The 72,089-nt window shown below is 38.6% G+C and overlaps 1 pseudogene; it reads right to left on the reverse strand.

Annotated features, from left to right (window-relative positions):
• Positions 1-16,484: 16,484 nt before the first annotated feature.
• On the reverse strand, positions 16,485-50,598 carry LOC118975240 (28S ribosomal protein S35, mitochondrial-like; annotated as a pseudogene).
• Between the last annotated feature and the right edge of the window lie 21,491 nt (positions 50,599-72,089).

Raw genomic sequence — 72,089 nt, forward strand, 5'->3', positions numbered from 1 at the left:
TTTTCCTGGCATTTTTCAATCTGCGCCCGGCCAGGTAGGGAGTGAGCTGATGACTGGCTCTCTCCCAAGGTCCTTGCTGCCAGCCCTCAGCTCCCAGAGGCCAAGGCGGACCACTCTGGCCCTGGCACTACCGGCAGAGGGCCTGCAACCTCTGCGCTGTTCCCTCAGACCTTGTTGACCTGCAGTCGTCTCCTTTCCTCACCCTCTGGTTATTCAGTGTCCGCTACAATTTCTGGAGTCCTACCTTCCTATATGCTGGGTCCCTGTTGACAGTCCGCTGTGCTCCCCTGCAGATCAGCCTGGTTTTTCTCCAGTGCATGGAGGGAAGCGAAATCCTTTGTTCTACTCTGTTGCCATCTTCCCTCCTCTCTGGTTCCTATTTTTAATTATTTATTTACTTTTCCTCCATTTTATTTCTCTCACTTTATTTAATTTTATTTTAATTTGTTAAACCTAATACTATATGCTTCCCTTCTCTTACTTCATTCTGCCTTCTTACATTCTCTTTTTTATTTATGATGTAAATTTTACTCTGTCCTTTAGCATTGCTCTGATTCCCTACTCTTATTAGTGCTCCTCTCTCTACCCTCTCAAAATCATTTTTCTTTCAGTAGGTCAACTCATATTTGCTCTCCTTTATTATAATAGTCTTAAACTCTTCCTACCCTAGTTAACACTGTTTCATTTATATTGATAATGGAATTGCAGGTAGGAGTTATTTTTGTTGGTGGGGGTTTCTTCCTGGGATATGTGTCTTTTTGGCAGCATGTGCACATCAGCATATAAGACATGGTAGGTGGAGTGACCCTCATTCAACCAGCTGAAGGGAAGAGCCCAACAAAGAATGACCTGACAACCATCAAAACCTAATTACATCTGGAGAGCCAACACAAATGGCATAAAAGGCATCCCAAGAGCATCAGGGTCAGGAGATCAAGGAAAGTGCAACACTGAATGTGAACTTTCAGACTACAGGTCTCCTACCATAGAAGTTTACACCACAAAGACAAGGAGGTAAAACAGACCAATTTAAGAAGCAGAAGCAGCCCTGGCTGGTGTAGCTCAGTGGACTGAGCATGGGCCTGCGAACCAGACAATCACGGTTTGATTCCCAGTCAGGGCACATGCCTGGGTTGCAGGCCAGTTCCCGGCAGGGGCCAGTTCCCAGCAGGGGATGCAAGAGAAGCAACCATACATTGATGTTTCTCTTCCTCTCTCCTTCCCTTCCTCTCTAAAGATAAATAAATAATTTTTTTTAAAAAAAGAAGCAGAAGCAAACAAAAAGAGTCTCCCCAAAAATGAGAAGTCAGACAACCCCTAATCAAAAGGAAAGGAGGAAAGTGCCAAATGAAATAGAGACAAGTAAATTATCACATATTGAGTTCAAAGCAATGGTTATAAGAAAGCTCAATGAGCTTAGTGAAAATTACCCAAAGCGAAAGGGAAGCTACAAGGAACTTACTGCAAACTACATCAGCATAAAAAAGGACATAGAAACTATCAAGAAGAGCCAGGAAGAAATGAAGAATACATTTTCTGATTTCAAGAACACAATAGAAGAAATCAAAAGCAGGCTAGATGAAGAAGAGGGTCAAATCAGCAAGCTGGAGAACAAGGCAGAAAAAATTCCAAGAAAGAGCAAGAAGAAAAAAACCTGAAAAGAAATACGAGAGCTTTAGGGAACTGCAAGAAACCATGAAACATGATAATATCCATATATTAGGAATACCAGAAGGAGAAGAAGAGGAGGAAGGGATAGAAAATTTGCTTGAAAAGGTCATGATGGAAAACTTTCCTAATTTGATGAGAAAAAAAGTCACACAAATCCAGGAAGCACAGAGGGTACCAATCAAGAGGAACCCAAACTGGCCCATTCCAAGATACATCATAATTAAAATGGCAAAATTCAAAGACAAACAGAGAATCTTCAAAACAGCAAGGGAAGAACAGGAAGTAACATACAATAGAGCTCTGATAAAGTGAGCAGCTGCCTTCTCAACAAGAACACTATAAGCCAGAAGGGAATGGCAAGAAATATTCCAAGTAATGAAAATCAAAGGCCTGCAATTAAGACCACTCTATCCAGCAAGGCTCTCAGTTAAAATGGAAGGCCAAATAAGGAGTTTCCCAGACAAAAGAATGCTCAAAGAATACACCTCCATCAAACCAGCATTGGAAGATATGCTAAAGGAACTGTTTTAAGAAGATGAAGAAAAAGAGTGATAGAGAGAGGACACAGGTACAAAATGGAAAAATGACAATAAATAAGTAGCTATCAATAATAACCTTAAATGTAAATGGATTAAATGCACCACTCAAAAGACATAGGGTAGCTGAATGGATAAGAAAACATGACCCATATGCTGCCTACAAGATACACAACTCAGAACAAAAGAGCTACACAGATGGGAAGTGAAATGATAGAGAAAAAGTGAAATGATAGTGAAATTCCAAGCAAATGGGCAGGGGAAAAAATCCATAGTAGTAATACTTCTATCAGACAAAATAGACTTCAAATAAAGGCCATAAAAAGAGACACAGAAAGATACTTTATAATACTCACAGGAAGAATTCATTAAGAAGACATAAACATTGTAAACATATATGACCTAACATAGGAGCACCCAAGTATATAAGGAAAATCTGGAAGGCATCAAGAAAGATATAGACAGCAACACACTTTTACTAGCTGATTTTAACACCACACTGTCAACATTGGGTAGGTCTTCCAAACAAAATATGAATAAGAATATTGTGGCACTGAACAATGCACTAGATGAAATGGACTTACTGATATATATGAGAACCTTATATATAAGAACCTTTTATCCCAAAGAAGCAAAATACACATTCATTTGGAAAGTACATGGAACATTTTCAAAGATACACCACATGATAGAACACAGAAAAAGCCTCAACACATTCAAGAAAATTGATAAATTGTATCAAACATTTTCTTGGACCAACAGGACTTGAAAGTAGAAACTAACCTCAAGTTAAAAACTCAAAAACATTCATATTTATGGAGATTGAGTAGTATGCTATTAAACAATGATTGGACTAACAGTGAGATCAAGGAAGAAATTTAAAAGTCTCTGGAAACAGATGAAAATGAATATCCAAGAGGGCAAAACCTATGGGACATGGTGAAGGCAGTCCTGAGAGGTAAGTTCTTTTTAGGTAGGCAAACAGGCCTACCTAAAAAAGATAGAAACATTTCAAAAAACAACCTAATCCTACATCTACAAGAATTGGAGGAACAACAACAAAGTACAGAGTGAGTACAGGAAGGAAATAATCAAGATCAGAGCAGAATTAAATGACATGGAGTCTAAATGAACAATTCAAAGGATCAATAAGTCCAGAAGCTGGTTCTTTGAAAAGGTAAATAGAATTTATGAGCCTTTAACCAGAATCATAAGAAAAAAACAGAGAGAACCCAAATAAATAAAATCAGAAATGAAATGAGAAATTACAACTGAGACCACAGAAATACAAATAATTGTCAGAAGTTACTGTGAATAACTATATGCCAGGAAATTTGAAAACCTAGGTGAAATGGACAAATTTCTAGAGACATAATTTTCCAAAACTGAATCAAAAGAAGCAGAAAGACTGAAGAGACTGATAATAGCTAATGAAATTGAAGCAGTAATAAAAAAAGCCCTTGACTGCATGGTTTCACAGGAGAATTGCATAAAACATTTAAGGAGAGCTAGCCCATATCCTTCTCAAACTACTCCAAAAAATCCAAGAAGAAGAAAGACTCTCAAACTCTTTTTATGAGACTAGCACCATCCTAATACCCAAAACAGATAAAGACACAACCGGATAAAGGAAGAAAACTACGGGGAAATATTGCTGATGAACATAGATGCTAAAACCCCCAACAAAGTATTGACAAACCACATCCAGCAATACACTAAAAAGATCATACACAATGACCAAGTGGAATTCATCCCAGGGATTCAAGAAGGTAAAATATTCACAAATCAATAAATATAACATATCACATAAACAAAAAGAAAGACAAAAATCACACGATCATATCAATAGATGCAGAAAAGGCATTTGATAAGGTATAGCACCCATTCATGATCAAAACACTCAGCAAGGTTTGTATAGAGGGAGCATACCTCAACATAATAAAGTCCATATATGTGAAACCTACAGCCAACATCAAATTCAATGGGCAAAAACTAAACACTTTTTCACTAAGATTAGGAACAAGATAAGGGTGTCCACTTCACCACTTCTACGCAACATAGTATTAGAAGTTCTAGCCACAGTGATCAGACAAGATAAAAAAATTATTATATGAAATAATAAGGGGACTTATCTAAGGAAAATAAGATAAAAATATGAACAGTAAAATGACAACAAACTCAGAACTATCAATAATCAAATGTAAAAAACCACAAAAACAAAAATAATCTAAGCAAACAACTACAACAGGAACAGAATCACAGAAATAGAGATCACATGGAGGCTTACCAGTGGGGGAGAGAAGAGGTAGAAAAGGGGGAAAGGTACAGGGAATAAGTAGCATAAATTGTAGGTGGAAAACAGACAGGGGGAGGTTAAAAATAGTATAGGAAAAGGTACAAGCCAAAGAACTTACATGTATGACCCATGGATATGAAATAAGGTGGGAGGGGAAGCAGATGTGGATGGAAGGTGTTTGCAGGGAAGAGGGGGATAAAGGGAGGGAAATGGGACAACTATAATAGCATAATCAATAAAATATATTTTAAAAATTGGAATAAAAGAAAGAAAATGCATCCAAATTGGAAAGGAGGAAATAAAACTGTCATTATTTGCAGATAACATGTTAGTGTTCGTAGAAAATGCTATGGATTTCACCAAAACACTACTCAGCTTAATAAGATAATTTGGCAAAATGGCAGGATACAAAGTCAACACACAGAAATAGAAGGCATTTTTGTACACCAATGATGATCAGAAACATAAATTAGGACAAAAATCCCACCTGCTATAGCAACAAGAAAAATAAATTACCTAGGAATAAACCTAACCAAAGAGGTAAAAGGCCTGTACTCATAACTACAGAACTCTGAAGAAGGAAATTAAGGAAGACACAGATAAATGGAAGCAAACACCATGTTCATGGATTGGAATAATTAACACTATCTAAATGTCCATACTACCCAAAGCCATTTATAGATTCAGTGCAATCCCTATTAAAATACCAATAACAGCAACAGGCTGGTGTGGCTCAATAAATTGAGTGGCGGCCTATGAACCAAAGGGGCACTAGTTTGATTCCCAGTCAGGGCACATGTCTGGGAATGTACCCTATAGGCCAGGTCCTTGTAGAGGGAACTCAATAGGCAACCACACATTCTTTCTCTCTCTTTCTCTCTCCCTTTCCCTATCTCTAAAAATAAATAAATAAAATCTTAAAAAAAACACCAAAGATACATTTCACACATATAAAATAAATATTCCAAAAAATTTATATGGAACCATAAATGACCCCAAACATTTTCAGCAATTTTGAGAAAGAAGAACAAATAGGAGGGATTAAAATACCTGATAACAAACTATATTACAAGTAGTCCAGTATGTTACTGGCATAAAAACAGACACATAGATCAGTGGAACAGAATACAGAGCTCAAAAATAAACTCACATCTCTATGGTCAATTAATATTCAACAAAGAGGGCAGGAACATAAACTGGAGTAAAAATATCCTCTTTAACAAATGGTGTTGGGAGATCTGGACAGCTACATGCAAAAAAAAATGAAACTCAATCTCCAACTTACATCATACACAAAAATAAACTCAAGGTGGATAAAAGACTTACATTTAAGTCATGATACCATAAAGTCCTAGGGGAGAATATAGGCAGGAAATACATATTCCATGCAGCAGTATTTTCACTGATATTTCTCTAGAGCAAACGATTAAAGGAAAGAATAAACAAATGGACTACATCAACTCCAAATGCTTCTGCGTGACTAAAGAGAACATCAACAAAATGAACAGGGAACCAACCCTATGGGAAAATATATTTGCCAATGATACTTCAGACAAGAGTTTGATATCCAAAATATATAAAGAACTCACACAACTCTACTCCAGGAAGGCAAACACTCCAATTAAAAAATGGGCAAAGGACCTGAACAGACACTTCTCCAAGGAGGACACACAGAGGGCCCAGAGACATAGGGAAAGATATGCAGCATCACTAGCCATCAGAGGGATGAAAATTAAAAACACAATGAGTTACCACTTCACACCAGTCAGAATGGCCATCATAAACAAATCAATAAACAAGGCTAGTGAGGATGCAGAGAAAAGGGAACCCTAGCGCACACTGGGTGGGAATGCAGACTGGTGCGGCCATTGTGGAAAACCCCATGAAATTTCCTCAAAAAACTACAAATAGAACTCTCTTTTGAACCAGCAATTCCACTGCTGGAATTATATCTTAAGAGTCCTGAAACACCAATCCAAAAGAACCTGTGCACCCATGTACAATAGCCAAGAGCAAAAACCAGCCTAAGTGCCCAACAGTAAATGAGTGGATCATTTGAAATAATGCATCAAATGAGTGTCATTTGAAATGAGTGGATCATTTGAAATACCATTAAAGTTCACTCTTGGTATTGTATATCCTATGGGTTTGGACAAATGTATAATGACGTGTGTCCACCAGTGTAGTATCATATATAATAGTTTCATTGCCCTAAAAGTCCTTTGTGCTCCACGTTGTCCTCCCTCTCCACAACTCTGTCATAGCTGATTCTTTTACTGTGTCCATAGCTTTGCCTTTCCCAGAATGTCACACAGTTAGAATCATATAATATATAGCCTTTCAGATTGACTTGTTCCACTTAGCGATTTGTTTATTTAAGGTTCCTTCCTGTTTTTTCATGACTTGATAATTTATTTTTACCTGTAAATAATATTTCATTGTATGGATGCTATTATATTTATTTTCACCTGAGGAAAACAAGACTCAGTGAGATAAAGTACCTACAACAAAGTCAAAATGAACAGAGAGGAGATTTGAAATCCAAATCTACAGGTGTTTCAGATAAGAAAGTAGTGAACATGTTCAAATATTTATGGATAATAACATAAAGTGATTTAACTGGAGTCTCAGATGAATGGAGCAGTCTTTAAACTTTATTTTAGATATGGCTTGATTAGGACAAGCTGTCATTTATTCTTTGGTTATTCCAGAAAGGTTGCATGGAATATACAGTTATTCGGAGGCATTTTAAAGGCTTCTTAAAGGATGAAAGTTAGACTGGGACTTGCAGATTTCCCAAGCATACAATGAAAATTGAGAAATGTAGAAGGACATGTGAACCAGTCAACTTCTTGAGAAACTGACCCCCCCACACACAGCATATACACACTTATATAGACCAGCTTTCAAATTAATACAACTAAAAGAAGACATAAACTGAATTCTCAATAGGTTCAAGTTTATGTTTCTCTTATTGTGATATTTTCCTTCCTCACTTACTGTATCTACAATAGATACTGACAATAGCTTGCATTTTTAAAGCACTATGTGTCAAGCCTGGTGCTAACTTTTATGCATTGACTTATTTAATTCTCACCCAATGTCTAAAAATACCTTCAATTTTTCCACCCATTCTTCAAATAAGGAAATTTCATATCTGAATAGAAGTCACTTGCTCTGGAGTGAACCTTACATGCATGTTAGTCTGATGTCAGAGCCCAGACTCTACTCACTATATTCACTACTATCAGGCATCAAAAGTGCATTAAACTGGTGTTAATTTTTTTAGCACATTTGAGTATCCTCTTCAGACTTCTGAAGAGTCATGCAGAAAAACTTGGTATTACTGAAAAATACTAAATCTACCATTCAACAAAGATGTTCTAATGACCCTCAAGTTGCCAAAATGTAGACTAGATATTTGTTTTTTTTTTTAATTTCTTTTCTCAATTTTTTTATTTAATTATTTTTCAAGTACAGTTTTCTGTCTATTACTCCCATCCCATCCCACCCCCCATCCTCCCCCCTCCCTCCCATTTCCACCCTTCTCAGTTGTTGTCCATGTATCCTTTATATAGGTTCCTCTAAATCCCTCCCTTATTTCCCCTGAAATTCCCTCCCCTCTCCCCTCTGGTCACTGTCAGCCTGTTCTCTATTTCAGTGTCTTTGGTTATATTTTGCTTGCTTGTTTGCTTTGTTGTTTAGGTTCCTGTTAGAGGTGAGATCATATGGTATTTGTCCTTCAACACATGGCTTATTTCACGCGGCATAATGCTTTCCAGTTCCATCCATGTTGTTGCAAAAGGTAGGAGCTGCTTCTTTCTTTCTGCAGCATAAAATTCTATTGTGTATATGTACCATAGTTTTTTGATCCATTCATTTACTGATGGGCACCTAGGTTGCTTCCAACTCTTGGCTATTGTAAATTGTGCTGCTATGAACATTGGGGTGCATAGGTTCTTTGGGATTGGTGTTTTAGGGTTCTTAGGATACAATCCCAGCAGTGGAATTGCTGGGTCAAAAGGCAAGTCCAATTTTAGTTTTCTGAGAAAATTCCATACTGTTTTCCATAATGGTTGTACCAGTCTACAATCCCACCAACAGTGGACCAGAGTCCCCTTTCCTCCACACCCTCTCCAACATTTGTTGTTTATTGCTTTGTTTATGATAGCCATTCTCACCGGTGTAAAGTGGTATCTCATTGTAGTTTTAATTTGCATCTCTCTGATAGCTAGTGATATTGAGCATCTTTTCATGTGTCTCTGGATCCTCTGTATGTCCTCCTTGCAGAAGTGTCTGTTCAAGTCCTTTCCCCATTTTTTAATTGGGTTAGTTGTCTTCTTAGAGTGAAGTCGTGTGAGTTCTTTGTATATTTTGGAGATTAAACCTTTGTCTGAGGTATCATTGGCAAATATGTTTTCCCATACAGTTGGTTGTCTTTTTATTTTAATGCTGTTTTCTTTAGCTGCGCAGAAGCTTTTTATTTTGATGAGATCCCATTTGTTTATTCTTTCCTTTATAGTCCTTGCTCTAGGGGACATATCAGTAAAAATGTTGCTGCGTGAAATATCTGAGATTTTCCTGCCAATGTTCTCCTCTAGGACTTTAATGGTGTCATGGCTTATATTTAAGTCTTTTATCCACCTTGAATTTATTTTGGTGTATGATGTAAGTTGGTGCTCGAGTTTCATTTTTTTGCATGTAGCTGTCCAGTTCTCCCAACACCATTTGTTGAAGAGGCTATCTTTACCCCATTTTATGATACTGCCCCCTTTGTCGAATATTAATTGACTGTAGAGATTTGGGTTTATTTCTGGGTTCTCTATTCTGTTCCATTGGTCTATGTGCCTGTTTTTATGCCAGTACCAGGCTGTTTTGATTACAGTGGCCTTGTAATACAGTTTGATATCAGGTATTGTGATCCCTCCTACTTTGTTCTTCTTTCTTAACATTGCAGCTGCTATTCGGGGTCTTTTATGGTTCCATATAAATTTTTGAAGTGTTTGTTCTATGTCTGTGAAATATGCCATTGGTACTTTAATAGGTATTGCATTGAATCTGTAAATTGCTTTGGGTAGTATGGACATTTTGATGATGTTAATTCTTCCAATCCATGAACACGGTATACGTCTCCATTTGTTTGTGTCTTCCTTGATTTCTGTCTTCAGTGTTGTGTAATTTTCTGCATACAGGTCTTTAACCTCCTTGGTTAGATTTATTCCCAGATATTTTATTTTTCTTTTTGCTATATCGAATGGGATTTTTTTCTTGATTTCTGCTTCTGCTGATTCATTGTTAGTATACAGAAATGCCTTTGATTTCTGGATATTGACTTTGTATCCCGCTGTTTTGCCAAATTCATTTATTAGTTCCAGCAGTTTTTTGGTAGAGTCTATAGGATTTTCCATGTACACTATCATGTCATCTGCAAACAGTGACAGTTTTGTTTCCTCCTTTCCGATTTGGATGCCTTTTATTTCCTTTTCTTGTCTGATTGCTGTGGCTAGAACTTCCAATACTATATTAAATAGAAGTGGTGAAAGTGGACAACCTTGTCTTGTTCCTGATCTTAGTGGAAAAGCTTTCAGTTTTTGCCCATTCAGTATGATGTTGGCTGTAGGTCTTTCATATATGGCCTTTATTATATTGAGGAATGCTCCCTCTATTCCCACTTTGCTGAGTACCTTTATCATAAATGGGTGTTGTACCTTATCAAAAGCTTTTTCCGCGTCTATTGATATGACCATGTGGTTTTTGTCCTTGCTTTTGTTTATGTGGTGTATTACATTTACTGATTTGCGGATATTGAACCATCCTTGCATCCCTGGGATGAATCCCACTTGGTCATGGTGTATGATCTTTTTGATGTATTGTTGGATGCGATTTGCCAATATTTTGTTGAGGATTTTAGCATCTATGTTCATCAGTGATATTGGCCTAAAGTTTTCTTTCTTTGTTGTGTCTCTATCTGGTTTTGGAATTAGGATAATGCTCGCTTCATAAAAAGAGTTTGGGAGTTTCCCATCATTTTGGATTTTTTGGAATAGTCTGTGAAGAATAGGGGTTAGCTCTTCCTTAAACGCTTTGTAGAATTCTCCTGTGAAACCATCTGGTCCGGGGCTTTTGTGTGATGGGAGTTTTTTGATTACTGCTTCAATTTCATTTGCTGTTATTGGTCTGTTCAGGCTTTCTACTTCTTCTTCATTGAGTTTTGGAAGATTATATTTTTCTAGAAATTTGTCCATTTCACCTAGGTTTTCAAATTTCTTGGCATACAGTTCTTCATAGTAATTCCTTACAATCCCTTCTATTTCTGTGGTATCAGTTGTAATCTCTCCTCTTTCATTTCTGATTGTGTTTATTTGTGTCCTCTCTCTTCTTTTCTTAATGAGCCTACTTAAAGGCTTGTCTATTTTGTTTATCTTTTCAAAAAACCAACTCTTGGATTCATTGATCCTTATAATTGTGCTTTTGGTCTCTATGTCATTTAATTCTGCTCTGATCTTGGTTATTTCCTTCCTTGTACTTGCTCTGGGCTGTCTTTGTTGTTGTTCTTCGAGTTCTTGCAGGCGTCGGGTTAGGTTGTTTGTTTGAAATGTTTCTATTTTCTTTAGGTAAGCCTGTATTGCTATGAACTTCCCTCTCAGGACTGCCTTGGCCGTGTCCCATAAGTTTTGGGTTGTTGTGAGTTCATTTTCATTTGTTTCCAGAAACTTTTTGATTTCTTCCCTAATTTCAATCTTGACCCATTCGTTGTTTAATAGCATACCATTCAGTCTCCATGATTTTGGATGTTTGGGGTTTTTTCCTGTGGGGTTGGTTTCTAATTTCAGTCCCTTGTGGTCAGAGAAAATGCTTGGTATGATTTCAATTTTCTTGAATTTGTTGAGGTTCATTTTGTGTCCTACCATGTGGTCTATCTTTGAAAATGTTCCATGTGCATTTGAAAAGAATGTGTATTTAGCTTCTTTGGGATGAAGCGCTCTATATATATCAGTCAAGTCCATTTCTTCTAGAGTTTCATTTAATGCTGCTATATCTTTGTTGATATTTTGTTTGGAAGATCTGTCCATTTTTGACAGTGGGGTGTTAAAATCCCCTACTATAATTGTGTTGCTGTCAATATCTTTCTTGAAGTCTTCTAGGATTTTTCTTATATATTTGGGTGCTCCTATGTTGGGTGCATATATATTTATGATGTTAATGTCTTCGTGCTGGATTCTTCCCTTGAGCAATATGAAGTGACCTTCTGGGTCTCTCTTTATGGCCCTTTTTTTGAAGTCTATTTTGTCTGATATTAGAATTGCTACCCCGGCTTTTTTTTCTTGTCCATTTGCTTGGAAAATTTGTTTCCAGCCTTTCACTTTTAGTCTGTGATGGTCTTTTGTCCTGAGGTGGGTCTCCTGTAGGCAGCATATGTGTGGGTCATGCTTTCTTATCCATTCAGCTATTCTATGTCTTTTGATTGGAGCATTTAATCCATTTACATTCAAGGTTATTATTGATAGGGACTTATTCATTGCCATTTTTGTACCACAGTTCCTCTCTGTCTCTCTCTTTTCCTTCCTTTCCTTAAAGCAGCCCTTTTAGTATTTCTTGTAGAGCTGGTTTGGTGGAGGCATATTCTTTTAGACTTCTTTTGTCTTGGAAGCTCTTTATTTGGCCTTCTATCTTGATTGAGAGCCTTGCTGGGTAAAGTAGCCTTGGTTGTAGGCCTCTGGTTCTCATTACTTGAAATATTTCTTGCCATTCTCTTCTTGCTTGGAGTGTTTCCATTGAGAAGTCAGTAGCTAACCTTATTGGGGCTCCCTTGTATGTTACTTCCTTTTTCTCCCTTGCTGCCTTTAGGATTCTCTCTTTGTCTTGAAATTTTGCCATTTTAATGATGATGTGTCTTGAAGTGGGCCTCTTTGGGTTCCTCTTGAATGGGACTCTCTGTGATTCCTGGATTCGTGTAACTTTTTCTCTCATCAAATTAGGAAAATTTTCCATCATTACTCTTTCAAATAGGTTTTCTATCCCTTGTTCTTCTTCTTCTCCTTCTGGTATTCCTATTATTCGGATATTATTACGTTTCATATTATCTTGCATTTCTCTTAGTCCATCTTCATTCTTTTTGAGCCTCTTTTCCCTTTCTTGCTCTTTCTGGGAGATTCTTTCTACTGTGTCCTCCAACTCACTGATCCGATCTTCTGCCTCATCGATCCTGCTTTTCATTCCTTCTACTGTGTTCTTCAGTTCCGAAATTGTATTCTTCATTTCCTCTTGTCCTTTGGTGATAGTTTCTATTTCCTTTTTCATGTTGATATAGTTTGCGGAGAGCTCATGGTAGCTCCCCTCTAGTTTCTGGTAGCTCATTGTGAGCTCTTTGAATTTCCTGATAACTAGTGCTTTGAATTCAATATCTGATAGCTGACTTGCCTCTCTTTCATCTAACATTATTTCTGAGACTTCCACCTTTTCTTTCATTTGGGCATTGTTTCTTTGTCTTCCCATTGCTTATGAGACTCTTCTTGTTAGCTTCAGCTTCTTAAATTGATCTGTTCTGACTCCCTAGGTTTATGGTGTGAACTTCTGTGGTAGAATTCCTGTGAAATTCAGTGGTACAGTCTCCTGCAGGTATCTTGATGTTCTCTGCTTCCACCTACTCCTTTCTTTGTGTGTGTGTGATCAGCTGGAGGGGGAGGCAAAATGGTTTATGACAGCAGGAGAGTACTTTATGATATTTACAGTCACAGCTGGCAGAGAAGAGATAGAAGATCTTTAGGCTCTATATAGTGTTAACTGTAATCTTCAACCCAATTTGCCACCTCTAGGAAAGGATAGACCAAAGATAAGCCTCTTGTTGGGGAGGGAAGGCTTGTGAGTTGTATCTAGAAAGCAGTGAGGTTGCGGGTGGTCAGATTTTGAGGTAAGGTGAGAGTAAAGAATAGTAAATAGACGTAGCGTGTGAGCAAGTAGAGTTAATCACTACAGTAATAGAATTCAGGAACCTGTAAAGTGGGCTAAGACTGGAGAGATGTGTTGTGAAGTATTTACAGTGCTATAGAAAGCAACAAACAAACAAACAAACACACAAAAAAAGGGCAAGAGAAGTGAGGAAAAAGCAATAAGTTTGGGGTGAAATGAAGAGGGACTAAAACAGGAAAAAAGAAAGGAGAGGAACAGAGTACTGAAAGATACAGCAACAATAAAATTAAAAAATATATACGATTACTGAAAAAAGTTTAAAAATAAAAGTAAAAAACAAAAACAAAAAAACAAAAAAACCCAACAACAAAAACTCCTTCCTTGTTGGTTTCAACCTGTCCAATCCGGTTTTTCTGGTTTCGGTGGGACCCCTCTGTGGGCTGGGTTGTACGCCCAGGCGCACACCCGCCCACCAGCCAGGCTACCAGACTGGGGTGCAGGGGCCCGCCCACCTGACAGGCTGCCTTGGTCCCACGGGATCTGGTACTGTCCTGTGGCTGGGTGAGAAGCAAGTCAAGCTGCCTTCACAGAACACCTCAGTCCACTTTCCAGTAAAAACTTCTCCAGAAAGCGTGCCTCTCAGCCCAGCCCAATCCCCAACCTGACTGGTTAGGACAATGCTCCTCTCAAATTTCCTGGGCTGGCAGGCTGGTGGGCTGGCGACCACAGAGATCGCAACTGAACAAGGCCCCCTGTCCTTGCCACCCTCCCTGCACACCTAGACAGACAAGTCTCTGCCACCCAGCCCCTCCTAGATGTTGAGGGAGGGAGCCAGCTCTTCCAAGGACCCCGCAGCCGGCCCAATGTTCCACTGGGTGCTGGGCTCCCTACAAGTCCTCCGTGGCACTGGCCACAGACGGAAGCCTCTACACCCCTAACACAGTGGCAGCGGCGGCTCTGAGGCGTTTTGGGCTGGCTGAGGGCAGCCGATCCTGCTGCTGCAGCTTTTGTCTTTACTCACAGTTGCTGGGCTCCCGCTGAGTCCTCTGTGGCAGACACCCCGACGCTGGCCGTAGACAGAAGCCTCTGGGCCCTGGAAGCTGCAGCAGCAGCAGCTCCGAGGTCTTTGCGCTCCGGCCAATGGCTGCCGGTCCCGCCGCTGCTGCTTCTGACTGTACTCTGGGGTGCCTGGCTCCCGAGGGCAGCCGGCCCTGCCGCTGCCGCTTTTGTCTTTACTCACAGGTGCTGGGGTCCCGATGAGTTCTCTGTGGCAGCCGCCCTTGTCGCTGGGCACAGATGGAAGGAAGCCTCTGTCCTCCAACCGCTGCGGCAGCCGCGGCTCCGAGGTCTTTACTCGCTGGCTAATGGCTGCCGCCGGTCTGGCCGCCTCTGTCCTTACTCATGTCCCTGAGACCCCAACAACCCCCAGCGGTCTGGTTCGTCACTATCTCTGGTCTCTTATTTTCATAAATGCTGGGGAATTGTTGGTTGGGGAATTGATTGCGCTGTTCTTCTGTAAATCTGCCAGGATTTTCCCCCAAGTGTAGGAGAACTGCAGTTGCTCCGTCCTACTCCGCCGCCATTTTTCCTAGACTAGATATTTGTGACCAGAAAAAGGAAATGCATGTTTTATGACTTTGATGTATCTGCATTTATGTGTAGTTACACCAGATAAACAGTCACTTGTTCAAATAGAGAAGAAAACTTATATTGTGAGTTGACAAATTGACTATGTCTTGTATATTACACCAATATTCCTTCATGAATACAAGAGAAGCTAACATTTGTTGAACACTGTGGCAAGGATTTTATTCCCTCCACAATGAGGCATTGCTGTGTTCATTTCACAGGTGAGAAAACCAAAGCTCAGAGAAGTGATTTGCTCAATTACCAAAGAGCCAGCAAATGGTACAGTTAGGATTTCCAGCCACATCTGTTTGGTTCCAAAGTATTTACTCTTTCTAGTATACCATAGTGTTTTTTATTAAGCTCAGTTTCCAAGATAAATGTTGTTTCTGCTTTTTATATGTTTAACATGTTGAATGTGCTATTACTTGGAAGCCTTTTAAAGACAGGTATTTACCATGTAAATGGTAATTAAAATGGATAGGAGGAGAGAAGGTTTCAGGAGCATGTTGCAAGTTTCGTCTTGGCTCTGAAATATGCAGGTGCTCTTTAAAGAAAACACCCAGAGTTATCAGTTCAGTTCTCTGAACTGCTATTCATTCTCTCTCTCTCTTTCTCTCTCAAATGTAATTCCTTTGTGATTTAAAATTAATCACTTGTGGACCACTTTGGAAGTGGTTAAGACATGACTTACAGATATATTTAAAAATATTGAGTTGACAGCTAAATTGAATGGAGTGTTTCTTGGAGCAGTTCTCGATTTGTCATTTACTCTATTTAAATTCAAGTTCCTTGTGCCTCATCTGTTTTCTGAGCTAAGATGTAACTTGAGAATCTAGAGAGGAATGACCATTAACCTCCATGTCCACTTCTCTGCAAGCTTGGATTTGAAGAAATGAGCCACAGGAAATAGATGGTAAGACACTAAACCTGTTTCTAATCAGAATCAGGCATTTGCAAAAATGCATTGGGTAGATAGAAGTTATGTAAATAGAACACTGAGCTGCAGTCAGGAACTGGGTTCTGGACTTGGCTTCTCAAGTTTTATGATAAATAGTAATTCAGAGGCATCCAATGAGTGCTAATGTGTAGAAAACCAGATGTAGCAGGTGATAAATAACTATTTATAATGTATACATATATTTTATGTATATTTAAATTCTAAAGTTGTTATGGCAGAAAAGGAATCAAATTACTTTAGATCAGAAGAAATCATAGAGATCTGATTAGTCTTATTTCCCTAAAGTGTAAATAAGAAAATTTGTGAATAATCATTGCCACTGAGAATTAGTATGAAACAAATAATTTTTGTTACATGTTTTTCTTACAAAAATCATTACCATGCTATTCTAGGAAACACTGGTAGGTTTCTGAAGTAAAACAATGTTGTTGTTTTTTAACAACATTATATCAAATTAGGTAACAATTATATAGAGAGCATGAATTTAATCAATGAAGCATAATTTTGTACACAATTCATAATTTAATAGTCTCTTCATGGTTCTTTGTACTGAGAAAGGGACTGTTCATTGCTCGCTTTGTTCTTAAGACTAACGACAGACTCTGTGATCTTCAACCTCTTCAGTACCAGAAGCTCTTCCTGATTCACTTCCAGGTTTTTTCTGTGGCTTTATTTTGGGGACGTGTTTCCAGAATTTATTTTTCTGAGAAGCTGTTTGTCCATCACTCTTTTATGTGCGCTTCTGTCTTATTTTTCTCACATTCTTCAGTTTGCCAAGACTTATGGTATAAAACTATTAGTAGATATATTGCAGAATCAGAATTCTGCCCCTTTAAAGGGCACCTGCTTTGATGGTAAGCACATCTAGGGTCTTACCATATCATTCTCCTATAGCTTCAGTGTTTCTTTTTTGGATAATCATCTAAATTCAAGCTGGAAAGTTTTACCCTTGAAGTTACTGCTTATGGTTTGGAGTTTTGAATAGATGGTCCTCATGCAACATAGTAAGATATGTCAATTTCTATTTTTTTAAATATTCACTTAAGGATATGTTTTTTTTTTTTAGAGAAAGTAAGGAAAGGGCAGAGAGAGAGACAGACAGATAGACACTGATATGTGAGAGAAGCATTGATTAGTTGCCTTCCATATGTACCTGAACCAGGGATGGACCCCACATCCTTTTGCTGTATGGGATGATGCTCCAACCAGCTGAACCATCCAGCCAGGGCTCCACTGTATCAATTCCAATTGGAAAATGCTTCTTGCCTTTTTCATCACTGTGTAGTACAGCTGGCCACTCAGTGCAGAGATCTATAGGAGCTTCACAATGCTTTTTAATTGCTACAGAAGTCAATTACAGAGAATTGGGGATGTTGAAAAGTTCTAGATTTCTCTCCTTTGTCATGGGCACCCCTGTTTTACTGAATAACTCATTTGGACAGGAAAAGGTAATGCAGAGGGTCTGAGTGCTGCTGCAACAGGTAAACACTGGCCAGTCCTGGTCAACAACCATTTCCTATGTCCTAGGAGGTAGCACCTTTCTTCTCACTGACTTTTCAGATTTGGAAATTCTTTCTGCTGTACCTGGGCTTGATCTCCTTGTGGCAGTCACTCTGTGGTTGTGACCAGCCACACAGCAGTGGAGACAACATGCAGAGTCCTGTGCCCTGAGCTTCAGGGCCAGCCATGTGGGGAGTGAAGAGGCTGTCTAACTGTGAATATGGAAAGCCCCTTTACGTTCTCGTTCTACAAGGTGAGCTAAAAATAATTATAGTATTTACTAAGGAGTTCTGACCTACCTACAAATTAGCTATGTGGCCTTCTGCAGATTTGGGCATTAGTTTTCTTCTGCAGAATGAGAGGAGGTTGGAGACTTAGAATTCCTTTGCCAGTGACTTTGTAAATATACCTCTGATTGGGGTGTGCTTCAGTTGAATCTTCTTAGTTCAGATGCATAGCTAGCTGGATCTCCATCTAGTAAAATCATTATCTCTTAATTTTTCTAGCCATGGAGCATCAATTATACTTAGACATATCTATTGCTTTCCATAATTGTGGTCATATGTTTATATATCTCTCAATAGTTATAGAGCTTCATTATATACTGTATATCATTTTGTCTCTCATTAACCTGGATGAAGGGAGGCAGCATCAAACATGGGCTTCAGTCACTAAACTTTTCCATCTGTGGGCTACCCCCAGGGTGCCCCCACTGCTGGTAATGTCCCCACCTGGGGCCACTGGTGGGAGGAAGGGAAGAAGGGCTGGAGCTGATTTGCTCCATTTGCTGCAGTATAGGTTTCTCAAGATGGTGGCAGAGTAGGTGGATACTCATCTCATCCCAGGATCAAAATGATAATAAAACTAAACTGAGGAAAAATTACCCTTAATAAGCAAATAAAGATTGGCTGAAGAGGGGTCATATAACCAAGGATTTGCAGAAGAAGCCATGTTGAGACTACACCTGAGACTCACAATAAGCCTGCCTGAGGGTCTATCCCATACAACAACAGGTCAATAGAAATTTAAAATCAATTACAATAGGAGGGCCCACATAATCCACACAAGGGACATTCCTAGAGCACCCAGCTCAGGAAATCCAGGTAACTATATAGGAGACCATTCTACGCAGCATGGGCCCAACTCCCAGTGGAAAGTGATGTCTGATGCACAGGACCACTGCCCATGGATAGGTTCTCCCATGGGGAATCAGACCTGTATTGTACCTAGGCTGCTTTGAGACTTGCTTTTTGCTAAATCTCCCTCACCCTGAATTGAGGCAGAAAGTGCTGACAGTAACTTCATAAAATCCATGCTAAACCTTCCAAGGATGAGTGTAACCAGTTCAACTACTTTTCCCTTTTCATTTGCAAATATCCTTCTTCTGTGATGTAATTAGCGGCATCCTCTCCTTTGCTTTCTGGAAAAGGTAACCATCTAAAGTGAACCTGTGCGTAGTAAATAAGGACCATGATGTAATGTGTCCATAAAAGCAATAAAAGCTTGTCAAGCCAAGGGCTGAGGCTTTTCTCCTCTTGAGAGAAGAGCCACACCATCCCTTTTTCTCCACAGGACTTGGTAGTCCATATGAATTTGTCTCATCTCATCCATAATGCTTTGGGACCAATGAGTCAGGGTCCACGTTATAACTGTACCACTGGGTCCCACAGACACCTACTACATATGGCCATCCTATGAAGACTAGGAATCATAGCAGATCTGTGTAACACCTAGAAACAAATATGAAAGATACTGTCAAAATGGAGAAACGAAAAACAGACCCCAAATGAAAGAACTGGAGGAATCTCCAGAAAAAGAGCTAAATGAAATGAAGGCAAACAATCTATCAGATATGGAGTTCAAAGTAATTGTTATAAGGATGCTCAATAAATCTACTGTGAACTACAACAGCATGAAAAAGGACATAGAAACCATAACCAAATGAAAGAACTAGTCATAACCAAATGAAAGAACTAGTTCTGACATCAAGAATACTCTGGGAGGAATAAATAGTACCATGAAGCAAAGGATAGAATCAGCAGAAGACAGGGTAGAAAGAAATATCCAATCGATGCAAAAAAAAGGATTAAAAGAATGAGGATAGCCCTGGCCAGTGGGGCTCAGTAGATTGAGTGCTGACCTGCAAACTGGAAGATTGCTGGTTCAATTCTTAATCAGGGCACACACCTGGGTTTTGGGCCAGGTCTTCAATTGGGGAAAGGTGAGAGGCAACCCATTGATGTATCTATTGCACATCAATTGATACAACCCATTGATGTATCTATTGATGTATCTATTGTATCTATCTGTTTCTCTCTTTCTCTTCCCCTTTCCTTAAAAGTAAATAAATAAAATCTTTAAAAAAAGAATGAAGATAGTTTAAGGGAACTTTGGGACTACATCAAGTGTAACAACATCCACATCATGGGGGTAACCAGAAGGAGCATAGAAAAAGCAAGGGATTGACAACCTTTTGAAGAAATAATAACTTTTCTAACCTGGCAAAGGAAAAAGACACACAAGTCCAGAAAGCACAAAGAGTCCCAAACAAGATGTATCCAAAATGGCCCACACAATGACTTATCAAAATTAAAATTGCAAAGATCACAGACAAAGAGAAATCTTAAAAGCATCAAGAAAAAAGCAGATAATTACCTACAAGGGAGCTCCCATGAAACTGTCAGCTGATCTATCAATATACACATTTCAAGCCAGAAGGAATTGGCATGAAATATTCAAAGTGATAAAAAAGCAAAGACCTACAACCAAGACTAGTTTACCAGCAAGGTTATTATTTAAAATGGAGGAGTAGTAAAGAACTTCCCAGACAAGAAAGACCTAAAGGGGTTTGTAATCACCAAGCCAATATTTCAAGAAACATTACAAGGCCTGCTTTAAGATGTAGTGGAAAAGAACAACAATAAAAATCTTTCTTTTTATTGATAAATGATAAAATGGCAATAAGCATGTATCTATCAATAATCACTTTAAGTGTAAATGGCTCAAATGTTCCAACCAAAAGACATAGGGTAGTTGAATGGATAAGAAAACAAAACAAGACCCATACCTCTGCTGTCTACAAGATACACACTTAAGTATGAAGATACACAGAGACTAAAAGTAAAGGGATTTTTTAAAAAGGTATTTTATTCAAATAAAAATAAAAAAAGCTGAGGTAGCAATCCTTATATCTGACAAAATGCCTTTAAAACAAAGGCTATAGTAAGAGACAAAAGAAGACACTGCATAATAATGAAGGGATCAATTATAAGAGGATATAACCACTGTAGATATTTAATAGCAGGCGATTTTAACACCCTGTTGATGTAAGTGGATTGTTCTTCCAGACATAAAATCAACATGGAAGGAATGGCCTTAAATGACACCCTAGATCAGATTGATTTGATATCTTCAGAGTATTTTAACCCAAAGCAGCAGAATATACATTCTTTTCAAATGTACATGGAATATTTTCTAAGTAGAATGCACATTAGGATAAGTAACAAATCTTGAGAAATTTAAGAAGATTGAAATCATATCAAACATTTCTCTGACCTTAATGGTATTAAATGAAAAAATCAATCACAGGAAAAAAAAACCCTGAAAAGCACACAGTCATGGAGGCTAAACAACAAGTTACTGAACAACAAATGAGTTAAAAATGAGATCAAGGAAGAAATTAAAAGTTACCTTCAAAAAATGAAAATGAGAACACAAGAACCAAAATGTATGGGACACAGCAAAAGCAGTACTAAGACAAAATATGACAACATTAAAGGCTCACCTCAGGAAACAGGAAAAAACTCAAATAAACTAATTTTACACTTAAAGGAACTAGAAAAAAAAGCAACAAACAAATCCCAAACTGAATAGAAGGAAGGAAGTAATAAAGATCAGAGCAGAAATAAATGAAATAGAGTCCAAAAATACCAATACAAAAGATCAGTGAAACAAAGATATGGTTCTTTGAAAAGCTAGGCAAGATTTACAAGCCTTTAAACAGATTCATCAACAACAAAAAAAGAGACAAGACCTAAATAAATAAAAATGAAAATGAAAAAGAAATAACAACAGACACCAAAGAAATAAAAAATATTATAATATTATGAACAACTATGTGCCAGTAAATTGGACAATCTGGAAAAAATAATTACATTTCTAGAAAGATGCAGTCTTCTGAAAATGAATTTTGAAGGATCAGAGAATGTGAATAAACAGATTACAGCTAGTAAAATTAAAGCAGTAATCAAAAACTCCCAACTAATAAAAGTCCTGGACTGGACGGCTTCACGGCTGAATTATAACAAATATTCAAAGAATAGCTAATGTTTATCCTTCCTAAAATGTTTCAAAAATTAAAGGGGAGGAAAAACTCACAATCTCATTTTACAAGGCTTTACATCCTAATTTCAAAACCACATAAAGACACAACAAAGAAAATCACAGGCCAATATCCCTGTTGAACATAGATGCTAAAATTCTCAACAAAATATTAGCTAACCAGATCCAGCAATACTTTAAAAAGATCATACACCACGGTCAAATGAGATTTATTCTGGGGGGGGGGTGGAATTTTGGTAGAATATCTACAAAACAATACATGTGATATATCACATGAACAAAATGAAAGACAAAAATCACATTATTATATCAATAAATACATAAAAATCATCGATAAAATCCAGCACTGATTTATAATAAAACCTCTCAGCAAAGTGGGAGTAGAGGAAACATAATTCACCATAACAAAGGTTATATATGACCAACCTTAGATAGCATCATACTCAGCCAAGAGAGAATAAAAGCTTTTCCCTTAAGATCAAGAACAAGACAGGGATCTGCTTTTACCACTCATCCTTGACACAGACCTGGAAGTACTAGCCACAGAAATGGCAGAAGAAGAGCAAACAAAAAGCATCTGATTTGGAAAGTAGGAAGTAAAACTGTCATTTTTTGGCAATGACATGATATTGTACATAGAAAACCTTAAAGATTCCACCAAATATCTACTAAAGCTAATAAATGAATTCAGCAAAGTAGCAGGATACAAAATTAATATTCAGAAATCAGTGGCATTTCTATACACCAATAATAAACTATCAGGAAGAGAAACTAAGAAAACAGTTCCATTTATTATTGCAACAAAAAGTAAGCTACCTATGAATACATTTAGCCAAAGAGGTAAAAATACCTATACTTAGGAAACTATAGTACATTGGACTTCCAGTCAAGATGGAGGTGTAGGTAAACATGCTACACCTCCATGCACAACTATAGCAAAAAATACTACTAGACTGCAAATCAAATTTCACCCAGAATTGTCAGAAAATCGAGCTGTGTGGAAGTCTGACAACCAAGGATCTAAAGAAGCCACATCCATCCACACAGGTAGGAGTGACAGATGTGGAGTGGCACAGAGAGGCATGGAGAAGCATGGAGACAGCGAGTGGCACAGAGAGGCACACAGAGATGGGAACAGGCTGCCCCACATCCATGTGTAGTGGATAAAATAATAGAAGGGATACCCTGGGGGGCAAGGGATCACAATCCCAGTCCAGACCACCCAGCCCAGGGTTCTGGCATCAGGAAGATAAGTCCCCATACCTTCTGATGTAAAACCAGTACTGGTTGGGGCAGCAGAAGAAACTGCACCCTCTTAAAGGGCCAGCAACTGACTTGGAACTCATGCAGACCCACTCCCTTTCAGATTTAGCACCAGGACAACAGCTGGAAGGGCACCAGTGGCATATGGGGAATATGACAGGTGTGAGTGGGGAGACAGCTTCCTCCTGGGAAAAACTCCTGAGGTCAGGCAGCAGGATTGTCTACCCTGTGACCTCTCTCCCACACAGAGCACCAGAGTGGTGACATGGATTGCTCTGCTCTGGCAATTACCTAAGACTTCCCTGCATACAACTTAACAGATGTGGTAAGACTGGGAGTCAAAGCTGCTAAACCTAATATGCAGAAACAAACACAGGGAGGCTTCCAAAATGAGGATATAAAGAAATATGGCCCAAATGAAAGAACTGAACAAAACTCCAGAAAAATAACTAAATGAAATGGGAATAAGCAACCTATCAGATGCACAGTTCAAAACACTGGTTGTCAGGATGCTGTAGGAAGTCAATGCATACTTCAGTGGCATAAAAAAAGACCCAGGCTGAAATGAAGTTTTGCATTAAGTGATATAATCCAAATACCAAATCAACTATTTGAAACACAAGGAAGTAAAAGGCATTCAATAAAAACAGCAGGAAGAAAAAAAATTCAAACAAATGAACAACAAAAAAAACAGGATAGTGTTAGGAGTGTCTGGGACATCTTTTAACTTAGAAACATCTGAATCATAGGAGTGTCAGAATAAGAGAGGAAGAGTAAGAAATTGAAAACTTATTTGAAAAAAATAATGAAAGAAAACTTCCCTAATTTGCTGAAGGAAATAGACATACAAGTCCAGGAAGCACAGAGAGTTCCCAACAAGATGGACCTAAAGAGGACCACACCAAGACACATCATAATTAATAAAATGCCAAAGGTTAAAGACAAAGAGAGAATCTTTTTTAAACTATATTGTATTGATTATGCTATTACAGTTGTCCAATTTCCCCCCTCCTTTATTTCCCTCCATCCTGCATACCCCTTTCCACCCATATTCCCGACCCCTTTAATTCATGTCCATGGGTTGTACATATAACTTCTTTGGATTCTACATTTCCTATACTATTCTTAACCTCCCTCTGTCTATTTTGTACCTACCATTTATGCTTTTTTTCCCTGTACCTTCTCCCCCATTCCCCCTCACTCCCCACTGCTAACCCTCCGTATCATCTTCATTTCTGTGATTCTCTTTCTCTTCCAGTTGTTTCCTTAATTTGTTTTTGTTATCAGGTTTGTTTGTTGATAGTTGTGAGTTTGTTGTCATTTTACTGTTCATATTTTTATCTTCTTTTTCTTAGATAAGTCCCTTAACCATTTCATATAATAAGGGCTTGGTGATGATGAATTCCTTTAACTTGGCCTTATCTGAGAAGCACTTTGTCTGTCCTCCCATTCTAAATGATAGCTTTGATGGATACAGTAATCTTGGATGTAGGTCCTTGCCTTTCATGACTTCAAATATTTCTTTCCAGCTGCTTCTTGCCTGCAAGGTTTCTTTTGAGAAATTAGCTGACATTCTTATGGGCACTCCTTTGTAGGTAACTGTTTCCTTCCCTCTTGCTGCTTTTAAGATTCTCTCCTCTTTAATCTTCGGTAATGTAATTATAATGTGTCTTGATGTGTGGTTCCTTGGATCCAAGTTCTTTGGGACTCTCTGAGCTTCCTGGACTTCCTGGAAGTCGATTTCCTTTGCCAGAATGGGGACATTCTCCTTCATTATTTGTTCAAGTAAGTTTTCAATTTCTCGTGCTTCCTCTTCTCCTTCTGGCACCCCTATAATTATGATGTTGGAACATTTAAAGTTGTCCTGGAGGTTTCTAAGCCTCTCCTTATGTTTTTGAATTCTTGTTTCTTCGTTCTGCTCTGGTTGAATGTTTACTTTTTCCTTCTAGCCCAAACCATTGATTTGAGTCCCGGTTTCATTCCCTTCACTGTTGGTTCCCTGTGCATTTTCCCTTCATTCGCTTTTCATAGCCTTCAGTTTTTCCTCCATTTTACAACCATCCTCAACCATTTCTGTGAGCATCCTGATTACCCGTGTTTTGAACTCTGCATCTGATAGGTTGGCTATCTCTTCATTGCTTTGTTTTATTTTTTCTGGAGCTTTGATCTGTTCTTTCATTTGGGTAATATTTTTTTTGTGTGTTAGTGGGGTCTGATATGTAATAAGGGGTGGAGCCTTAGATATTCACCAGGGCAAGGCAACCCATGTCACTGCATTGTGGAGAGGAGTCTGAGAGGGAACAATGCTGCTTGCTCCACTCTCTGCTAGCTTTCAGTTACTTCCTCCCCTACCCACCCACAGGCAAATTGGGGCTTTCTGGTGCTGATTCCCCAGTTGGTGGTTTTGTGTATGTTTTTGGAGCTGTGCATCTCTCCAATGAACTGTGCTGTGAGACTGGGAGTTTCTCCTGCTGCTGTCACCCCCACAACCTTTTTCAGTGAAAGGTTTTGAGGCCCTATTTCCCTGTTCCGGAACCCTGGATTGCATGATCTGTCTAGTGACCCATTTTTTCCTCCTGGTTTATCCACACATGAATGTGGGACCTCCTGCTCTGCCAGCTGCCACCTCATTGGGTCCTCCAGCCACTGCCTTGCCATGAATCCTCTCCGCCCCTCCTACCAGTCTGGATGAATGTTTCTTCTTTGACTCCTTGGTTGTCGGACTTCCATACAGTTAGATTTTCTGCCAGTTCTGGTTGTGTTTTGTTTTTAAATTTGTTGTTGTCCTTCTTTTGGTTGTGTGAGGAGGTACAATGTATCTATTTATGCCTCTACCCTGGTTGGAAATCTCATAGAATTTAAAGACAGAATCTTAAAAGCAGCAAGAGAAAAGCAGAGAGTTACCTACAAATGAGTTCCCATAAGACTGTTAGCTGATATCTCAAAAAAACTTTGCAGGCTTGCAGGGACTACAAGAAGTATTCAAAGTGATGAAAACCAAGGATTTATAATCTAGATTACTCTATCCAGCAAAGCTATCATTTGGAAGGGAAGGGCAGAAAAAGTGCTTCCCAGATAAGATAAAGTTAAAGGAATTCATCATTACCAAGCCATCATTATATGAAATGTTAAAGGGATACGAAAAAGAAGAAGACCAAAATGATGAACAGTAAAAAGGCAATAAATTCACAACTATCAATGATCGAATCCAAATAACAAACCAAGCAAAAAAGAAGAACAGGAACAGAGTCCTAGATATGGAGATCATTTGGAGATTATCAGTTGAGAGAGGGAAGGAGGAAAGTAGGAGGAAAAGTGCAATTGTTAGGAAGCAATTTTGGCAGGTACTTCTTAAGGTACAGTATAGGCAGGGGGATGATAAGAACAGTATAGGAAATGTAGAAGCCAAATAACTTTGTGCATGATCCATGGACATGAACGAAGCAGGGGGATTGCTGGGGGGAATGTGGGTACCAGTAGAGGGAGGCGAAGGGGAAAATTGAGATAATTGTCATAGTGTAATTAATAAAATATACTAAAAAAGAAAACTATAGTATACTGAAGAAAGAAATTGAGGAAGATACAAATGAGTAGAAGCATGTAGCATGTTCATGATTGGAAGAATTAACATCATTAAAATATCCATACTACCTAAAGCAATCTATAAATTTATAGCAATTTCTATTAAAATACCAATGGCATTCCAAAAACTTATATGAAACAACAACAACAACAAAAGACCCTGAATAACCTCAGCAGTTTTGAGAAAGAAGAACAAATTTGGAGGGATAGCAGTACCTGACTTCAAACTATAATGTAAGGCCATTCATTTTAACCAAAACAGCCTGAGACTGGCATAAAAATGGAGATACAGATCAAGGAAACAGAACAGAGTTCAATTCTATAGTCAGTTGGTATTCAACAAAGGAGGTATGAGCATACAAAGAGCCTACAAACAAAACTGAAATTAGACCATCAAATTACACCATACACAAGTACAAACTCTAAATGGATAAAAGACTTAAATGTTAAGTCATGAAACCACAAAAATCCTAGAAGAAAACATAGGCAATAAAATCTCAGACACTTTTCATAGCAACACTTTTTGTTGATATGTCTCTTAGGGCAAAGGAAAAGATGGAAAACAAACAAAAGGGACTACATTAAACTAGAAAATTTATGCACAATGTAAGAAACTATCAGTAAAATGAAAATGCATCCCACTGAATGGGAGGACATATTTGCCAGTGATACATCTTGTAAGAGGTTAATTTCCAATATTTATAAATCACTTATAAAACTAAACACCAAGAAGACAAAAAATCCAATTAAAAATTATCAAAGGCTTGAATATACCCTTCTTTAAAAAGGATATACTGAAGGCCAATAGACACAGGAAAATATGCTCGATGTCATTAATCATCAGAGATGCAAATTAAAATCACCAGATATCACCTCACACCTGTCAGAATGGCTATCATCAGTAATTAACAAACAAGCATTAGTGAGGATGCAGAGAAAAGGGAATCCCTGTGCACTGTTGGTGGGAATGCAGACTGGTGCAGCCACTGTAGGAAACAGTATGGGGCTACCTCAAAACAATGGAACTCAACCATCCCACTTCTGGGAATATATCCTATAATCTAGAAATACCAATTCAAAATAGTATATGCACACCTGTGGTCGTACCAGCCCAAGTGAACATCAGTAGATGAGTGGATAAAAAGCTGTGGTACACTTACACAATGGAATACTACACAACGATAAAAAGAAAGAAACCTAACCTATTGCAACAGCATGAATGAAACTGGAGAGTATTATGCTAGTGAAAGACAATACCATATGATCTCAGTGAAATAGGCCAGTGAAATAGGCCAGTGAAAGACAATACCATATGATCTCACTTATATGTGAAATCTGATGAACACAGTAAACTGACAAGCAACATAGAGGCAGAGGCATAGATACATGGAACAGACTGACAGCTGTCCAAGGGAAGGGCCCAGGAACTATATGAAAGAAGGTGAAGGGATTAGCCAAAGAACGTATATGCATGACCCATGGACACAGAAAACAGTGTGGTAATGGCCAAAGGAAAGGGGGGGTAGAGTTGGTTGATGCAGGCAAAAAGAGAGAAATCTGTTAGTGTCGACAATAAAAATGAAGAAAAAGTTTTTTTTATCTGTAAAATGTGCATAATAGTAGTATCTATCTCCTTCATTGGTGGTGAGAAAATAATGTCATTCATGTAATATGCTTAGCTTGGAGCTTACAATATTAGCAATGTTGAACATGTGTTAGCTGCTTTTTGAAGGCTTGCTTCAGATCTCACACATTCCTGATGACAGAGCTGGATTAGAATCTGGGAATTCTAACTCAAAGAGTTCTGTTCTTACTAATATACTACTGTTTTTGAGAGTCTTGGAGGAAAACTAAAAGGCCATTTTTTTGTGTTTAGGGGAAAAGAGTGGATCACTTAATTTAATCCTGGGTCTATATATGCCCAACACATTCACTCATGTGTTCTTAGTCAGTCACCGACAGCCTGGGTTAGGCACTGTGCTGAGTACTGGCCATAGTGAAATCGAATTGTGGCATAGTCTTTGTATGCAGTGAGCTCATATCTAGTGGGTGAGACAGGCATGTAAAAATTAATGTGCCAGGCATTTGATACATTTTTTGGCAAATAGTAAAAGCAAGTACAAGGTGCTCTGCCATGCAAAAGGAAGGAAGCGCTTAAATGCCCAGAGACATTGGCAAAATTATGCCTGAGCTAGATAGACAAAATGATGAAGAAAGGGCATTACAAATGGAAGGAATAGTGTGTACAGAGGAAATAATTCTGAGAGAACAAGATGTAACCAGGGCATTCAGATACTTCCATGCAACTGGTGTCCAGTGGGAGTATGAGGAAAAGGCTAGGAATCAGATTGCAAACAGATTGTATGTCATATTAGGGAATATATGTTTTTACTTTTAAAAATATTTAAAAATATTTGAATTACAGTTTATGTTCCATATTATTCTGTATTAGTTTCATATGTACAGCAAAGTGGTTAAAAATTATGCACTTTACAGGGTGGTCCCCTGCTCCTTCAAGTACCCACCTGGCCAATTCATAGTTACCTCAATATTACTGAACTATGTTCCCCGTGCTATAATTTACATCCCATGATTATTCTCTAACTACCAATTTGTACTGTTTAATCCCCTCATCTTTTTCACCCAGTCACCCTACCCTAACTTCACTGACAGTGACAGTTCGCAGTGAACTGAGGCTCAGTCAGTCGTTCCTGCCCTCATAGGGCCTGGCTACTTGAGGGCCCTATGAGGTAACTATCTGGCTTCAGGGAAACTATTAAGTCTGGTCTTTTGTTTCAGCATCTTTAGAGGCAGTGACATCAGATTTGATGAGCTTCAGAAAGGCAAGCTTTATGTCTTTATGTTTCTTATTAAGGTTTGTTAGAACTAAGTAGAAAGGCGCTCTTTAATCCTAACTAGGAATGAGAGAGCTGCGACATGTTTGTTTCTTTTTATTGTATTTTTTCCATTATCATTTATCCTTATACTCCTCTCCACCTTCCTGTCCCACAACTACCACACTGTTGTTCATGTCCATGAGTCCTTTTGCTTTTTTGTTCAATCCCTCCACTCCCTAACCTCCCCCACTATTAGCTGTCATCTGCTCTCCATCTATGAGTCTGTCTCTGTTTTGCTTGTTAGTTCAGTTTGTTTATTAGGTTCCACATATGAGTGAAATTATATTTGCCTTTATCTGACTGGCTTATTTCACATAGTGACCAATGTAAGGTGATATCTCACTGTTGTTTTAATTTGCATTTCTGAGATGATTAGTAGTATTGAGCATCTTTTTATATGTCTATTGGCCATCTGTATATCCTGTTTGCAGAAGTGACTATTCAGGTCCTTTGTCCATTTTTTAATTGGATGTTTTTGGTGTTGAGTTTTCTAAGTTGTTTATAAATTTTTAATATTAACCCCATATCAGATATATAAGTGAATATGTTCTCCCATTCAGTGGGTTGTCTTTTTATTTTGTTGATAGTTTCCTTTGCTATCCAGAAACTTTTAGTTTGATGTAATCCCATTTGTTTATTTTTTTGCTTGTTTCTCTTATCTGAAATGACATATCCAATAAAATATTGCTACAAGCAATGCCCACAATTTTACTGCCTATGTTTTCTTCTAGGATTTTTATGGTTTTGGTTCTGACATTTAAGTCTTTAATCCATTTTAAATTTATTCTTATATGTGTTATAAGAAGGTGATCTACTTTCATTTTTCTGCAATGTCTGTCCAATTTTGCCACCACCATTTATGGAATAAACTATCTTTAGTCCATTGTGTGTTCTTGCTTCCTCTGGCAAATATTAATTGACTCTAAAGGCGCAGGTTTATTTTTGGAGTCTCTATTCTGTTCCATTGATCTATGTATCTGTTATATGCCAGCACCATGCTGTTTTGATTACTGTGACCACATAATATAGTTTGATTAAATATAAATAATAAAAGTGCAACAGAATAACTTCAACTCTCCAAAACATTCTTAGAAGATTAATTCATGCATTAAGATAGGAAGAAAGTAGAAGGCATTATGTTCTGGCCGCAACCTTCTTTGCTTTGTTTTAATTTTTGTTTTTTAAATTTTTTTAAAAATAATTTTTATTTAATTCTTGTTCAAGTACAGGTTTCTGTCTTATATTCCCAGCCCTGCCCGCCCCCCAGTTCAAGGAATCTTTCTCATCTCATTTTTAAACAAATAGTTTCAGCGACAATCTTCTCTTCTCCCCACTTCCAGTGTAAAGCCCAGCACTAGTGAGACTAAACCAGTGGCTTCATTCTGACGATCTCTGAGAACACACTTCAATTTGGTGGTGGTGTTGATGTGTGGTTCCATTCTAGACTTGAGAGGGGTGTGGTGTATTCACACTGTCTTTTGAGTAAGGTATTTCATGGACTGTTCTAAGGACCAGCTTATATTCTGACCATGGATACTTTGGATTGAGATGTTAATAACAAGAATCTGTAGAATCAGAATAAGAAATGCAAAGTATTTTGCTAGATGTTTCTTCTCTATTACATATGCTAGGTAGAGAAGCCCTAAAATTACCCTAGATAGATGAAAATCTCTACATATAGAACCTCAACTTATAAACCATGGATAGCTCTGCCCTCCACTTATATAACATGGATAGCTCAGTTTTGTTATACTCAGCACTTCATTTTTATTTTTTAACATACTAAAAACTTACTGATATAGAGATTTATTAAACCATTAATTTAACAAATGCCTAGAGGGGGCACAAAACCAAACTGAGCACTATAGGGAATACAAAAGAAGTGATAATCCTCGTCCTTGAGAAGTCTATTGAGTGCGCATGAAAATACTTCATTTAGTGGCTAGAGAACACTGCTCAGTGCAACAGAAGTGTGATACTGTCAGGGGAGATGAAGGGAAGTCTCATGGAACAAGGTGAGTTTTAAATCAACTTTTCTTAGACTTTTTTCAAGTTTCTTTATGTGTAAATTATTATTTAGTCACTTTACCTTCAATAATTCTAATTTTTGTTACATATAATTCATTACTCTATTGTATTGTGTTGTATTGTATTGCATTTTTAAATTCTTACCTGAGAATATGCTGTTTATTGATTTTAGAGAGAGAGGAAGAGAAAAAGAGAAAGAGAGACATCAATGTGAGAGAGGAATATGAATATGAGAGAGAAACATCTATTGGTTTCCTGATGTATGTGTCCCAACAAGGAATCAAACCAGCAATGTAGGCATATGCCCTGACCAGGAAATGAACCCACAACCTTTTGGTGCAAGGGATGATGCTCCAACCAACTGAGCAAACTGAATAAGGCTATTTTATTTTATTTTTAAAAGGTATTTCTAAAAGGTCTCTAATTAGAGCCTGAGTTTTTTTTTCTAATTCACTTTTTAAAAAACTACACTTTACATTCAATATTTTTTATATTCATTTCAGGTGTACAGCATAGTGGTTAGCCAATCATATACTTTACAAAGTGTTCCCCCTGATATTTCCAGCATCCAAATGGCACCATATATAGTTATTAAAATATTATTGACTATATTTCCTTAGCTGTACTTTATATCCCCATAACTATTTTGTAACTACCAATCTGTACTTCTCAATCCCCTCACCCTTTTTACCCAGTCCCCTAATACCCCTACTCTCTGACAGTCATCAGTCTGTTCTCTGTATCTATGAGACTGTTTCTGTTTTGTTTGTTCTTTTTAGTGTTCTTCAGAGTTTACATATAAGTGAAATCACATGGTGTTTCTTTAGTGTTTCTTCCTCTGACTGACTTTTTCACTTAGCATAACACCCTCTAAGTCCATCCATGCTGTCACAAATGATAAGATTTCACAGTTTTTATGGCTGAGTAACATTCTATTGTATATATGCACCACCACTTTTCTTACCCATATTGATGGGTATTTGGGTTGTTTTCATAGCTTGGCTATTGTAAATAACACTGCACTGAATATAGGTATGCATATATTCTTTTGAATTAGTGCTCTATGTTTCTTTGGATATGTACCCAGAAATGGTACATAAAACAATTCCATTTTTAATTTTTTGAGGACCCTCCATACTGTTTTCCACTGTGCCTGCACCAATCTGCATTCCCACCAACAGTGCACAAGGGTTCTCTTTTCTACATATCCTCACTAATACTTGTTTGTTCATTTATTGATGATAGTCATTCTGACAGGTGTGAGGTGATACATGTTGGTGTTTAGTGATACATTTCTCTGATGTTGGGCCATGTTGAGCATCTTTTGACATATCTATTGTCCATTTGTATATCCTCTTTGAAAAAGTATCTATTCAGATCCTTTGCCCATTTTTATGAGACTGACGCGCTACCTACTGCGCTAACGAGGCACCTTGCCCATTTTTAATTGAATTATTTGTTTGGTGTTGAGTAGCAGGAATTCTTTATAAATTTTGAATATTAAGTCCTTATCAGATATGTCACTGGCAAACATATTCTTCCATTCAGTGTGTTATCTTTTTATTTTGTTAACGGTTTCCTTCCCTGTGCAAAAATTTTAGTTTGATGTAGTTCTATTTGTTTATGTTTTCTTTTGTTTTCCTTGACTGGGAAGATATATCAGAAAATATCACTAAGAGAAATATTGTTCTTTATTGATTTTAGAAAGACAGCATATGATTTTACTGCCTATATTGTCTTCTACTAATTTTATATTTTTGGATCTTACAATTAGGTCTTTAATCCACTTCGAGTTCTTGCAGGCATCGGGTTAGGTTGTTTGTTTGAAATGTTTCTATTTTCTTTAGGTAAGCCTGTATTGCTATGAACTTCCCTCTCAGTACTGCCTTCACCGTGTCCTATAAGTATTGGGTTGTTCTGAGTTCATTTTCATTTATTTCCAGAAACTTTTTGATTTCTTCCCTAATTTCAATCTTGACCCATTCGTTGTTTAATAGCATACCATTTAGTCTCCATGCTTTTGGGTGTTTTGTTTTTTTTCCTGTGGGGTTGGTTTCTAATTTCAGTCCCTTGTGGTCAGAGAAAATGCTTGGTATGATTTCAATTTTCTTGAATTTGTTGAGGCTCATTTTGTGTCCTATCATGTGGTCTATCTTTGAAAATGTTCTATGTGCATTTGAGAAGAATGTGTATTTAGCTTCTTTGGGATGAAGGGCTCTATATATATATCAGTCAAGTCCATTTCATCTAGGGTGTTGTTTAGTGCAGCTATATCTTTGTTGATATTTTGTTTGGAAGATCTGTCCATTTTTGACAGTGGGTTGTTAAAATCCCCTACTATAATTGTGTTGCTGTCAATATCTTTCTTGAAGTCTTCTAGGATTTTTCTTATATATTTGGGTGCTCCTATGTCGGGTGCATATATATTTATGATGTTAATATCTTCTTGGTGGATTCTTCCCTTGAGTATTATGAAGTGACCTTCTGGGTCTCTCTTTATGGCCCTGTTTTTGAAGTCTATTTTGTCTGATATGAGAATTGCTACCCTGGCTTTTTTTCTTGACCATTTGCTTGGAAACTTTGTTTCCAGCCTTTCACTTTTAGTCTGTGATGGTCTTTTGTCCTGAGGTGGGTCTCCTGTAGGCAGCATATGTGTGGGTCATGCTTTCTTATCCATTCAGCTATTCTATGTCTTTTGATTGGAGCATTTAATCCATTTACATTTAAGGTTATTATTGATAGGTACTTATTCATTGCCATTTTTGTACCACAGTTCCTCTCTGTCTCTCTCTTTTCCTTCCTTTCCTTAAAGCAGCCCTTTTAGTATTTCTTGTAGAGCTGGTTTGGTGGAGGCATATTCTTTTAGACTTCTTTTGTCTTGGAAGCTCTTTATTTGGCCTTCTATCTTGATTGAGAGCCTTGCTGGGTAAAGTAGCCTTGGTTGTAGGCCTCTGGTTCTCATTACTTGAAATATTTCTTGCCATTCTCTTCTTGCTTGGAGTGTTTCCATTGAGAAGTCAGTAGCTAACCTTATTGGGGCTCCCTTGTATGTTACTTCCTTTTTCTCCCTTGCTGCCTTTAGGATTCTCTCTTTGTCTTGAAATTTTGCCATTTTAATGATGATGTGTCTTGAAGTGGGCCTCTTTGGGTTCCTCTTGAATGGGACTCTCTGTGATTCCTGGATTCGTGTAACTTTTTCTCTCATCAAATTAGGAAAATTTTCCATCATTACTCTTTCAAATAGGTTTTCTATCCCTTGTTCTTCTTCTTCTCCTTCTGGTATTCCTATTATTCGGATATTATTACGTTTCATATTATCTTGCATTTCTCTTAGTCCCTCTTCATTCTTTTTGAGCCTCTTTTCCCTTTCTTGCTCTTTCTGGGAGATTCTTTCTACTGTGTCCTCCAACTCGCTGATCCAATCTTCTGCCTCATCGATCCTGCTTTTCATTCCTTCTACTGTGTTCTTCAGTTCCAAAATTGTATTCTTCATTTCCTCTTGGCCTTTGCTGATAGTTTGTATTTCCTTTTTGATATAGTTTGCGGAGAGCTCATTGTAGCTCCCCTCTAGTTTCTGGTAGCTCCCCTCTAGTTTCTGGTCACTCATTGTCAGCTCTTTGAATTTCCTGATAACTAGTGCTTTGAATTCAATATCTGATAGCTGACTTGCCTCTCTTTCATCTGACATTATTTCTGAGACTTCCACCTTTTCTTTCATTTGGGCATTGTTTCTTTGTCTTCCCATTGCTTATGAGACTGTTCTTGTTAGCTTCAGCTTCTTAAATTGATCTGTTCTGACTCCCTAGGTTTATGGTGTGAACTTCTGTGGTAGAATATCTTGAAATTCAGTGGTGCAGTCTCCTGCAGGTATCTTGATGTCCTCTGCTTCCATCTCCTCCTTTCTTTGTGTGTGTGTGATCAGTTGGAGGGGGAGGCAAAATGGTTTATGACAGCAGGAGAGTACTTTATGATATTTACAGTCACAGCTGGTAGAGAAGAGATAGAAGATCTATAGGCTCTATATAGTGTTAACTATAATCTTCAACCCAATTTGCCACTTTTAAGAAAGGATAGACCAAAGTTAAATCTCCTGTTGGGGAGGGAAGGCTTGTGAGTTGTATCTAGAAAGCAGTGAGGTTGCGGATGGTCAGATTGTTAGGTAAGGTGAGAGTAAAGAATAGTAAATAGGCGTAGTGTGTGAGCAAGCAGAGTTAATCACTACAGTAATAGAATTCAGGAACCTGTAAACTGGGCTAAGACTTGAGAGATGTGTTGTGAAGTATTTACAGTGCTATAGAAAGCAACAAACAAACACACAAAAAAAGGGCAAGAGAAGTGAGGAAAAAGCAAAAAGTTTGGAGTGAAAGGAAGAAGGACTAAAACAGGAAAAAAGAAAGGAGAGGAACAGAGTACTGAAAGATACAGCAACAATAAAATTAAAAAATATTTACGATTACTGAAAAAAGTGAAAAAAAAAGTGAAAAAAAAACCAAACTCCTTCCATGTTGGTTTCAAACTGTCCAGTTTTTCTGGTTTTGGCAGGACCCCTCTGTGGGCTGGGTTGTAGGCCCAGGCGCACACCTGCCCACCTGCCAGGCTACCAGACTGGGGTGCGGGTGCCTGCCCACCAGACAGGCTGCCTGGGTCCCACGGGATCTAGTACTTGTCCTTCCCAGTCCTGTGGCTGGGTGAGAAGCAAGTCAAGCTGCCTTCAGAGGGGAATACCTCAGTCCACTTTCTAGTAAAAACTTCTCCAGAAAGCGTGCCTCTCAGCCCAGCCCAATCTCCAACCTGACTGGTTAGGACAATGCTCCTCTCAAATTTCCAGGGCTGGCAACTGGTGGGCTGGCAACCACAGAGATCACAACTGAACATGGCCCCCTGTCCTTGCCACCCTCCCTACACACCTAGGCAGACAGGTCTCTGCCACCCAGCCCCACCTAGATAGTGAGGGAGGGAGCCAGCTCTTCCAAGGACCCCGCAGCCGGTCCAATGTTCCACTGGGTGCTAGGCTCCCTATGAGTTCTCCATGGCACTGGCCACAGACAGAAGCCTCTGTACCCCTAACATGGCGGCATTGGCGGCTCCGAGGCGTTTCGGGCTGGCTGAGGGCAGCCAGCCCTGCTGCTGCCGCTTTTGTCTTTACTCACAGGTGCTGTGCTTCCGATGAGTCCTCTGTGACAGACGCCCTGACGCTGGCCATAGACAGAAGCCTCTGGGCCCTGGAAGCTGCAGCAGCAGTAGCTCCGAGGTCTTTACACCACGGCCAATGCCTGCTGGTCCCACCACTGCTGCTTTTGACTTTACTCTGGGGTGCCTGGTTCCCAAGGGCAGCCGGACCTGCAGCTGCCGCTTTTGTCTTTACTCACAGGTGCCTGAGTCCCTATGAGTCCTTTGTGGCAGACACCCCTGTCACTGGGCACAGGCAGAAGCCTCTGGGCCCCGACCGCTGCGGCAGCCACGGCTCTGAGGCCTTTTTGTGCCGGCCAATTGCTGCCGCTGGCCTGGCCGCCTCCGTCCTTATTCGAGTCCCTGAGACCCCAATGACCTGTAGCTGTCTCGTTCGTCACTATCTCTGGTCTCTTATTTTCATAAATGCTGGGGAATTTTTGGTTGGGGAATTGATTGCGCTGTTCTTCAGTAAATCTGCCAGGATTTTCTCCCAGGGGTACGAGAACTGGAGTCGCTCCATCCTACTCCGCCGCCATTTTCCTCAAAACCTGAATTTATTTATTTGTATCCCTTTTCTTTTGTCTTGATGACCCTGGTTAAAGGTTTATCAAAGTTCTTTGTATTTCCAAGACTCACCTCTTGGTTTTATTGATTTATTGTATTGTTTTTTTAAACACTATATTTCATTTATTTCTGCTTTGAAATTTATTACTTCCTTGCTTCTGCTCACTTTGGGCTTTTTTTGTTGTTGTTGTTCTTTTTCTAGTTCTTTTACATGTAAGGTTAGATTGTTTATTTGAATTTTTTAATTCTTTCTTGAAATAGACTTGTAATGCTATGACTTTCTCTCTTAAAACTTATTTTGCTGTGTCCCATAGATTGTGGATTGCTGTGTTTTTATTTTTATTTGTCTCAAGGTATGTTTTGATTTTTTTCTTTCACTTCATTCATCGTTTAGTACTATGTTATTTAGCCTCCATATGTTTGTATGTTGTTCAGGGTTGGGTTTTTTTTTTTTTCATTTAGTTGTTTTCTAGTTTTATACCACTGTGATCAGAGAAGATGCTTGATATGATTTCAGTCTTCTTAAATTTATGGAGACTTGCTTTGTTTCCTAACATGTGGTCTGTCCTGGAAAATGTCCCATGTGCACTTGAAAATTATGTATATTGATATAATCATTATTTTGACACTACAGCTGCTAGATCGCTTGCCTCCATTTTATATAATTCTTTTTCGGGATATTTAAATTTTTTTTTAAATTTGAGGCATATTTCTTTGTCTCCCCATTTTTGTTGCTTCTCTGTGTTTGCTTCTATGCATTTTGTGGATCTGCTATGTCTCCTAGTCTTGGTAGGTTAGTCTTATGTAGTAGGCATCCTGTGGGACTCGGTGGCAGAGTCTCCATGATCACTTGAGCTGGGTGCTCCAGGAGTATCCCTTGTGTGAGTTATGTGGACCCTTCTCTTGCACTTGATTCTTGATTGCTGTTGGCCCATCCATGAATGAAGTCAACTCTCATGCTCACTGACTTTGAGGATTGACTTGACCACAGTCCATGAGCTACTGTGTGGGTACTGACCACAGGAAGTGGAATTCATCTCATCAGGGTCTTGTGACAGCCAAGATCTTCTTTTAAATGTGCTGGTTGTAGAGCCAATTGGGTCCTGCTCTGATTTTCTCTGAAGTCCACCACAGGGTGTGCTGGTTCTGGGACATTTTGGGAAAGACTTTGGTCCGAGTCAATGACAAATGCTACCTTTGTCTGGCCCTGAGCAACCTATTTGGAACTACAAAGGAATGCACAGTTAGTAGTCTTCCAGGCTTGGGTGTGCATGGAAATGGCCAAGCTGTGTACTGAGGGCAGGTCAGCAAAAGGCCCAAGGCACTTGAGATCCATCTCGATATACCCCCACCTGTTCGCTGCTCTCAGTGAGTCACCAGGTAGAGGTGTATGATGTTTACCAGATTGATATAAGTTCAAACTTGGTGTCATTGATGGATCTGAAGCCACTCAGGAAAAGTCCAAGGGTCTTTTTGGACAACTGCCACCAGCCAGGTGCTCGGAGAAAGGCTGGGTCTCAGGGAATCACCAAGGGAAGACCAGCAGAATTTATTAGGCCTAAAGAGACTAAGATTTGGTTGTGTGGAGGAAAGGCTCTGCACTGTTCGGGAATGTGAGGAAAAACAACCCCATCCTAGAGCCACACAACGCAGTCTGTCCTGGATTCTGCCCAGTCCTGGAGAATGTGAGCTTGAGTGGGACTGGTTTGCTGAAAGTCAGGACTAGTAGTCTCTTTTGAGGAGGTGTTGGGAAGATGTGAGGAATACATCTCAGAACCACAAAGCTCAGTCTTTGACAACTTAGAGTCCACTGAACCTCTACAGCCCAGGCCCAGTAGCTGGCTCCTCCACAGGGCATGACCTGTACATGATGGGGCAAAGTGGAATAGGAAATGTGGGGCAATTGCTTTCTCACATTTGCTTTCCCACAGACTGATGCCATATGAAGGTGAATGTTTGACCCACAAAAGGTGACATCTGTAGTGTGGAAGAGGGACTCAGCACAGAGACCCTGTCAGCTGTACCTTCAGTTCTCTCTCCAGAACCACACAACCAAGTTTCCCCTAGCGTGACTCTAATCTGTTCAAGCCATGCTCCCTTGCTGGAGCCCAGGGTGAGAGTCTGGAAATGAGATTTTTTTCACTGTTCCTCCTTTAAAAGGGCATCTGGGTTTCTCCAGAGATCAGGCAGAATTCTCACTGATTTTCACAGCCAGATGTTATGTGGGCTCCTCACTTCTAAGGGAGAACCTTTGCAACTGAGGCATTCCTCCAGATTCTCAGCCACTCTCCATGGGTGTGGGGCAAGTCCTTTCTGCATTTGGTGTTTCTACCATTCTAGATGTGGCTTCTCCTATAAATCCTTCATTGTAAGACTTCTGTTCAGCTAGTCTTCAGTTGGTTATTCAGGTTCATTTTTCTATATTTTACTTGTAATTAATTCCGGTTTGGTCCTAGAAAAAGGTGAGTGTAACTTCTACCGACTCAGCTGCCATTTTAAGTCTCTGTGTCTTGAATTGACTTTTGGGGAATGCACTGGAATTAAATTGATAGAAATAAGAGAGTTAGGGAGAAACATATTAACTTTCTGCAGACTGTGTAGGATTTTTATAGGTTTTTTGAAGACTGTATAGGATATCCTTTTTCCCCAGAGGCTGCAGCTATCCAGGTTGTAAGGACCATCCCATCTACCTTATAATCTATAGTTTTTACACTTCCACAGCCACCAAGGCTTCTGTCAGTTATACTGACATAGCTTTATTCTGCTCATTCGCACCCCATCTGTGGTTGCCCATGTTGCCTCTCCTTCCTCATGGTGAGGAACTAGACTGGCATTTGCCTTCCCTTTTATTCCTTCAAAGAAGGGCTGATAAGTTTAGAAAGTCAGGATTCTTGCATTGTCAAGCATGGTGCTCTCCAATAGTTACAAGACTTCTGGTGGGCAATATGAATAATTTCTGCAACTTGTGGACAGCTTTCTTTGAGCCACATTCACAATATTTTATAACTCAAAGGTAATGTTGCTTTTTATATGTCATGCTTGATGTGAGCTGAAGTCCCACTTCCTTGAGGATATCTCTCCTGTAGATGCATGTACTCTTTTTCTCTTCTTCACCGTGGTTCAACAATCCTGATTAGTGATTACATAATGTGTCCATTTGGTCACCAGATTAGTGTTTTACTCTCCCACTGGAATGTAAGCTACATGAGTCAGGAACCTAATTTGCTTTGTTCACCACTATATACTAAGACTCTAGCCTATGTACAAAAATAAATGATGATTGGATGAATAAATTTTAAATTAAAGCATGAGGAGGTTAGATATGCATATTCTTACACATTAGGACACCTAGCCTCTCCTTGGGTATCTTAGCATGGGCAGGGAGGTCTTCTGTCTGCTGACTCTGAAATTACCCATAGGATATCCAAGAAAGTAGTTGAGAGAGAATGCTTGCTGTCACAGACTAGAGAAAAGATATCCCTGTGCCCTCTGAGTGAACTCAGTAGGCCCTTGAAAATGTCATCCCAGCTGTTTCAGAGGCGTTGCCTTGTCTGTGATTACATGCTGCATGCCTCTAGCATTGTCACAGGAATTTATTTTATTGCAGCATGTATTTTCTATTAGGGATGAGAAAATAAGCTCAGAAAATCAAATTTACATTTAGAATATTTCCAAATGGAAATAAATTTCTTTTATTTTATGTTTTCAGTTTCTTAGTGACTTTTGACCTGGGGATTTCAGGATATCATTTCAATTAATCTTTGTAACAGCTCTATGGAGTTAACATCTCTGCTTTCATGTGCCCATTTGATAGAGGAGAGACAGAAGGCTATATCAGAGCAAATGGGTAATAGAGCTGGTGTTTGATCGGGTCATAAAAGCTTGCATTCTCTAATATGTATTTGGATGCTACTTCCACATTTGATACATATATACGAGGTAGGGGACAAACAGGTTTACGGTTTGTATGGAAATTAATACAGTAATTAATGTAAAATCATACAGAATAAGCTGTGTTTTGTGGATTCACAACTGTAAGCCTACTTGTGCCTCACACTGTACAGTTCATATGTGTTTCTTATTTAATGCTACATCCTCATGAAGTGAATATAATTATTATGCCCATCTTACAAGTGATGGCACTGAGGCTTGAAGAGGTTAGGAAACTTTTCAAGATTACACAGCTAGTTATTAGCATAAGAGGACACTAATTTTCATTAGCTTACTTACCTACAGATTCAAGCCACTGCACATTACTCTTTAGATACAATCCAAGAAATGCCCCATATGGACCATTCAATGTGGAGGCATTGTAGAACTAGTTAACTGTGTGCCATGCAAATTGCCCATCAAATCTGCAGTTGAAAGCTGACAAGTTTTTTTCTATTACTATGCAACAGCCTTTTCGTCCTTATACCTTGGAAAGGGGAGTGGACAAATTTGACAGCCCCAAATCAGTAAATTAATCTGTTTTGTCCAAGTGGAAAATCTTACATTTCCACTACTAGCAGACTTCTGGTAAATAAGCTACTTCAGTTTTCATCCTTTCACTTTAATTGCTTCTGCAATGTACAGGGAGAAGGTGAATTGAGGCAGTATCCCCTTACGTTTATTTCAGTCAAAATCTATCTTTGTACCAATAATAAAAAAGAGAAATTTAAGTGATCCAAGTCAGTTCTCTATATAATAAATTCATTACTTATTTGTTTGGGGAAATATAATCTATAGGTAAGGTCTGTAAACCAGATGCCCAAGTGAATTATGTGCTCATTGGCCTTGACCCACTCTGTTCAAGAATTGCCTATGTGTTGTCCCAGTAGGTGAGCCCAGCATCCCTCTGTTCACACCCCCATATCCTATCTTCTTATCTGAGATACTTTAGCTTTCATCTTCATCTGGTTCTTTTAGGATGAACTCAAGCTTGGTTTGATCTCTTCAAACATTAATTTGTAAGGGTTCTTGTCTGCACCTGGAGTATCAATTTCTTCCAAAGAATTTTGTTTGATTAACCCTTTTGACTTCTGCCTTCCACTGTTGCCATAAAGTGAAATTGTGTGCCTTAATTTCAACACCTCTGAATTTAATGTTTGCCTTTTAGCTATTAAGGCCAAACCCAAGACCCAGTTAGTTTTTAAACATATTTATTTTTAATTTTTAAACTAATATTTGGCATACAATGCTGTATTAGCTACAGGTGTACAACCCTGTATTACATATTATGAGCTACGAAGTGATTGCACCAATAAATTTGGTATCCATATGACATCACATATAGTTGTTTTGAGATTATTGACTATATTCCCTATGCTGTACTTTACCTCCCCATGACTATTATGTAACTACCAATTCGTACTTCCAAATTCCTTCACCATTTTTACACATCCTCTCAAATCCCCTCCCCTCTGGCAACCCTCAAAATGCTCTGTGTACCTATGAGGCTATTTCTGTTCTGCTTGTTCATTGTTTTTACGTTTTACACATGAGTGAAACCTTATGGCATCTGTCTTTCTTTGACTTATTTCACTTAGCTTAATACCTTTTGGTGCATCCACATTGTTGCAGATGGCAAGAATTCATTCTTTATGGCCGAATGTTGTTCCATTGTATATATGTACCATTTCTTTATCTCTTCACCTGTTGATGAACACTTGGGTTGCTTCCTATATAAAACTCTGCAGTTAAACATAGGAATGTATATGTCTTTTTGATTTGGTGTTTTGAAGTGGTTTTTTTTTTTAAATAAATACCCAGAAGCATGGTTGCTGGGTCTTTTTGTTTCTTGTTATAGCATTTGTTTAAAGTCTATTTTGCCTAGTATGAGTATTGCTACCCTAGCTCTTTTAGTTGTTTGTTTCCATTTTCATAAAATATTTTTCACAAAATATTTTTCACCCCTTTGCTTTCAGTCTGTGTGTGTGTCTTTCAATCTGAAGTCTTTTGCAGACAGCATATGTAAGAGCCTTATTTTGTTATCCATTTAGTTACTGAATGTCTTTTGATTGGAGCATTTAAACTACTTGCATTTAAAATAATTGTTGATATATATTAATTGCCATTTTATTTCTCACATTTTTTATCTTTTTTTGTTCTTCTTAAAGAAGACCCTTTAACATTTCATGTAATATTGGTCTGGTGGTGATGAACTTATTGTGAGGTACAGAGAACAAGACCTTATTGTGAGGTCAGATGCTGCTTGTTTGTGAGATTTTAGGGAAGTCCAAAGCAGGAGTCAAGAGAGGAAGTTTTTATGAAAAAGGAACTGGAAACAGCTCAGATGGGCTGTCAAGTTGGGTGGGGTGGGGTTTCAGGGCATCACCAGGGTGGAGCAAACAGTGTGAGCCAGGTTGCTGGAGTTTTAGATATGGCACCTGCTTGCCGACTCTGTGGAGGAAGGACTCAGAAAATCCATGTAAATCCATGTGTGGGTAAATCCATGTGTGGGCCCTTCAAGAGGAACTCCCTGTGACTTCAGAAGCCTTCCGTCTCACTCAGCCACAATCCCTGCTGGTTTGTACAGCCAGAATTTGTGGGGGCTTCTCTTCCCGGCACTAGAACCCTGGGCTAAGGGACCTGGTATGTGGCTGGGACTCCTCACTCCTTAGTGGGAACCTCTGCAGCAGAGATAACTCTCATGACTTTTATCTGCCTCATGCGTGTGGGACTAGAGTCTATACCCCTCCTACCTTCATTGTATTCTTAGTTGCAGGACTTTGGTTCAGCTACATTTCAGGTGGTTCTGAACGATGGTTGTTCTGTGGTTTAGTTGTAGTATTGATGTGGTCATGGAGGATTCTACTATGTTTGCCTGAGCTGCCATCTTGACTGGAAAGTCAAGACCAGCTAGTTTTATCAGCTGTTTTATTACACCCCAAATCAGCAACACACCTTGTTCCAGTGCTTAATAATAGGATATTGCTGTCTCTCATTCTGATAGCATATGTTGTTTAGTCTTGGAGAAGAGGAAACAGAGAAATGATTTTATAGTTTCATTTACTAAAAGATTTTAAATACAAACTTCTGAATGGAATAGGTGTGCTAGAAACCCATTGATATATATACGTCATCACATTTGAAATACAGATGGCTCTGGCCAGGTGGCTCCTCAGTTGGTTGAAGCATTGTCCCATAAACCTAAACAATCGCAGGTTTGATCCCTGGTCAGGTTGCATACAAAGGTCAACCGATCACTGTTTCTCTCTAACATTGATCTCTCAATCTCTCTCTCTCTGTTTCTCTCTCCCTAAAATCAATAAACATATCATGGGGCGAGGATTAAAAAAATTTAAAAATACAGATGGATGTTAGGTATATTGTCAACTGAACAGAAAAAAAAACCCTCAAGTTTTATCTTTATTTCACAAAATGCACCAAAATAAATTTCAGGTAGATTGCATAGAACCATTGATCACATAAAATAACTTGAAGATAATATATGCAAATATTTAATTTTGAGTGAAAAATACTTCAAAATATGAAAATGTGATAATATCAAAAAGAAAATGTACATACCTTTGTATTTATAGAACACAACATTTATGTAAACTAAAAAATAATAATTTAGAAAACAGATATTTAGTGGTTGACAAAGTGATTGATTATATGTGTATGTATAAGATACGCATCTGTTTGTATGCATCTTATAAATCAGTAAGAAAAACTGTAGAGACACAGTCGAGAAAAATGGAACAAGACCCAAAGAGGTAATTAATGAAAGGAAGAGAATAAATTGTTAATGAGTTTTTGTTCAATCAATCTTACTGAAATTAAATACAAAATAAACAGCAGTGATAATTAAGTAGTATATACTAAAAGAAATAAAACAAAACTCCAGGCCAGCAAGATTGCAGAGAAATGAGACTTTTCTCTAACAGCTGAAATATAAATTAGAAAACCTTTCTAGAAAGCAATTTAGCAAAACACAAAAGAAATGAAAACACTTTGATCCAATAACCCACAGGTGGCAAACACAAGGCCAGTGGGCCGAATCCAGCCCTCCACATTGTTTTATCCGTCCTTGTTTCTACCCGGTGGCAGCACCAAGCTCTCACTTAACTGCTAAGGAATGGTAACATTTATACAGTCCTAAGATTACATTTTGCCCCTTGAAGGCAACTATGAGGCTGATGCCGCCTCCGGTTGAAAATGAGTTTGACATCCCTGCAATAATCCTACTCCTAATCTGTACTAAGCTAAGTGGTCAGAGAGATATGTAAAAGTATGTCTATTTCAAAGTTATATGCTATAAATCCTAAATACATGCTCATGACCAATATTGGGGAAATAGTTAAATAACATATATTCTATAGAATATTATATAATCTTTTAAAATATTTTTAAAGTATTTAAACACTCCAAATTTTCCTGATATGATGTTGAACCAACAAGGTAGAATACAAAATTTTGCATTATGCATTATGGTCCAAATGTTCCAATTGTAAAAGTACATACATATATTGATATAGAAACACCCAAATGTGTAAGTGATTGGAGGAATATACATTGAAATATAAAAAATGGTGACATTTGTTTATTATTATGAATAATTTTAATTGTCATCTTTAGATTTTTTCCTAAAATTTTGGTAGTAAATGTGTTACTATTATAATTAGACAAAGTAATAAACATTATTAAAATATGTACCACATGAACTTTTTTTGAGTGTTAAACATCACAGAAGTCAGACGAAGAGGAAGGTGCCTTCCTTTCTTCACTTGTAACTCAAGGCTCAAGGAGGCCATTTGAGAAGCAGGGATGTGCATCTGCAGGGGCGCCCCACTTCATTTACAGACCCCATGAGGCCAGCGGAAATGTAGGGGTGATTGTGGTCAGCACCGAACCGAATGAAAATACCACTCAGCTCCGTTCCTCTCTGAGAAATTTCTGGGTCCAGACATTGCTGATCACGTGGACCTACTCTCCTAAAAGTTATCCCAGATGGAAAGCAGATATCCTACCTTTTCAACTGTAGGGTTTTTTTTGTTTGTTTTTGTTTTTGTTTTTGTTTTACAAAGCACTTACGCCCTGCACTGTTAGTTGCTTGTTTTGCTGGCAGTCTCTTACACCAGCCTGGGCACTTTGTTGGGGTGAGCTCCTTCCCTCTGTCGGAGTCATACTCTCAGCATATTTGCTGAGTGAATGCACGAATGATTGAACTTGGAAACTGAACTAGAGAAAAGAATGCAGACTTGCACCAGCTTCCCACTACTGGTTTTTGTTTCTGACCGTAAGTTTTACTTGACTATGTGGATTCTTTCTTTTTCTCTCAGAGTTTACTTATAATGGACTCTGCCTGTTGACCATTCGGTTTCACTTTGTACTTAAAATCACAATCGATGAGGATCTCTGGAAAAAGAAAAAAGATAGGAGGGAATCGAGTACAGTGGTCAAGAGGGTGGGTTCAGGCATTACAGCTCCTGGGTGTGAAAATGGGCTCCTCCCTGTGCTAGCTCTTTCATTGGGCAGGCAGCTAGACCTGTCTGTGCTTTAGTTTTTTCATCTGTCCTACAGCGATAACAATAGTATGTACCTCATGGGGTGCTGTGAGGGTTCAGTGGTTATTAGACATAATATACTTAGCACATTGTTTGCCACAAATACAAGTGCCATATAAGCAGTAATTATTATTTTTTGTTCTCTAAAGAGCAGCAGATATCCTCTTCAGTTAACCATAGCTCTAGAATTGTGGGGTTTTTTTTGGTTTCTATAATCCTCCCAGTGTTTTCTATACATACCATACATAGATAATGAACTTGATGTCTTCATAAAGCTTGAAACATTGTAGCAATTATTTTAAGCTCTCTCATCTGTTTCTCATTTAGTTAACAGTCATAATGACAAAATAATAAAAAGTGTCCTTTAAAAATACTTCTGATATTGCAGATGTCTAACACCAATTAGCACAAAACTTCGGTCCAAGACCTGTAGTATTCTTCTCATTTAACACTTTGAAATTATTTTAGACTATAAGCTCTTTGAAGGAATTTTTTTCCTTACATCTCTCACCTATTTATATACCTCTTCATGAATATTTTACTGACATACAAATATTTATTAAATTGATAATTAGATCCTTTCTCCTTTAGTTTCAAACTTAGGAGACACTGAGTAGTGATATCCTTACTTCTTTCTTCATAAAGGTGTCTGTGACATATTGCTAGATTTCCTCTTGTGATTTCACCCTCATTTTCTATTCCCCCAAACAGTGGCAACAGAGAACCCCCCGGGAGACTACCTGGTGATCACTGGGCACCCTCTCCAGCAGCATGAGTCCTGGTCACTTAGCTACACAGTCACATACCCAGTGAGGTTCTGAACGAGAAGACTAATCCTTTCTATCTTACACTGAGTGATGTGCTAAACTTTAAAAAAATATTATTGTTATTTGATGATGATGATGATGATGATGCCCTTCTCTTATGTAGGGCTAAACAGCTTATACAGGGTCCTATATACATTGTCTCATTTAATCCTACAATAGGCTTATATTTTTATTGCTATTTTATATGTGGAAATTTTAGGATTGGGAGGAGAAAGTTTTACTTTAGGACATGCCATATGCTTTGCAGACATTACCTCACTCAACTTCATAGTAGCCCTTAAATTAGGCAACAATATTTCTGTTTTACAAACATGAATCTAAGGTCCAGAGATGTTAACATTGCTAACTGATATATGATACAATTGACATTAGTAAAATGTCAATTAGTTAGTCAAATATCATTGACAAACCAAACTCTTGGTTTGTCTGGCAACAAAACTCTATGCTCTTTGCATTACATTGTAACCTTCATTTAGTAGAGTCTACTTCTTACGACTGGAGTCACTGTTTTTTTTTTCTCTCAGCTTTACTGAGGTATAATTGACAAATAAAAATTGCACATATAAATGACACAAAACATTATCTCTTGCTTTTAATAACATTGATTTTTGGAGAAGTTTAGATCTCTTCCCCCGATGATTTGGTATGTGTATACACTGTGAAGTGGTTACTACAATCAAGCTAATTAACACATCCATTACCTCACATAGTTACCATTTTTATGCATGTATAAGTAAGAACACTTACATTTACTGTTTTAGCAAATTTCCAATAAACAACGTAGTGTCATTAACTATAGTCATGCTGTACATTGCAACCTGGGAACTTAACTCATACCTGGCAGTTTATACCCTTTGATCAGCATGTCCCGCCCCCCAGTCCCTGGCAACCAGGGCTCCTGCTCTGAGCTCAGGAAGTCCTCATCCACCACCAGTGACACTCAGATCCAGACCTGCCATGATTCCAGAGGACATCACCAGACAGCCTTTCTTTGCCTCATCCTTCCCACAAAGAATTCACACTTTGCTTTCCCAGTCTTCTGTTGCTGGGGTAAGCGTGGAGAATGCAGACTTCCATTGTTGTCTCAAACCAAGGCAATGATTTGGGACAGGGTTGAACGCATTAGCATTCTTATTCTTTCCCCTGCTCATTCTTTCTAAACTCACTTCCTCTGTGCAGAATGCCCTAGAAAACTAAAAGCACAAATTTGGCAGCTGAGCTGGCTTAGGTAGCAGAGAGCAATGGCTGCTGCTGTTGCTGATACTGTGACTTTCATTTCAAGGATGTTTGCTACAAAAATTCAAAAAACGGCCCATTTGATAAGATATGTGGTGGTGTAAGTACACTATGGAGAATCTTGTAAAGAAAGAATAAGCTTCTGACAAAGCAATCTGACCTTTGTATCCTAATAGCCCTGAATGGAAGGTAGAAACTCCAGTGCTTACTTTTGGGTCAAGGAGTCACTGCTCAACATGCTCAGAAAATTCATTTTCCTTCCCGGTTTTTCCTTTCAAGTCACGTTTTACTGCTGGGGTTACTCAGCGAATTAGTAAGTATAGAAATGCAAAGCTCTTTTCTTATTACATTCCATCAATCTGATTGCAGTGTCATTAATTGAAAGACTGGGAAAATGTGACAGAGGGTTCAACTCAAGATTCCACATTCATTTTGGCCCAGATCTATTGGCAGAAAGCTACTTGGCGCTGACTGAACGAAGCCTTTGGTCTGACATAAATTATTTTTTCTTTGTCAGTTCTCGTAAGAGCATTCAGTCCTAATGAGATTTACAATGTAAAAATTTAAACTCTTCCTACTCTTAAAGAAAAAATTAAAACTCAGGATGTTTATTTATAAAGTTGAAAATAATTCATTTTGTAACTCCTATAGATTACATGTATGTGACATTTTAAAAATTCTGACAGAAACAAGTTCTGCCTCGAAAATGAAGGGGGCATTTTGCTCTTCACTTTAAGCAATTTCACACAGAATGTTGTAGTTGTGAAACATATTTTATTCATCACCATTATGTCTATCTCATTTGAGTGCTGTGTGGAATTTCAGAGGCTAGTATATGGTTAGGGATTGTTTTCTTTAGTTATTTTCTTCTGGGATTGTTTGACCTGCTATCTCTTGAATTCCCCACCCCCCGCATTTAAATTAACTTAAGAATTTTGTACATGTACAGATATGCCCATGTATTCGTTTAGTAAGTGTACTCTAATATGAAAAGTTTAGAAGGATTTTATTAAATATTCTAATATTCTATGTGAATGGGAAAATTCCTGGTCTTGGAAAGGAACATAGCAGATTATGTTTAATTTGTTGGCAAAGCTGGGCTTGTCTTCTTGCTTTCTAGTTATACTTTAATGAGCTATATTATTTTTCTGTTGTATTTATTACTTTAAATATTTGAAGACTGGAATGAGTGGAAGAAATAATCAAATTTAAAGCACACATAAATAACACAAAACATTATCTCTTGCCTTTAATAAGCATTGTGTTTTGGAGAAGTTTGTGAATTTCGAACACATTACTAATAACACATGTCCTGCCTAATACTTTGCTCATATCTACGGTGTATGAATTGTCTTTTTCCAGGTAGAATTTCTTCTCCTGATCATGCTTTTGGGTGGTAGAGTAAGTCACTTGTGGGAAGAATGGCAGTGAGCAAATTGCCTTGCTGCATGACCTCCTGAGAATGTGCTGGATGCTTCTGAGGGCAGCTGAGAAGACTGTGGTTCAGGGTCCACCTGGCGGCCCTTTGGCTGGTGAGACCCGTGAACTGCTCCCCTTGACCATCAGCTCCTCTCAGGGCGGGGAAGTCTGCTTCTCCGTGAGGGGTGGACGCTGGCCGTCAGTGCACAGGCGGCCTTCCCCTGGTATTTTATCTAAAAATACACGCACAGAGAGGCAGGCATGTGCTCCCGCTTCATCGTGCAGGAGCTTGTGCCTATTTCTTACCACACCCATCTGAATTCTGGAGTGAGTGAGGAATCAAACTATCCCAGAAGCCCTGCCAGTGTTTTTGGCTTGCCATTGTTTCTGCTTCTTCACTGCCTTTGAATGGGACCCTCGATGCAGAGGCTTGGTCGGCGCCAGCGGGGTCCTGGTCTCGACTGCGGTGCCAGCTCCTTTCTGGTGCATCCGGGAGGTGCAGAGCCCCGGGCAGGGGCCGCCCTGGGAGCGGCGCCCTCTGCAGTCACCGCTGTGGCTGCGCCCCACTCCGCGACAGCCAGGGCGACAACAGGGCTGTGAGCCACCTCCGCAGCCAGTGAGCTTCGTTTCTTCTCTCCCGTTCATCGCGATTAGGATTCTCCTCTTTCCTAACGACAGGGTTTGATGGGGGGGTGGGGGGGTGGGGGGGTTTAAGATTCCTCCTCCACCCCGGCTTTATCTTGAGAGGGAACCGCTCGTTCATGCTGGTTTCTCCCACCTTTCTTGCCTGTGAAGAAGGACTGATAGACTCTCACCCTGGTCCGTGTAATCTAGGGTTTGGGCTCTCTTCATGGGGTTTTCTCATTAAATGTCATCTCCAAATTTCTTAGCTTCTATAGTCGCCACAGAAATTAAAGAGGGTAAAATTGTCATTTGAGCCATTTTTTCCAGAGAGCAAGAAAACAGAAATTGTTCTTTGAAGAGCAAGTCCCCAGAAGAAGAATAAAATAACAGCGAGAAATAAGGTGATACTGCTGTTCAGCCCGGGCTGCGGCAGGGCTTTAAGGACAGGTTTGCAGGTGAAACTTGCTGTCTTATTTAGAGAGCTAAAAAGATGTTAACCTTTAAGAGAGTCTTCATACCTTATTTGAGAATAATTTCAATGTAACAAGAAGTGCTGAGGAGAGAAATACAGCTTTTCAAGCATAAGAAAAGAGGAACAAAAATCGCAGATAATGTTATTCCCTTTTAAATTCCAACGTGAAAAGTAAGATCAGCTGTTACTCACATTTTCCTTTTTCTTCTTGCGCATTCAAGTTAACAATATTTTTATGTCCCTGAAAACTGAAAGGCAAAGGATTGTCTTTTAAAAGGGTTGATTTTTTGAGCTTTCTGTAAAATAGGTAAAATAATATTTTATGTTGTTTCCGATGGTCAGTGCAGAACACATCCAATGCAAGTTACCACAGATGTACCCAATGTGAGCTGGTACACACGTGTCCAGTCACAACACACACACACACACGTGTGTGCGCACACACACGAAGTCTAAAACAAATCACCGAAAGGTACCCAAAATCCAGAATTGAATTTAAAACAAAGTAATTCATTTTCTATAGAGGAGAATTAATCTTCTTATATGCTTTTCTATAGATGAATACTTTCCTCTCCTTTTTCATCACTATTCATTAGTTTCTTTCATAAAAGCCACTGAAATGGACAAAGAACTATACCATATAATTAATATGAGTTCTAGTGGCAGTTGATTAAAATAGAGTATGGATCAAATGTATCATAAACTCTTACTTGTGGCCCAGTGTTTCCTTTTATTTCAGTTAACACATTTCATTTTATTCCCAATGATGCCAAAGGAACATGTATGTCCATTAACACTATCTAATTATGCTGCTGGGTACATTAATAACCTATAATGTTACATAGATTTGAGAGGTAAACAGAAATATATATTTTTAAAAACAGGAAAAAGTGCCCTTATTGGTAGCAAGCAAGTTGGGTGACCCAGGTGCTAAAGTATTTACATGTCTTTCTACCTTTGTTCCTTTAGAGCATCGAGGGTCCCAGCTGCTGTTCAGCCACTGCTGACAAATTGGTAGTTGTCGTAGCTGCTATAGGCTCCTTAGATCAGAACTGCATGCAGGCATGGGTCTCCATTCAAACACTGAGGAACACACACTCGCACTTATTTCAACAGGCAGAAAGAGTTTTCATACTAATAGAGGTGCAATGGAGATAGCAGGGCATAAAACAGGAGGGGGTGGGAAGAGGGAGAGAGGGAGGGACAGAGAGAGGGAGAGGGAGAGGGAGGGGGGGAGAGATTGAGAGAGAGAGATGGCTGGCAGCAAGTATAGCCCTGCAAATAGTTCTAAAACGCATTTGCAAATGCAGAAGCCTTCAGAAACATACAACAACTCAGACACCCCTTTTATTTCAGCTCTGCAGGATGCCTCCATCCAGATTATGCGCAGAAACGGAAAAGGTGAGAGCCCTGCCATTTTAGCTCAGAATTCATCTGATTTCCTTTTTTCCCCCCTGCCTCATATTCCTCAATCCATTGTTCCTGTATCCGGTGGCAGCTGCCCCTGCTCTTGAATGCAAGTGTCACAGCAGGAGCAGAAAGAGGGTGTTGAGGGAAGGCAATGTCAAAGCCATGGTTGTCTATTGTTTCTTTGCTTTCACTGCTCTGCTTTTTTTTTTTTTTGAGGCTTTTTCTTACTAGTGACCTCTCTGTCCAGGAGGAGGGAGAAAATTGGAAAATTGCAGGAGTTCGTAGGGAAATAGAGTGGAGCCTTAAAAAGAAAATAATGTATGTATGTATGTGTGTATATATATATATATATATGTATACACACACACAGACACACACACAGACACACACACTGTTTTGATAAACAGCTCCACAGTACAGTCCATGAAAAATCAGGACACACAGCCAGAGTGGAGCATTCTGCTGGCAGAGCAATAGGGGCTGGGTGAGGCTTTGGAGATTGTTCGCTCCAGACTAGATGCCAAAGGCAGTTTCTTTGCAAGGGCTTCTGTGGTGATATTTGTTTTCTGCTGCATTTTAAGTTTTAAAGAATCATGAGAAAAGAGTTGCTCATCTGTTAAGTTTTTTATTTGTTTATTTTTGTTCAGTCGTTCAACAACTAGATGGCTATTTTCAGCAAGGCCAGATCTGCTGTCTGTGATCTGCTCCATTGCTGCAATCAGCTCGAATCAGATTATCTTTTTCAGATCATTTAAACTTGCAGGTATTGTGTGTGGAAACCCTTCAATGGACATTACAAAAGTGGTTTTGAGCATTGTTTGTGTGGCCATGAATCTTGGGATTATGTTATCTTAAACCTTTACCATAGCTGTTCTTTTGGTGATATTAACACTTGAGTGATGATCTTTTTGAACAGGCCAACTCCTCTGATAACTCAGAGTTTTTAGAGGTTAGAGTCACATGTTCAAAACAAGTTTTTAAGAAAATATGTCAAATGGGTTTTTGACATAAGCATGAAAATTCTGAGGATTTTTTCAAGAACTTTACATCTATATTTTTTCAAATAAATAAAAATGATTAAAACTGATTCTACACAGAAAGAATTAGAGGGCAGATTAAATTTGAACCCCATATTAAAATAATTTTACCCCAAACAAATATATTTGTAAGTTTTATAAACTTATGTTTATCCTAGAAAAATTGTGTATCTATAATTTGTTCTCCATAGTTTTCTCTCTTCTAAATATTGTACTTTCTAGTAATTATACAGAAAAAATATGCCAAAAAATCATTTGTTTTTCTCAAACCATCTAACTTCTGGCATGAACTCAGGCTTCTTCGGCATCACTAGGGTTTTCTCACATTCAGTATTCCATACCAGGATGTGCATCTGTGTGCAGAGGAAGCAATGAGGCTTCTTTCCAGAAGCTGTTCTGCTTTATCTCACAGGCTGATGAGTTGATGTTCAGTGTGAGCTCATGATGTCTTTCTTTTCCAAATAATGGTCGTTGTCTGTCTGTTAATGTAGGGATAGAGTAAATTGTGGGTTTCATAAGAAAACACTCTATCTACATTGGAAGTCTTAGATTTTTATGTATATGAATATCTACTTAGGCACCTTGCAAATTCCTTCACTGCCTCTCCATTCTCATTACTTAGATTTAGGAGACTTGGGCCCAGCCACTCTGCCTTCTTTTGTAAAGAGACATTCTTAAATATTTATACAAAGCAAACTTCTCAAAAAAATGCAGAGTGGGCCACAATTTGAAAGAAAGTCTGAATTTTATTGAGGCCACCCTGGTAAAATAATGTTTAATTTCCAACACACATCTGTAGGATCTTTATGGTGACCCTAGGCCAGGAACTGTGAGCGAGAAAAGTTGATTTGTGATGCAGTTACATATCTTTTGCCAAGGAGCAGTCACGTGGGGTTGATTCAACAGTCAAATTTAAGCAAATGTGTCAAAACTTTTGTGTATGGGAAGTTGGTGTTGCTAACTTCTTCATAGAATGTTGGACAGAAAGAAATGGAGCGCCCCACCTTCTGACCAATTCTACTCTGGCAAAAAAAGTGAAATCAGGGGGAAAATGGCTGAAATATTACAAGGTCATCTAGCACTTTCACTTTAAAATGCTAATGACAAAGAAGCAGATGAAAGGCTTGAGGTCTCTGTAACTGAAGTTGAGCAAACCAGCTCCTTCTGTCCTTCAGAATGGGGTGACTCCCCAAGAAGCTGGGAGGAATGCTCATGGGAGAGCAGATTTGGGGGAACCCGATTTCTTAGCCCATGCCCCCTGCGGATATTTAATTTTTTCTGGATCCACATAACCGAAAGAATAGATTTTGTGGCTGAGGTTAATCCAAACACATTTAAAAGGCACAGGTTCAAGTTCAGCCATTAATTCAAATACTTTGTACAACTGTCTGTAGTTGTTCCAATAGATATAAAACTTGCAAAATCAGCTCTGGCTGGTGTAGCTCAGTGGATTGAGCTCAGGCCTGCGAACCAGACGATCGAGGTTCGATTCCCAGTCAGGGCACATGCCTGGGTTGCAGGCCAATTCCCGGCAAGGGCCAGTTCCCAGCAGGGGATACATGAGAAGCAACCATACATTGATGTTTCTCTTCCTCTCTCCTTCCCTTCCCCTCTAAAGATAAATAAATAAAATATTTTTAAAAAACCTTGCAAAATCATACATGAGACCTAACTTGTACATTTCTTGAAAATGGACTCACCCCACCTCCAATATTTTACATATTGAACACAATGTGGTCAAAATTGTATCTTTACCTTGTAACTTCTGGGCAATAAAATTACAAATATCTTTACAACATAAAGGCAAAAAAACATCTTTGGGCATTTTTGAAGAACAACTTATCAATAATCTAACAGAAGATCATAGGTATGTATGAGTACATAGAAGATAAAATAGGGTGTAGCTGTTTTATTTCTTTTTACCCACATATTCCCAGGCTCACTTAAAATAATAGCTAAAATGGCAATATATGACCTAAAACTTTAAATTTACTTTCAATCCCCTCATTAACTTAAAACACTTTATTTTTCAAAAGCATATACTTTCTTGAAACTCGACCAAGTTTAGAAGCAGACACACCTTTCAGAGTTATCACTCTGTAAAACCTTTTCAGATTTAAAAAAAAAATCAAATTGGGCTTCCCTTCTGTGAGTCAATAGTACACCTTCTTCTACCTAACTTTTTGAAACCTTCAGAGATAAAATGCTCATTTAATTTCCTTTGAGATGTAGGGATCCTGGTACTTACAAGAAGTATGAAACGTTAACAAAATGAAGACTTTTAGAGAGTGCTAATCAACCAGCCCAACAAACTGTTCTTGTGGTATTTTAGGAATGCTTAATGATTTGTTAAATTAGCACAGAGGCAGCATTTTGATATGATGTTTCATTTTCAAGAAATTAGGTTTTTAAAATAAGCAAATATAAAAAATGAGGATTCCATCTATAGAGGACGCTTTGACTAAACTCTATTTTTTTCTCCAGATTTTTTTCCGGGGGTATAAATTTACTAGGTCAACTAAGGGTGTTTGGGATTTCCTTGAAAAATAATTATATTATTTTGACAGTTGATGTTTTCAGTACACCATATGACACCCAAGAATATTCTGAGAGAAGTGATAAATGCAACACTTTAAAAAAACATTCATTTAATATTAAATTTTATGTAAAGAAAAGAGTTATGATTTGTAGGAAATTTCTTATTAACCCACTTCTCTGAGTCTAGATCTAGAAGGATGACAAGAGAATATGTAAAATGCCTACTCCAAAACTTGTAACAAGAAAGCCTGTGAGAAGGTATTAAAACAAAATTTTCAGTTAGCCCTCGTCCAAAAAGTTAGCAATTTTGTAAAGCCTCTTTGATATTCCTCAGTTCCTTTTACCAGTCCCTGTAGTTTTTGTCCTTTTGCAACCAACATTTCCCTAACCAGTGGCAAGTTAGAACTAAAATAAAACCCAACAGGAAGCATTAGTGCCATTACCCCAGTGAAACCAAGCTATCCAAGTATAAATCAAGAACTCAAACCATAAATGTAATTTTTGTTCAACTGTTGGCAGTGGCGCAAAAACAGCACCAAGTGTTACATGAATGTGGCCAGACTGTAACTTGGTTCTGCGACCTCAGTACTCGAATTCCAGCTGGGAAAGGATTCAGAGTCAAGACTCAAACAATCAGAGGAAGTTTATTTAGAAAGTCATGGAAGTGGAAGAAGTGATTGGTAGAAGAAATGGGCTCAGGAAACAAGTTACAGATGCAAAGAAGGGTCCTGAACGCTTAGAAGAGAGATGGATAAAAGTGATATGCCTAGGGGGAGGGAAAGGCGAAAGCAGGCTTCCGTGGGAGAGAGCAGGCCCATTCCTCTGGTTTAAGAGTGTTTAGGGTGGGGTTTTAGGGGAGGTCCCGGGGAGTATCTCAACAGATTATTCATAGGCTTTCCAGGTGTGTACTTGCATAGCATGGTCTTCACTGATTGCTCAGCACCAGGGCAGGAGGACACTAGTCAATGCAGCTGGTCCTGAGGTCAGCTGTTGTGTCACTTGTCCAGTTTTGCTGCTTTTCTGGGTCTGGAGCTGAAGCACAGCTGAGGCTTAGATGTTACCCCTTGGGTTAAGGCTTCAGGGGGTGGTCGTGAAAGGCCCAAATGGGAGTCTCTCCAGGTCACTCTTTTGTCTCGTGTAGCTCCTCCCAGGAGGCCTACTGCCTGACTGTCAACACGCTAGGGAGAGAAAGGTCAGGGGAGGGCTCAGACCATCTGACCCCGTGATGTGAAAGTTCAACAGTTCTGAACCGTGTGCCCAGCCCCATGGTGGGGGAGGAAATGTTGTCCTGGGGGCAAGGGCCTTGTTTCACAGTTTTTCCTGCTATGAGGCATTTAGGGCTTGTGCTTCCCATGACCTTCTGTACCTGGTCTATCAGCCTAACTCTGTTCATGTCTCTTCAACTGCCTACCACACAACATCTTGAAGGAAACAGATTGTTTTACTGCAAAAACTTTCCTAAAGAGGTAGTCATTTTATTGTCACAATCCAATTTGTCTTTATACTTTTGAAAGACTGTTTTTTGTTTTCTTTCCTGATACACAATGAGGTTTGTCCAGAAAGTATCCAGCCATGTACTATGAAAAACACATTCACAGAAGTACATACCAGATACAAGAAACATTGTACATAGGACAATGATGCCTCAGTCCCCTTCAAAGTAGCCACCTTGGGACCTCACACAGTTCTCCCAGTCACCATCAGCTGCCCCATTGTATTTTCCTGAATCTCATCAATGGTTTGAAATCTCTTCCCTTTCGAAGGTGATTTTAGTTTTAGGAAAAGCCAGAAGTCACAGGGCACCAAATCTGGGCTGTATAGGGTTGAGTCACCTGGGTAATTTGATGTTTTGCAGAAAAAACTGGGCATGGGATGTGATACCAGAGCAGACACATTGTTGTGATGAAGCTGCTAATCACTGGTTGCCTGTAGCTCTGGACTTCTGAGTTATCACAATAGTTTCTGAGGAAGAATATTCAAGGGTAACACAAAATTTGATGCAGATTCGTTGTTCTACTCACTCATTTTGAATATGATGGCCACACAGTTCACATGCTCACTCAACAGCATCTGCCACCCCCAGTGACTACACAGTGAAGTCGTCATTGTTCACACATGTGCGTGCCAGTCCACTCTCCTTGGCTGCCAGGTTACAGCAATGCTGTGCATATCATTCTTGTTATATTAACAATAGCTGGGCTTTTCCTTGACAGAACCCATACAAAGGGGACATTGAGAACCAAAGAGAGTTTTGGGTTATTAAAGATTAAGAAACACTTGGTGCTGGATCGTGTAACAAGATGAACGCCAAAGTTTCCCAACTCAGCTCCTTGTGCCATCATGCATCACTTTTCAAAGTTACACTTGAGATCTCAGAGGAATTTAATTGGTGTTCTGGGCTGATTAGTGGGACCCAAGACCTAAACTGCCCTTAAACAACTCACAGTTGAAGGGGAAAGTTGTTTCAATATGATGCACTTTGCTCGTCTCAAGGACCCATTTTCTGGTAGGGGGAATCAACATTTTTGCATATTTGAGACATACTTGGACAAAGAACATATGGACATTGGATGGATAATATTAGCATTGTTGAAACTTTTCAAAATTTTAGGTTATTTTCACTATTTGCCAATCTGAGAAATAATCTGAAATGGCAACTCAAGTCTGCAGGGTAGTGATTGTAAGTGAGATGTGTCCTTTCCTGATCAGGAATAGTTATTTTGAATATTCTGTATCCCTTAATTTTATAGCAATGAGTTTTGGCTAGATAGATAATAAGTGAAAAGTATTCAAGCTCTGACTAGTATCAGGTTTTATAAGACTAATCTAGATTATCGATTCAATTCTTTGGTTCATCGATTCTTTTATATAATTTTATTGTTTCTTTCAGTTATGATTGACTTTCCCTTTTACATTAGTTTCAGGTGTACAGCATAGTTGTTAGGCATTTATATTATTTATGAAGTAATCTTCTCAGTAAGTCTAGTACCCATCTGCCACCACACTTAGTTATTACATTTTTATTAACTATATTCCCTACTCTGTACTTTATTTCACATGAATATTGTGCAATTAACAATTTGTACTTCTTAATCCCTTTACCTTTTTCACCTGACTCCCCCTGCCCCCTCCCCTGTGACAATTATAAGTCTGTTCTCTGTATCTGTGAGACTGTTTCTGTTGTGTTGGTTTATTTGTTCTGTTCTTGGGATTCCACACATAAGTGAAATCATATGGTATTTGTCTTTACTTGACCTATTTCACTTAACATAATACCCTCCAGGTATCCACGTTGTCACAAATGGTAAGACTTATATTCTTTTATGGCTCAATAATATTCTGTTATATATATGTTCATCAACTTTTTTATTCACTTGCATTGCTTCCATATCTTGGCTGTTGTAATAATGCTGCAATAAACATACGGTGCATATGTCATTTTGAATTAGTCTTGGGTTTCTTCAGATATATACTCAGAAGTGTAAAATGGGTTATAAGGCAGTTCCATTTTTAAATTTTTGAGGAACATCCATACTCTTTTTCCACAGTGGCTGTACCAATCTGCATTCCCACCAACAGTGCACAAGGATTCCCTTTCCTCCACATCCTCACCAGCACTTGTTTGTTGATTTATTGAGGATAGGAATTGTGACAGATGAGAGATGATATCTCACTGTGGTTTTAATGTGATGCGGACACTAGCCTGCAGTGTCTGTGTCATTATGGATGAAATGAGAGATTCACGTGGGCTACTGAGTCTGGTGGAGGAAAAGGGACAGCACGGCTTTTTCTCTCAAGGGGAGCAAAAGTCGTGGCCCTTGCTGTGACCAGCCTTTATTGGGTTTCACATGACATCACATGATGGTCCTCATGTACTATGCACAGATTGCTTTAGGTGGTTACCTTTTACAGAAAACAAAGGAGCCAATGCCATTAATCATATCACAGAAGAGGGATATTTGAAAATGAAAAGGGAAAAGTGGTTGAACCAGTTATACTGTCTTTGGAAGGTTTAGCATAGATTTTAGGAAGTTACTTTACAGTAAACGTTGGCCACAAATCTGGGTGAGGGAGTTTTTAGCAAAAGCAAGACTCAAAACAGGCTAAGTATATTGCAGGCCTGATTCCCCACAGAAGAACCTATCAGTGGGCGTGGGTCCTGTGCGTCTTTGAGCGGGAGCTGGGCCCACACCAGCAGAACAGTCTCCTAAATTAATGTGCATTTTCCAATGATTAGTGGTATTGGTCATCTATTCTTATGTCTATTCACCATTCATATATTCTCATCAGAGAAGTGTCTATTATTGTGGTCCTCTGTTCACTTTGTTTTTGTGGTGTTGAGATATATGAGGTTTTACCAATTTTGGACATTAACCCCTTATCAGATGTATCATTGAGAAATATATTCTTTTGTACAATAGGTTGTCTTTTTGTTTTGTTAATGGTTGTTTTTCAGTAAAAAAACTTTTTAGTGGTGCAGTTCTACTTGTTTATTTATTTATTTTTTGTTTTACTGGAGTGAGGAGATATATCAGAAAAAATATTGCTAAGATTATGTCAGAGATTTTACTGCCTGTGTTTTCTTCTAGGAATATTATGGTTTCAGATCTTTACGTCTATAATCCATTTTGATGTTATTCTTGGATATGGTGTGAGGAGCTGGTCTAATTTCATTATTTTTTGCATGTCTCAGTCTGATCTTCCCAGCACCATTTATTGAGTATACTGTCTAACCTGTTGCTTCCTTGTCATAGATTAATTGATTATACATGTGTGGATTTATTTCTGGGCTCTGTATTCTGTTCCATTTATCTATGTGTCTGTTTTATGCTAGTGCCCTGCTGTTCTTATTATTATGGCCTTGTAATACAGTTTGATACGAGGTCATGTGATACCTACCACTTTTTTTTTCAAGATTGCTGTCACAATGCAGGGCCTTTTGTGTTTTCATACTTTTTGTTTTAGATTATTTGTCTTAATTGTGTGAAAAACACTATTGCTATCATGATAGGAATTACATTGAATCTATAGATGGTTTTGGGTAGTACGAACATTTCAAAAATGTTTTTTTTTCCTATATATGGGCATGGTGTATGCTGACATTTATTTGTGTTTTTCTTAAATTATTTCTACAGTGTCATATTTTTTTGAGTGCAGGTCTTTTAATATCTTAGTTAAATTTATGTCTAGGTATTTTTTGATACAGTTGTTAATAGAATTTTTTAAAAATTTCTTTCTAATAGTTTATTATTGCTTTATAAAAATGTAACCAATTTTTGAATATTCAGGTTGAGTACTGATACTTTACTGATTCATTTATCAGCTGTAGTAGCTTTAGGTGGATTTTTAGTGCTCTCTGTATACAGTAATATGGGATCTAAAAATAATGACAGTTTTTTATCTTCCTTTTCTATTTGGATACATTTTTATTTATTCTTTTTGTCTAATTGCTGTGGTAGAACTTCGAAGACTAAGTTAAATAACCTTGATGAGACTGGAGAGTCCTGTTCTGTCTTTAATCTCAATGGGAATGCTTTTGTTTTTCCCCCATTGAGTATGATATTAGCTGTGGGTTTATTATCTATTGCCTTATTATGCTGAGTTATGTTTTCATTTCCACTTTGCTGAGAGTTTTACCGGAAATGGATGCTGAATTTTGTAAAGTGCTTTTACTGCATTTATTCATATGATCTTGTGTTTTATCCTTTATTCTAATAAAGTGGCATATCAAATTAATTGATTTTAAGATGTCAAAACATTATTGGATCCAAAAAATAAATCCCACTTGATAATGATGTATGATCTTTTTAATGTACTGCTGAATTTGGTTTGCTAATGTTTTGTGGAGGATTTTTGCATCGATGTTCATCAGGGGTATTTATTTTTTCAGATTGGTTATCCATTTCTGGCTTTCTTCTGCTTTGATGTCTCTATTATGAAGATGTTGTTATGCTTCATGTTGTTGCACATGTTTCACAGACTTTTTTCATGTTTTACACATTCTTTTTTTCCTACTCTGCTTTGGTGTTTTCTTCTATCTTGTCTTCCAAAACACAGATTTAATCCTCCATATCATCTTGCCTGCTGTCAATTTCTTCTAGTGTGTTTGTTTTCTCTTTTTGTTTGCTTTAACTTTATTTATTTTCATTTATTCTTATTTTATTTTTTATTGCTGTTCAAGTGCTGTTGTCTCCATTTTCCCCCCACCACTGCCCCCTACCCCACTTATTCCCACCTCCCACCCTTGATTCTACCCTCCTTTGGCATTGTCCATGGGTACTTTATACATGTTCTTTGATGGCTGTTCTTCTATTATCCCCCATTATCTCTCTCCCACCTCTGCTCTGGTTACTGTCAGTTTGTTCTAAATTTCAATGTCTCTGGTTATATTTTGCTTGCTTATTTGTTTGTTGATTAGGTTTCACTTATAGGTGAGATCATATGGTATTTGTTTTTCACAGCCTGGCTTTTTTCACTTAGCATAATGCTCTCCAGTTCCATTTATACTGTCATGAAGGGTAGGAGTTCCTTCTTTGTTTCTGCTGCTTAGTATTCCAATGTGTAAATGTGCCATAGTTTTTTGATCCACTCATTCATTAATGGGCAAATTATATTTTATTGATTATACTATTACAGTTGTCCAAATTTTCCTCCCTTTGCCCCACTCAACCATCAACCTACACTCCCTTAGGAAATTCCCACACCTTTGTTCATGTCCATGGGTCATATCTATAAGTTCTTTGGCTACTCCATGTCCTATACTGTACTTTATGTCCCCAGCACTATTCTGTAAGTACCTATTTGTACTTCTTAACCCCCTCACCTCTTCACCCATTCCCTTATATCCCTTTCCCATCTGGAAACCATCAAAGTGCTCTTGTATCAATGATTCTATCTCTGTTATTCTTGATTGCTTAGTTTGTTTTTTAGATTCAATTGTTGATAGATAAGTATTTATTGCCATTTTATTGTTCATAGTTTTGATCTTCTTTATCTTAAATAAATCCCATTAACATTTCAGGTAATAATGGCTTGGTGATGATAAACTGCTTTAGTTTTTTTCTTGTCTGAGAAGCTCTTTATCCATCCTTCATGTATTTGTTTTGTTTTAAGATTTTATTTATTTATCTTTAGAGGAGAAGGGAAGGAGAGAGGGAGGGAAATATCAATGTATGGTTGCCTTTCCTGTGTCCCCTGCTGGGAACTGGCCTGCAACCCAGGCATGTGCCCTGACTGGGAATCAAACCGCAATACTCTGTTTTTTAATTTTTTTTTATTGTACACGTACAGTTGTTTTCATTATCCTACCACCACTGACCACCACCCCAACTATTCCCACTTCCCACCCTCAATCCTTCTCAACTTTGGTTTTATGCATGAATCCTATATACATGTTCCTTGATGATGCTTCCCCTTCTTACCTCCATTATTGCATTCCCCTCTTCTTTCTGGGTACTGTCAGTTTGTTCTTTATTTCAGTGACTCTGTTTATATTTTGCTTGCGTGCTCATTTTGTTGATTAGGTTTCATTTACAGGTGAGATCATATGGTATTTGTTTTCACCACCTGGCTTATTTCCCTTAACATAATACTCTCCAGTTCCATTCATGCTCTTGTGAAGGATAGGAGCTCCTTCTTTCTTTCTGCTGCATAGTATTCCATTGTGTAAATGTACCATAATTTTTTATCCACTTATTTACTACTGATGGGCACTTAGGTTGCTTCCAGCGCTATTGTAAATCGTGCTGTTATGAACATTGGGGTGTATAGGTTTTTTTGAATTGGCATTTCAGGATTCTTAGGGTATAATCCCATCAGTGGAATTGCTAGGTCAAAAGACAGTTCCATTTGTAGTTTTTTGAGGAAATTCCATACTGTTTTCCACAGTGGCTCCACCAGTCTGCATTCCCACCAACAGGGTATTAGGGTTTCCTTTTCTACACAACCTCTCCAACACTTCTTGTTTGTTGATTTGATTATGATGGCTATTCTCACTGTTGTGAAGTGGTAATTTTTTGTGGTTTTAATTTGCATCCCTCTGATGGCTAGTGGTGCTGAACATCCTTTTATATGTTTCTGGGCCCTATGTATGTCCTCCTTGGAGAAGTGTTTGTTCGAGTCCTTTGCCCATTTTTTAATTGGATTGTCTGTCTTCCTGTATGGAGTCCTGTGAGTCCTTTATATATTTTGGAGATCAAACCCTTGTCCAAGTTATCATTGGCAAACACATTTTCCCATACAGTTGGTTCCCTTTTCACTTTGCTGTTACTTTCTTTAGTCCTGCAGAAGCTTTTTAATTTAATGGAGTCATATTTGTTTATTCTCTTCTATATGTCCCTTGCTCTAGGGGACATATCAGTGAAAACATTGCTGCATGGAGTATCTGAGATTTTCATGCCTATGTTCTCCTGTAGGACTTTTATGGTGTTGTGACATATATTTAAGTCTTTTATACATAGGGAGTTTATTTTTCTCTGGTGTAAATTGATGATCAAGTTTCACTTTTTTTTGGCATGTAGCTGTCCAGATCTCTCAACACCATTTGTTAAAGAAGCTATTTTTACTCCATTTTATGCTCTTGCCCCCTTTGTCAAATACTAATTGATCATAGAGACATGGGTTTATTTCTGGGCTCTCTATTCTGTTCCATTGGTCTATCTATCTGTTTTTATGCCAGTACCAGGCTTTTTTTATTACAGTGGCCTTGTAATATATTTTCATGTTAGGTATTATGATCCCTACTTTGTTCTTCTTTCTCAAGATTGCTGCAGCTGTTCAAAGTCATTATTATTCCATATAAAATTTTGAAATGTTTGTTCTATATTTGTGAAATTTGTCATTAGTATTTTAATAGAAATTTTGCTGAAGCTATGAATTGCTTTGGGTAGTATGGACATTTTGATGATGTTAATTCTTCTAATCTATGAATAAATTATATGTCTTTCATAATTTTTTTCTTCAGAGTTGTGTGGTTTTCTGAGTACAGGTGTTTTGCTTCCTTGGTTAGATTTATTCCTAGGTACTTTATTTTTCTTTTTGTTATAGCAAATGGGATTTCCCTCCTAATTTCTCTTTCTGATGTTTCATTGTTGATATATCAAAATGCCTTTAATTTCTGTATATTGACTTTGTTTTCTGCTGTTTTGCCAAATTCACTTATTAGGTTGAGAATTTTTGGGGTGGAGTATACAGGGTTTTCTTTATACACTATCATGTCATCTGCAAACAATGACAGTTTTACTTTTTCCGTTCCAATGTAGACGCCTTTTTTTTCTCTTGTCTAATCGATGTGTCTAGGACTTCTGATATTAAGTTGAATTGAAGTTGTGAAAGAGGACATCCTTGTCTTGTTCCTGATTTTTGTGGGAAAACTTACATTTTTTGTCTATTGAATATGATGCTGGCCATAGGTTTTTCATATATGGCCTTTATGATGTTGAGGTGTGCTCTCTCTACTCCTTCTTTGCTGAGTGTTTTTATCATAAATAGGTGCTGTACCTTATCAAATGTGTTTACCACATCTATTGATATGATCATGTGATTTTTATCTTTCCTTTAATTTGTGTGTTGCATTACATTTATTGGTTTGTAAATATTGTACCATCCTTGCATCTCACTTGAGATGGTGTATAAATCTCACTTGGTCATGGTGTATGATCTTTCTAATGTATTGCTGGATATGGTTTTCCATCATTTTGTTAAGGATTTTAGTGTCTATGTTCACGAGTGATATTGGCCTGTGGTTTTCTTTCTTTTTGTGTCTTTATCTGTTTTTGGTGTCAGGATGATGCTGGCCTCATAAAAGGAATTTTGGAGTCTCTCTTTTCAAAGGTTTTTTTGAATAGTCTGAGAAGGATAGGGGGTAGCTCTTCCTAAAAGTTTTGTAAAATTCTCCTGTGAAACCACCCCTATCAAGGAGTTTTGTGTGCCAGGAGTTTTTTGATCACTGCTTCAATTTCACCAGCTGTTATCAGTCTGTTCAGGCTTTCTGCTTCTTTTGTTTCAGCTTTAGAACATTATGGTTTTCCAGAAATGTGGCCATTTCACCCAGGTTTTCTAATTTCTTGGCATATACTTGTTTGTAGTAATTTCTTACAATCCTTTGTATTTCTGTGGTCTCAGTTGTAATTTCTACTCTTTCATTTCTGATTTAATTTATTTGGGTCCTCTCTCTTTTTTTATTGATGAGGCTTGTTGATTTTGTTTATCTTTTCAAGGAACCAGGTCCTGGACTTATTGATCCCTTGAATTGTTCTTTTAGTCTCTGTGCCATTTAATTCTTCTCTAATATTATTTTCTTCCTTCTACTCACTCTGGGCTTTGTTTATTATTATTCCTCCAGTTCTTGTAGATGTAGATTTAGGTTTTTTATCTGAAATATATATATATATATATATATATGTGTGTGTATGTATATGTGTATGTATGTGTATGTATGTGTATGTATGTGTATATATATATATATATATATATATATATATATATATATATATATCAGGTAAGTTTGCATTGCTATGAATTTCCCTCTCAGGACTGCCTTCATTGTTTCCAATAGGGTTTGGACTGTTCTGAGTTCATTTTCATTTTTTCCAGAAATTTTTTTATTTCTTCCTTGATCTCTCATTATTCACTAATTTATTGTTTAATAGCATGCTATTCAGTCTCCATGAATTTGAATGATTTTTAGTTTTTTTACTTAAGGATGGGTTGTTGTTTAAGCCCACATAGTCCAAGAAAATGCTTGATATGACTTCAGTTTTCTTGAATTTGTGAGGTTTTTTCTGTGTCCTATCATGTGGTCTATTTTTTAAAATGTTCCATGTGCACTTGAAAAGAGTGTGTATTTTACTTCTTTGGGATAAAAGGACACACACACACACACACACACACACACACACACATTCAGTTAAGTCCAGTTCCACATTATCCTTCTTGATACTTTGTTTGAAAGATCTATCCATCGTTGAGAGGGGGTGTTAAAATCCCCTAGTATAATTGTGTTGCTGTTCTTATCTTCCTTGAAGTCCTCCAAGATTTTCCTTCTATATTTGGATGCTCCTATGTTGAGTGCATATATGTTTAAAGTGTTTATGTGTTCTTGATGAATTCTTCCATTGAATACTATGAAGTGTCCTTCCATGTCTCTTCTTATGGCCTTTGTGTGAAGTCTATTTTGCCTGATAGAAGTATTGTTACCCCAGCTTTTTCTTTCTGTCCATTTGCTTGGAATACTTTTTTTCTCTATCCCTTCACTTTCAATCTGTGTAGGTTTTTTGTTCTGAGGTGGGTCTCTTGTAGGAAGCATATGTGCAGGTAATGTTTTCTTATGCATTCAGCAACTCTATGTCTTTTGATTGGAGCATTTAATCCTGATATATTTAAGGTTATTATTGATAGGTACTTATTCATTGCCATTTTACCACCTTTGTACATGTGTTCCTCTCTCTCTCTCTCTCATTCTTTTTCTTCATCTTCTTAAATCAATACCTTTACCATATCTTGCAATGCTGTTTGGTGGAGGTGTATTCTTTCAGCCTTCTTTTGTCCTGGAAACTCTTTATTTTACCTTCCATTTTAATTGAGGAACTTCCTAGGTAGAGTAGTCTTGGTTACAGGTCTTTGCTTTTCATTACTTGGAATATTTCTTGACATTCCCTTCTGGCTTATAGTGTTTCTGTTGATAAGTGAGCTGCTAGCCTTATTGGGGCTCCCCTGCATGTTACTTCCTGTTTCTCCCTTGCTGTCTTCAAGATTCTTTCTTTGTCTTTGAACTTTGCCATTTTAATTATGATGTTTCCTGGAGATAGCCCCTTTGGGTTCAATCAATTGGGACCCTCTGTGCTTCCTGGACTTCGGTGACTTTTTCTCTCATCAAATTAGGGATGTTTTTCATCACTACTTTTTAGACAAGTTTTGTATCATTTGCTCCTCTTCTTTTCCTCTGGTATCCCTATTATACCCATATTATTATGTTTCATGTCATCCAGCAGTTCTCTTAACCCCTCTTCATTCTTTTTGAGTCTTTTTTTCTTCTTGCTCTTTCTGGGAGTTTTTTTCTACTTTGTTCCCCAGCCTGCTGATTTGAATCTCTGTTTCAGCTAGCCTGCTTTTGATTCCCCCTGTGTTCTTCAATTCAGAAATTATATTCTTCATTTCTTCTTGGCTCTTGTTGATAGTTTCTGTGTCCTTTTTCATGCTGATGTAGTTTGCAGTAAATTCCTCATAGTTTTCTTGTATTTTTTATAATTCTCACTGAGCTCATTGAGCTTCCTTATAACTATTGTTTTGAATATCTGATAGTTTTCTTGTCTCTATTGCATTTAGCACTTTTTCTTGGGATTCCTCTTTTCCATTGTATTTGTTTTTTTTCCCTTCATTTTTGGGACACTCTTCTTTCTTGCTTCTGCTTCTCAAATTGATCTGTTTTGACTCCCTGACTTTGTGGTGTAAACTTCTATGGTAGGAGACCTGTAGGATTTAGTGGTGCAGTCTTTTTGATTTCCTGAACTTGATGCTCTTGGGATGCCCTTTATGACATTTATGTTAGCTCTCTGAATGTAATTGGGTTTTGATCGATGCTGGGTCTTTCTTTGATGGGTCCTTCCCTCCAGCTGGTTGACTGAGGGTCACTCTGCCTACCACATCTTGTATGCTGTTGTGCAGGTGCAGTTTTTCTTTCTGGATCCACCTCTGGTGATGTCAGGTGTTGACCCCATATGACTTCCTAGGATCTACCTTCTGTGGCTGTCTCCTTCAGTTGTTATTCTAGTCACTTGGCACTCAGCAGTCAGGCTGGAGCACCACAGAGCCAGGACAGAGTCCCTCCCTCAGGGTGCTGCCACTCAGGGGAGTGGTCTTCCTGAGTAGGATGGCTGCTGTAGTATGGGAGGTGACTCAACAATGGCATCCCAGTGACTACCCTCAGTTCTCCCCCGAAAGCTTCTATCCCCAGTCTTTCCTCTGGCATCTCTAGCCTACTCTGGCCCCACCTTTGCTGAAGCCCAGGGTAGGTAGCTGCAAGTGAAAATTTGTGTGTCTGTCCTTTAAAGGACTCTTTGCATCACCAGCTGTCATCTCAAGTGAAGAGCAACCCTGCTGCTTTTGCCTGCTGGTTGTTATCTGTGTATTTTTTTTTTTTTTGGCTCTGGTGCCAAAACAAATATTCCTATCTGGCTAGGAATCCCAGCTTAGGGTTTAGGCCCTACTCTTTTCAGGGGGACCCAACCAGCTGTTTAATTAACCCTCCGGGGCTGCCTCCTGTGGCTGCCCAGCCAGGCTTCTCAAGGCTTCACCACACTCCTTGCCAGTCAGGTTGTGCTGAAGTTGATTCTTCTGTGTCCAGTGTTATAAAGTGTCTCTCTTGCTGTTACTTGGTTGTTTGTTCCAGGTGATTTCTCCACAATTTAGTTGTAATCCCAGATTGGTGCTGGGAAGAGTTTAGTGTGGCTTACATTTAATCCTCTCCCATCTTGTCCTTCCTCTCTTCTTGCAGGATCTCAGTCTCTGCCTGAGAATCTTACCTGTGCTCTTCATTTCTAAATGATAGCTTTGCTGGGTAGAGTAATCTTGGCTGTAGTTCCACACTTTCCATGACCTTGAATATTTTTTGCCAATTCCTTGTAGCCTGCAAAGTTTCTTTTAAGAATCAGCCCTGGTTGGTGTAGCTCAGTGGATTGAGCATGGGCTTGTGAAGCAAAGGGTCGCCAGTTTGATTCCCAGTCAGGGCACATGCCTGAGTTGCAGGCCAGGTCTCCAGTAGGGGATATATGAGATGCAACCAAACACTGATGTTTATCTCCCACTCTTTCTCCTTCCCTTCCCCTCTCTCTAAAAATAAATAAATAAAATATTTTTTAAAAAGAAACTATCCGACAGCCTTATGGGGATGCCCTTGTAGGTAACTAACTGCTTTTCTCTTGTTTTATTTAATATTTTACCTGTATCTTTAATCTTTGGCATTTTAATTATGATATGTGTTGTTGTGGCCTCTTTGCATCAATCTTCTTTGGGACTCTCTGTGCTTCCTGGAACTGCATGTGTATTTCCTTCACCAAATTAGGAAAGATTTCTATCATTATTTTTTGAAATAGATTTCCAGTTTCTTGCTTTTTCTCTTATCTGCACCTCCCCTGCCCCATGATGCAAATGTTGGTATGCTGGAAGCTGTTACAGAGGCTCCTTACCCTATCCTTGTTTTTCTTTTTCTTCTTGTTCTGATTGACTGTTTTTTTTCTTTTTCTTTCTTGTGTTACAAATCATTGATTTGATTCTTGGCTTCATCCACTCTACTGTTGATTCCCTGTAGATTGTTCTTGATTTCAGATGATCGTATCTCTCATTTCTGACTAAATCTTTTTTTATGTTCCTGAGGTACTGAAAAAGTTACCTGAGAATTCTTATAGCCAATGTTTTGTGCTCTACATCTAGAGCACAAAGTATTCCATTTTATTTAGTTCTTTTTCTGGAGTTTTGATCTGTTCTTTCATTTGGCCATGTTCCTTTGTCTCCTTATTTTGGTAGACTCCCTGTGTTTGTTTTTATGTATTAGGTAAAGCTGCTATGACTCCCTGTCTTGGTAGGATGGCCAAATATAGTAGGTGTCCTGTAGGGTCGAGGGCCACAGCTTCCCTTATCACCCTAGCTGGGTACTTGAGATGTATCCTTCATGTGGGCTGAGTACACCCTCTTGTTGTACTTGAGCCTTGGTTGCTGATGGCAGGTCAATGGGAAGGATTTACTCAGCTAGCCAGCTGCAAAGTCTGCCTATGACTTCTGACCAGCAACCTCATCCTTCTGTGTAGTATCTGCTGCTCAAGGGCAGGGTGGTGGTACTTTGGCATGGTTTGTAGCTGTCCACTGAGTAGGTAGGGTCTGAGATCCCTGAGTAGTGCAGGCCAAGGTCAGCCACCAACTGTTTTCTGCCCTGGGCCAACCAGCATGAACTATAAAGCAATCTGAGATGGGTGCTACTTGTGCTTATCTTGGAGATTCCCAGGCAAAGTCAAGCTGTGAACCTCAGCTGGCTGCTGAGTGCCAGTGATAGTGCCAGGCCTGGGGATACTTAGAAAGGGATATAGAGGCTGGGGGTTGGCTAAGGCCAGCTGTTGCTTGTGTTGGCAGATTTAGGAAGATGTGAAGAATGAGCCATGACCAGATATTCATATGGAAAATCCACTGTTAACAGCTCATGTGGGCCCTTAATTTAAGTGGAGCAGAGCCTCAGGGAAACACCAGGGCAAGGAAAACAGTATAAACCAGGTTAATGGAATCTCAGATATGGTTCCTGACTGCTGGCTCTGTGGCTCTGTGGCTCTGTGTGTGAAGGGTTCAGAAAGGAACAATGGTTGCTGCCCACCATTCTGTTTTGGAGAAAGCTGTCCCCCAGCTCTCACCCTGATGCCAGACACTTCAGTTCCTCCTGCATGCCACTGACTCCTTTCAAGCTACTACCCCAGTGCTGGAGCTCAAGTGAGTGTGTCTGAGTAAGTTCATGTGTGGGTCACTTAAGAGGAATTTCTTGGGACTCCAGAAGATTCTTCCACTGACTCAATCCCTGTTGGTTTTTATAGCCAGAAATTATAGGCACTTATCTTCCTGGCACTGGAACTCTGGATTGAGGTGCTTCATGTGGGTCTGGGACCCCTTATTCTTGATATATTCCTCCAGAATTTTTATGGACTGCATATGG

This window comes from Sturnira hondurensis, unplaced genomic scaffold (assembly GCF_014824575.4).
Source record: "Sturnira hondurensis isolate 20B ecotype Veracruz unplaced genomic scaffold, ASM1482457v3 Scaffold0020184, whole genome shotgun sequence".
Classification (NCBI taxonomy): Eukaryota; Metazoa; Chordata; class Mammalia; order Chiroptera; family Phyllostomidae; genus Sturnira; species Sturnira hondurensis.